This window comes from Anolis carolinensis, chromosome 1 (assembly GCF_035594765.1).
Source record: "Anolis carolinensis isolate JA03-04 chromosome 1, rAnoCar3.1.pri, whole genome shotgun sequence".
Classification (NCBI taxonomy): Eukaryota; Metazoa; Chordata; class Lepidosauria; order Squamata; family Dactyloidae; genus Anolis; species Anolis carolinensis.
In genome coordinates this window covers 248,910,674-248,982,762 of record NC_085841.1, presented here as the reverse complement: position 1 = coordinate 248,982,762, position 72,089 = coordinate 248,910,674, and the positions used below count along the sequence as shown (strand labels likewise).

Genomic DNA, 72,089 nt, shown 5'->3' with positions numbered 1-72,089 from the left:
CTGATTACAGTCGGGATAGCATGAAGCCTTCCCGAAACCCCAATTCCACCCCTAAAATGTACTGAAAGGGGTCCCTGGCATCCACGAAGCATCTCCTCACATCCTCTGAATGGAAGAAATGACACCTGAGGAGATGGAAATGGTGAGGAGGAAAATGCCTCCCTAAGAGGACGCGGGGAGAAGTTACATGGCCACCAAGGACCCTTAACCATAACCATTTTGGCTGGGAGGTTTCAGAAGATGTAGTCCAAAAAAAGTAATTTTTTTCGAGTTCTCACATATTTGCAAATCTCAGTCTCAAAGTCTCTTTGACATTTTAAAAGGAATAGTATTAGGATCAGTTTGGAGGGGGAAGGATTGAAGTTACATCGTTTTCTATTGCATGAAAACCTTACTTTTCTATAAGTAACAGCATCACAGTGATTTTCATAATTTATGCTGAATTTAGTACGGATCCTGGTGTAGAATTTGGTCTTTTGAGAATTGTTGCTAAATGCAACCTTCATGTATACAGTACATGTATACAGACTTTTCCTACTCAATGCCCTTGGGGCTATAATTCTGGCATGCCCAGCCATTTTAGTTTTATACTAAGTTTGCTTAGTCTTGGGGCACAAGCATATTTAATCAAGAATATTTTAGTTTGAGTACATAGATACAATGATTTTTAAACTACAGACAGTCCCCGAGTTACAAACATCCGACACATAGTTAAGAATGGGGGTGAGACAACAGGAAGTGAGAGAAATCTATCCCTTGAAAAGGAGATTTAGTCCTGGAAGAGTTATGATATGGAAAAGATATCTCCACTGAAGCTTTCTCACCAATCCTTGTTTCCACAACAAGCCAAAATTTTCGAAATCCAATGATCACAGGGACAGAAAGTGAAATGAAATATTCTGAACAGGGGCACAGACAGCAAAACAAACACCACAGGGATGTTACACCTTTCCCTATGCTAGCCAAAGTGCAAGTGCGTGTGTGTGTATATATATAAAAATAAATATAGATATAGATACAGCAACAGAGATATAGATATAGTCTCACTTATTCAACATAAACGGGCCAGCAAAATGCTGGATAAGCGAAAATGTAGTAATGTAGTAATACTGTATTTATGAATTTAGCACTGAAACATCGCAGTGTATTGAAAATATTGACTACAAAAACATTGACTACTAAAAAATTGACTACAAATAATTGCTGTCTAGAGAAACATCTGTGGATCCGGGCGGGAGGCAGACTGCATTGGATAATACAGAACATTGGATGAGTGAAGATTGGATAAGCAAAACTCTACTGTAGATATGTGTGTGTGTGTGTGTGTGTGAAACTTTTGAGAAAGTTAGTAAATAGCAATACTGAGCATCCTTATGTTAACCTACCTTCACAAAAGGAACACTTTAGTCACCCAAAGTCCAGACTTCCACTACAAGCATTTTCTGGTGTTGTCACCCATAAAATTATAAACAATGTCCTGAGATTCCAACCATCTGCCTTGTACAGATTTTTGTGTGTGATTTATTTATTTATTTATCATGTCAGAAGCGAACTGAGGGTACAAGTTGTAATGTACTTGAAAACACCAAGTTAAAAAAACTTGGCATTTTACTAATATACAGTACTCATTACTGCTCAGACTATTGGCTGTTGATGATGCTGTTTTATGTTACTGTCTTGTTGTAATGTCATTGATTTTATTGATATATGCTTTAATCTATGTTTACTTTTAATCTTTGTTGGATCGGGCTTGTCCCCATGTAAGCCGCCCCGAGTCCCTTTGGGGAGATGGAGGCATTATATAAAAATAAAGTTATTATTATTATTATTATCATCATTATTATTATTGACACAAAGACATAGTATGACACAGCAAATGAGAGATATATGCTGGATTTTGTATCACAGAATCACAAGTCAAACACTTCCCAAGTGTTTAGGACTGTGTGATGTACTTTCGGATGATGCGTGCAGATCCCAGTAAGGTGGCCTTTTGCAGTTGACAAATCTTAATTTTGTCAATGTTTATTGTTTCCAAATACAGGCAGAGATCTTTTGGCACGATACCCAGTATGCAGATTACCACCGGAACCACCTGTACTGGTTTATGCCAGAGCCTTTGCAGTTCGATCTTTAGGTCCTGATAACAGAAGAGTTTTTCCTGTTGTTTTTCATCAATTTGACTGTCACCTGGTATGGCAACATCAATAATCCAAACTTTTAACATGGTGAGATGTATTGTTTTTGTGATCAAAACAAACAAGAACTAGATGGATACAAGAAAGTCCCAATAAAGTTTTTTTTGTGCAAGACCAGTACTTTTTTATTCCAAATGACTCCTTTGACATTTTCTAGCAAACCACCATACAATGAAGCAAGAGTGCTTTGGTTGTTAGTAGAAATAGACATCCCTTTTATTGAGGGAATAGTGGAATTCATGTGAACCAAGAGATGTCCCATACTTATTATTATTTTTTTGCTTCTATTTTTTGGATTGTTTTGCATTTGAATCTTTGGGAAGATCATACTTATGAACATACAGTTCTTTAGACATTGGGCATTTTAATACTTTTCAGTATGTTAAATTCTCAACAGGGTCATACAATACCCCCACAATTTCTGTAGCTCAAGTTCTTTTAAAAAAAGAAAGAAAATCCAAGTGCGTTAGTATTAAACTGTGCTCCCTGTTACCAAGGCTGCAGTTTTGCAAGTACCTCTGGAAGACGTCAAAAACTGGTAGAGCAAGATGTTTGGCATATAAATGTGAAGCTGAAGGTTAATAAGAGCAAATATATTTGTTCATGAGATTACCTCTCTGTGGCAGAGGGAACAGAGAAGAGATGACATAGCTAGTATGAGAACCGCAGGAGGATTGCAAAGTCTTTTCTGCCTCCCAATTCAGATATCTGAAATGGGTCAGGTGCGAATCCAGACAGGATAGGATCTCAAATTGCACAAGAGGAACATAAACAGGTGAGACTAGAATAGTGAACAGGCTGGTTCATTTATTAATGCCTGCCCTTTGTGTATTATAAAAACAACTATGGACTCTTAAGGGTACTTCGGCAGTTGATTTTATACTGGCAGAGGATTGAACTACATGACACTTGGGGATACATTCCAACTCTGTAACTATAATATTTAATAAATCTGCCTAACAAAAGCAATGCATTTTCAATGGCATAATCCTATGCACAGAAGACTCTATAAGTGTTTTGGGAGTTACTCCCAATTATCAGTAAGATTAGACGAAAAGCTTCTGTTTAATTTAAAATTTTGTGTGACTATCAAATAGCCCTGATTTTTTTTGCATCAGGAACGACTTGAGAAACTGCAAGTTGCTTCTGGTGTGAGAGAATTGGCCGTCTGCAAGGACTCTGCCCAGGGGACGCCCTGATGTTTGATGTGTTACCATCCTTGTGGGAGGATTCTGTGGGGATTTGTAAAAGGCACCATGATGTAATGGGTTGACTGCAAAGACATGTGTCAGCAGCTGACTGGCTAAGCGTGCCAGGAGCCAACATTCTGATTGGCTACTGTCTTTGGCTTGCTGCTGAGAGAAATGGTTTGAGCAGGCACTTTTACCTCAGAGAATGAAGAATGTAACAGCTATGGAATTAATGGCTGCTGACTCTCTGAAGCCTGATCAATTTTAAGGCAATGAGGCATATTTAAAGGCTCTTTTAAAAGGACTGTTTATTCCCTCTGTTCTCTGTAAGAAGTGAGAGAGACTACTGTATATATTGTTGCTCTGTTTGACCTATTGAACTGAAGTAAAGTTACTGTTACTTATTTCACAAACCTGAGTGGCACGTTATTACACTGCAGGGTAAACTTTGGTTCAGAAGTCATGGGAAAGCTTCTATTTATTTACATCTGCAACATCCAACAGCTTCTCTCATGTCCCCGCATGGAACTGGAGCTGACAGAGGGAGATCATCCATGCTCTCCCTGAATTCGAACTGGCAGCCTTCAGGTCAGCAACCCAACCTTCAAGCCAGCAGTTGTGCTGGCACAAGGTTTTAACCTATTGCGCCACTGGGACAATGGGTTAAACCCTGATCAAATGTCCAGGCAAACACAGGGGAGCTTGCTTCAAAGGATCAGACTTTCAGAGTATGGGGTGGGGGTGGGGGACATGTCACTACAATATTCCTTTCATCACTTTTCTAGGTTATTCATCATCACCATCATAATTAAGTGGCTGCTTTGCAATGACTGATGGCAAGGAAATGTATTCTTTCTATTGACTCACCTTTTCCTGGCAAATATGGAAACCTTCAAACATCACTTAACTCATCAGAGAGACTCAAGAAGATAAATGGTAACAGCATTTCAGTTTCAAAACTGATTGCAATGATGCAACAACTGTTGGGTAAGACTCTGATTGCAAGAGTTAATTCCAAATCCTGCTGATGTCTGCAAAATACTCACACCTTCAATTTAGTTTATTTTAACAGGAGGAAACACTTCAATAATGTCATGCATTGGAGAAAGAAATCTTGATTTTAATTCTACCCCCTCTCCCTTTACCAAGCTTTAACAAATTCATTCCAGATCTATGACTTGGAATTTGGTAAGAATTGTCCTTTCTCTGCTGTTCAATGTGTAAAATTCATATTGATATCGCACACAGATGCCATATCTCCCAAAGTTGTTCTTTAAGAGAAAAAGCTAGGAACATGAAAGGCACTGGAGACTAATCCAACCAGACGTCAGCCATAGCAGAGCACTTGATGAACCAACCTGGACACAGCGTATTATTTGAGAACACAGAAATGCTGGACCCTCTAACAACCACCACGTCAGACTACACAAAGAAGCCATTGAAATCCACAAGCATGTGGACAATTTCAACAGAAAGGAAGAAACCATAAAAATGAACAAAAACTGGCTACCAGTGTTAAAAAAAACTCTAAAATCAGGATAGTAAATAAAGAACAACACTCTGAAATTTCAGATATGAAACAATCAGGGACAGCTAACACCTCCAAACAAAGGATTTTCCCAGACAGGAAGAAGCCAGGCCTTAAGGCCACAAGGCCATCAAATGCTAATCAAGGTAATTAATTACAACATCCACACATGCCTCCAACAGACAAGAGTTCTTTCTCCCACCCTGGACCTTCCACAGATATATAAACCTCCCTTGCTTAGTTTCCAATATACCTCACAACCTCTGACGATGCCTGCCACAGATGTAGGTGAAATGTCAGGAGAGAAAGTTTCTGGAACATGGCCATACAGACCAAAAGACTCACAACAATCCAGAACAATAAAATTTTACACACAAATGTATATAAAATAATCTATAAAACCCCTACTGATTAAAACTTCTTCAGTAAAACACAACAGGTTGTGGATATAAACAAGCTGTGTACAATGTCTGTAGAAACTACTATTTCTGTATACTAAGCATCACTTAAGAAGGCATCCCTTGTCACAACGAATGTATGATCAGACAAAGGATGAGCAGTGCATGAATTTAAGTCTTTGGGCCTGTCTTACAGGCAGATACTAATCCTAAGGGTGTTACTTTTCTGGATCTCACAGCTGTAGGAGGAAGGTTGTTCATACAATAACCAAAAAGCTGAAACCAAAAGACAAGATAGAAACATATGGTTGTTTCATCTCTTCAGCTGCAACACCATTGTATATTTATGTGAAATTTTAAAAAAATAAAGGTAGCAATTTTGGGACTTAAAAAAATGACAGAAAAGTGTAACAGAAAATGTCTAAAGTCAAAATCTGACAGATAAAAAGAACATCTTTACACAGTATATAAGATAGGGAATTGCTGTTACAAGAAATAATATCTATTGTTGGTTTGAATCATTGTCAGAGCCAAGTTGGACAGATAGATTGAAATAAGAATGGGGTTATCAATGCCCCCGGTCGCAGAGGGGATTAAACTGCTGAGCTGCTAAACTTGCTGACCAAAAGGTTGGCAGTTCAAATCCAGGGAGTGGGGTGAGCTCCCGCTGTTAGCCCCAGCTTCTACCAACCTAACAGTTTGAAAACATGTAAATGTGAGTAGATCAATAGGTACCACTCCGGCGGGAAGATAACAGCGCACCATGTAGTCATGCCGGCCACATGACCTTGGAGGCGTCTACGGGCAATGACGGCTCTTCAGCTTAGAAATTGAGACGAACACCAACCCCCAGAGTTGGACATGACTAGACTTAATGTCAAGGGAAAACCTTTAACTTTATCAATAGCTAGTTGTCAAGATGATCACACTCTTTAACATAAGAGGCAATGGGCTTTTGTATAGTTAGAGAGCTCGAACAGATAGATGTGACCATGTCTGATGTCATTTGAGGGCTTCTTATAGGCAATTGACTGGCCATCACAAGACTAGAAAGCCAGACAAGTCTGATCCAGCATGGCTCTTCTTATTCCTCTACTGTTGTTATTGCTGAATGCCATCAAGTTGGCTCAGACTTATGGTAACTCTATCATAGTGTTTTCTTAGTGAGATTTTTTTCAAAGGTTTATGATTGTTTTCCCGTAGGACAGGCCCGTAGCCAGGATTTTGGTTCAGGAGGGGCTGGGATTTTGGATTGGGGGGGGGGGGGGCTGAGTTTGAGTGAGAGAGGATCTGCCCTAGCAAACCTTTTGTATCGTTATCCCAATACCCACATGCATATGGGATATATTGAGCATGGTGATCAGATCATGATATGAATAAACATAACAGTTTAAATAATAAATGTAAGGCCTTCTCACAGACCACCCTGAGCATTTGGGGGGGGGGGGGGGGTGAAGCCCCTCAAGCCCCCCCCCCCCCCCCCCCCCCGGTACATGCCTGCCGTAGGATTGAGAGTGTTTGACCCAGTGTATTTCCATTGCTAGGCAGAGGTTCAAACCATGGTCTCTCAGAATCCTAGATCAACACTTAAGCCACTATCCCCCAGTGGGTTAAATCCTTGTGTCAGCAGGACTCATGACTTGAAGGCTGGGTTCCTGACCTGAAGCTTGCTGGTTTGAATCCAACCTGGGGAAAGTGCAAATGAGCTCCCTCTATCAGCTCCAGCTCCATGAGGAGACATGAGAAAAGCCTCCCACAAGGATGGTAAAAACATCAAAATATCTGGATGTTCACTGGGCAAGGTCCTTGCAGACAGCCAATTCTCTCACACCAGAAGTGACTTGCAGTTTCTCAAGTCGCTTCTAACATGACATCGCCCCCACAGTACCTCTTAATCTCATAGTCACTATATGAATTACTACAAGTCGGCAAATCAGTAATGTACCCCAGTATTCTCAGAAACTGAACACATTATCAACCAGTTATATAAAATGCATAATGAAATACCCACGTGGGTAAGAAAATAAATCTTTGTTAGAGTTCTTTCAGCTAAGTTAGCCTACAAAATCTTCTCCACACCCTGTCCCATTATAATGTATGCTGTGACTATGTTATTCAGAAGCACCAGATATTGCATTACCAAGCAAGTTTATCTCCTGCCAACAAGCAAGATATCTTAGGCAGGCCAAGGGCAGGAGTCAGCATATCAACCATGTTATTAGTGTGCACACCCAAAACAAGACCTAATGTTTTTTCTGGATAACAATTATCTCGTAGCTTTCAGGAACTCGACTGAGCAGTCTTAGGCTCTAAATTGCTAGCTTTCTCTTATAAAACCCCATACATTTTCATACAATGCATGTTTTATACTTTATGTATAAAACTAGCTGTGCCCGGCCACGCATTGCTGTGGCGAAGTCTGGTGGTTTGGGAAATAAAGTATTGAAGAATTTGTGGTAGTTAAGGTAAAGGGTCAAGGTTTTCCCCTGACGTTAAGTCCAGTCGTGTCCGACTTTGGGGATTGGTGGTTATCTCTATTTGTAAGCTGAAGAGCCGGTGTTGTCCGTAGAGTCCTCCAAGGTCATGTGGTATGACTGCATGGAGCACTGTTACCTTTCCGCTGGAGCGGTTCCTATTCATGTACTCTCATTTGAATATTTTTGAACTTTAGGGTTGGGAGAAGCTGGGGCTAACGGTGGGGGCTCTGTCCGTTCCTCGAATTCAAACCTGCGACCTTTCGGTCCAGAAGTTTAGCAGCTCAACGCTTTAAGACAGTGCGCCATCAGGGGATATTATTTTCGAAAGGTTGTGAATATACAATATTTTTGATTGTTTTTGTCTGTTGGAGGGAAGTATGAATGCTGCAATTAGGAGAAATGATTAGCATGTAATGGCCTTGTAACTTTAAAGCCTGGCTGTTTCCTCCCTGAGTGAAATTTTTGTTGGGATGTGTTAGCTGGCCGATTGTTTCCTGTCTGGAATTCCCTTGTTTTCAGAGTGGTGTTGTTTGTGATATTGTATGTGCTTCTAGTGTCTGTGACCCTGAGAAAACAGAGGATTTGCCAGACTTTGATGATGGGAATACTTTGTTGGTAGGTGTTAGCTGGCCCTGATTGTTTCCTGTCTGGAATTCCCTTGTTTTCAGAGTGGTGTTGTTTGTGATATTGTATGTGCTTCTAGTGTCTGTGACCCTGAGAAAACAGAGGATTTGCCAGACTTTGATGATGGGAATACTTTGTTGGTAGGTGTTAGCTGGCCCTGATTGTTTCCTGTCTGGAATTCCCTTGTTTTCAGAGTGTGGTTCTTTATTTAGTGTTGTGATTGTAGAGATTATATTGTTATGTATTATTGTACCACAGTAATTATTTCATCTTACAGTAGAATATCAGTTATGCAACATTTGGTAATGCAATGTTCTGGATTATCCAACGTAGTCTGCGTTTTGGTGGTTAATTTGTATAATTATTCCCTAATTTGATGTTTAATTGGGTTTTCTGAATTGGTTCTTATTATCCAACATATTCAGTTATGCAATGTTGTGCTGGGACGTTTATGTTGAAGTGAGATACTATATTATAGATATTATATACAGATTTATAATGTTGCAAGGAAGGCGTTTGCATCATCCCCCGGGCACTGGAAAAGGGTAAATAAATAAGAGAAGAGGAGAAGGCGCTCTGTACCTGCTCAGGGGCCAGGCGGGAGGCGTGGGGGGTGAGGTCTGCCCTTCTCCTTTGCCCCTCGTACCGGAGCGGAGGCGGCGCCGGTGTGGTGGTGGGTTGGCAGGCCTGGTAGGCCAGGGAAGAGCGGGCTCTGGTGGAGGGGCGGGCCCGCCTCGTGCTTCCCGGTGCCAGCCTCCATGTTCTTCGACCCAGGAGGAGGAGGAGGAGGAGAACGGGGCAGGGAAGGCAGGCGATGGGGCGCTTGTCCGCCGCTGCAGGCCCGAGAGGAAGAAAAAGGAGTGGGAAAGGACGGAGGGAGGGAGCGGGAAAGAGGCCTTTTTTGTTTCCCAGGTGAGATGTGAGGGCAGGGAAGGGTCGGCTTAGGCCCTCCGGATGTTTTGGAGTGGAACTCCCAATTCAAGGATGGGGAGCTCAGCCTCCTGAGGCGGAGGTGTGCCTTCTCCTGCCGAGTCCCCGGCTTTGGCGGTGGAGGCGGCGCAAGAGGGGGTTCTGTGTGTGCGCGCATGCGCGCGGGAAGAGTTGGGAGGATTGTGTTTGTACGCATGCGCACATCGCCTGTTGTGTTTTTTTTGGTGTTGTGATTGTGTTTTTTGTTTGTTTATATTGTATCTTACTGGAGGCGGGGATGATGGATTGTGTGGGTAATTTTAGAGTTTGGGGGATGTTGGGTTTTGTTGTTCTGTGCATCGCCACGATGCCAAAAGCCTTTTATATATATAGATGACAACACTCAAGCTTTTATTTGCTGTTGTAAGGATGGTATAAGGAATCAGATTAGAAGGCCATGCTGGTGAATCAAGGATCCAACTTTATTAAAAGAAATGCAGTTCTGACTCATACCTTGACTATATTTCTGTCATCTATGGCTAACAAGCTGGAGCAGGCAACTGGAATATAAAGAAATGCAAACAGAACATTTATCATTATGGGGGAAATGATCAAGAGACACATGGATTCCTGGGCCTTCTCCCCCCCCCCCACCCCCCACCCCGTGTCAGGAGCGACTTGAGAAACTGCAAGTCGCTTCTGGTGTGAGAGAATTGGCCATCTGCAAGGACGTTGCCCAGGGGACGCCCAGATGTTTTGATGTTTTTACCATCCTTGTGGGAGGCTTCTCTCATGTCCCCGCATGGAGCTGGAGCTGATAGAGGGAGCTCATCCGTGATCTCCCTGGGTTGGATTCGAACCTGGCAGCCTTCAGGTCAACAACCCAACCTTCAAGTCATAAGGCTTTAACCCACTACGTCATCGGGGGCTCCTCCTGGGCCTTTATGTTGAGGCAAGAATCTGCTGAGCTTCCTTAAAAGACTGAGAAAATTTAAAACTGGAGCCGCCAGTGGCGCAATGTGTTAAACCGCTGAGCTGCTGAACTTCTTCACCGAAAGGTCAGTGATTCGAATCTGGGGAGTGGGGTGAACTCCTGCTGTTAGCCCCAGCTTCTGCCAACCTACAGCTTGAAAACATGCAAATGTGAGTAAATTAATAGGTACTGCTCTGGCGGGAAGATAACGGCGCTCCATGCAGTCATGCCAGCCACATGACTTTGGAGGTGTCTATGGACAATGCTGGCTCTTCGGTTTAGAAATTGAGATGAGGACCACTCCCCAGAGTCAGACACGACTAGACTTCATGTCAGGGGAAAATCTTTACCTTTACCTATGCATTTTCTTCGCCCAGATGTCGGTGGACTTTCAGGTAGGAAGAGCAGGGTTTGGCAATGCTTTGGGGAAACCACGCAGCTCAATTTTGCTTGGTCTCAACTCTCAATTCTAAATATGGTGACAGAAAAAATGTGCTGGTTTCCATGTGTCTTCCTAATCCCTGAAGACCCAGGCCTGTTTGGCCAATCCATTTTTCAAGGAAAGTGGTTGGTGGGGTCGCTGTATCAGGCCAAGTCACCTGGCTCTCTCAGCTGCGTGTATCAAGTGTCAAGTGTTCAATAGAGAGGGTGGAAGCAGTATCAAGTCACACATTTGAAAGGCATCAATAAAATATAGCATATTGACTGGCACGATAGTTGACTTAAGCAGCTTACAGGTTACTCCGATAGTTCCAATAATTTATGTAAACAATACTATCAAGGTGGGGTGGGATAACATATTATTTTGTTACCTTATTGCCTTCCTTAATTGATTTTTTTTCACTCTGAGGTTGAGTGTGGCAATGAGTAGTAGAATGACAACCAGAAAAAAGCAGGAGGTAGGAAGGAGAGAGATGAAGCCTATGGTGCAGAAGCACACATCAGAAAGAAAAAGGATAAAGAGTTGATGGTAAGGAGACAAAGAGATAGATGGAGAAAAGGCATGGGACAATTCCATGTGGGAGTGATAAGAGTGTGTGGACAAGGCAAAAACAAAACAATGGTTGGACAGAAAGAGATGGAGACCAGAAAGATAATGAAGTGAGGAAAAGTGGAGAAATTAAAGGAAGCAGTCTGAGGAACAATATGTAGATTATGAACCATGGTTTGCTCACCTGTTAATCCATGAAATTTTACATCACAGAAATGCTCTATACATAGGTAAAAGCAATAAGCGGGGGGTTGGACTGGATGGCCCATGAGGTCTCTTCCAACTCTACTATTCTATGATTCTAATATGAATAGGAGGGATGTAGAAAAAGCAGTGCAAGATTGTCGCTATCCAGTGTGTATACTTTATGTCCCACCATAGTTCTCTGGGAGCCCCAATGGCGCAGCGGGTGAAACCGCTTAGCTGCTGAACTTGCTGACCAAAAGGTCAGCAGTTCGAATCTGGGGAGTGGGGTGAATTCCCACTGTTAGCCCCAGCTTCTGCCAACCTAGCAGTTTGAAAACATGCACATGTGAGTAGATCAATAGGTAGGAAGGTAATGGTGCTCCATGCAGTCATGCTGGCCACATGACCTAGGAGGTGTCTACGGACAACGCCGGCACTTCATCTTAGAAATGGAGATGAGCACCACACCCCCTAGAGTCAGACACGACTAGACTTAATGTCAAGGGGAAACCTTTACCATTACTATAGTTCTCAGTCTCCTTAGCCCAGTGGTTCCTATTAGGATTTCTGGGAGTTGAAGGCCAAAACATCTGGGGACACACAGGTTGAGAACCACTGCCTTAGACATTACTGTGCAAAATAGTAATACTTCATGACTTCTTTGTATCTAGGAAATAAATATTTTGTGCCCTGCCTGATTCTAAAAAAATCAACATATTGAACTGAAAAAAAAAACCCAAAGATATCAATGAAGTGATAAATATTTTATTATTTCTTGAACTCTATCAAAAGACATAAACTGATATCAACAGAATTTTAAAAGATATGTTTATCAAAAATTATTATAGAGGCAAAATACTAGTAAGACTTGAGACACTGAAGATTAGTTAGGACATGAAATTCGGAAAGTGTGTACTCTCAGAAATAAGACACAATTAGATCATGTTATATTGTTGTTTGGCAACTACTTTCACATAGACACAAGGAACAAAACTAATAGATTTCAGCTATTTGCCCTCTCCTACTTACACAAACACACATATCAAGTTCTCAAATAAAACTTTGATCCAAAATGTGTTTATAGACAAATATTTCTTCCATATCTAATTTACAAAGAAAAATAAATCAGCTATCTGAAATTTTAAGTAAAAAGAGGTAGTAGAAAATACTCTGGACCCACCTAAAAATAATGAATACCAGAATCCTGAAATTTGGAAAAAAAAAATTCATAGAAAAGTATTGAAAAAAAGAGGGCTGTTGAACTTGAAGTCAGAAACATTAAGTCAGTTTTATTAAAGCAGGTCACATTCTCTGTCTCAATTTCGTCAAATGTAGTGCAAAACAAACATTTTCTCATCTTCATTAAGGGAAATGATGCATGTTTAGAGCACCAAAATATCCTCAGTCATCGCTGTCACTTCCAGTTTCACTCAATTGAAGATCATTCCCTAAAATTAAACAAGGAATCACATCATTAGTTCAAATATTTTTCTCCACAGAACACTAGTTTTTCTTCACTGTATACATCTATTTATTTCAAGTGTGATCTGCTATTAATTAATTAACTACATTTATATCCTGCCCTTCTCACCCCAAAGGAGACTCAGAGCGGCTTACAAGTTATACATACATACAATATATTATGTTATTAGCATAGCATAATATTAGAATTATATATTACTATATTGTACTATACCACTATGGTGTAATATTATTAGTAATAAACACTAGTCAGCTGTAAATTAAGAGCAAAACATGTGTTTCCCTTGTGTTCCTTAACAGAACAAACAGCTAATGGGAGCAGTTTTCATTGGAAAACTGTACAGGATAAATATTTGTATACAAAATGCTCAAAACCTTGATCTCAGCCCTATTCCAGCAGCTGCTTGTAAAAAAATTAAGAGATGATAGCTCCCACCATGAATCTTCAGCACCACACAATCCTAATTCATTATATTATGGTAATAAATGCCCACTTATACACATGACACACGACAAGACTTAATGTCAGGTGAAAACCTTTACCCTTTTATGGAGGTATGTTTTAATACGTGTATTTTACAGAGTGTTTTAAAATGATCATGTATTGATTTCTGTTTTAGTAATACTGTAACCCGCCGTGAGGAGAGGTGGGCAAGAAATAAATTATTATTATTATTATTTTATTATGACACAGCAAACAAGATAGTTATGCTGGATTTCATATCACAAAATCACAAGTGTGATGTATTTTCGGATGATGCGCGCAGATCCCAGCAGGGTGGCCTTTTGCAGCTGGCAGATCGTAATTTTGTCAATGTCTATTGTTTCCAAATGCCGGCTGAGATCTTTTGGCACGGCACCCAATGTGCCCATCACCACCGGGACCACCTGCACTGGTTTCTGCCAGAGTCTTTGAAGTTCAATCTTGAGGTCCTGATAGCGGCTGAGTTTTTCCTGTTGTTTTTCGTCAATGCGACTGTCACCTGGGATGGCGACATCAATGATCCAAACCTTTTTCTTTTCCACAACTGTGATGTCTGGTGTGTTGTGTTCCAGAACTTTGTCAGTCTGGATTCGGAAGTCCCACAGTATCTTTGCGTGCTCATTTTCCAGTACTTTTGCAGGTTTGTGATCCCACCAGTTCTTTGCTGCTGGGAGGTGGTACTTGAGGCATAAGTTCCAATGAATCATTTGGGCCACATAGCTGTGCCTCTGTTTGTAGTCTGTCTGTGCAATTATTATTATTATTATTATTATTATTATTATTATTATTATTATTATTATTAGAAACACAACAAGATGAGTCCACAGCAGACACTCTGCTGGCTGTTGTATTGGATCACACGTCGGACACTTCCCAAGTGTCTAGGACTGTGTGATGTATCGGCGAATAATGCGTGCAGATCCCAGCAAGATGGCAGCTGGCAGGTGGTAATTTTGTCAGCGCCGATTGTGTTTAAGTGCAGGCCAAGGTCTTTAGGCACTGCACCCAGTGTGCCCAACACTACTGGGACCACCTTGACTGGCTTGTGCCAGAGTCTTTGCCCAGATATTTATAGGCTTCAGGCTCATTGCATTTTATGGTTTGTCCATTTGGCATCTCTATGCCCTTGCTGCGAGTAATTTTTCCTTTCTTTAATGCCACTGTGGCACATTTGTCTAGGCCAAACTCCATGCTGATGTCAGTGCTTATTATTATTATTATTATTATTATTATTATTATTATTATTATTATTATTCAGTCTATAAGGTATCATGAAAATCTTTGCTATTTATTTTAAAATGGATGCTACCTACATATAGTAACACTAACCGCCAGTGAAATGACACAAAGGTACATAAGCCATCCTCTTTGGATGGTTTAGGATGCTAGGTGTGGTTGGTTAACTGCGTAATGCATCCACCTCTAACCTGCCATCATGTCTTCAAAATAGTCAGGACACATCCCTGCTCCTCTATTTTTCACTCATGGAGCTAAGAGTCACCACAAAACTGCAGGCACAATTTTTCTACACCTTTAAAAATGCAAGGAAGACTAGGATTCATTCCACTTAACAAATAGCAGTGACAGACTTATGGCAAGCCAAAATATGAAATCCAGTCTGTCTTCCCAGTCTGGGCCCTTCCAAGTATTTTAGGGCCTTCCATTTCCCAGCAGTCCAAGCCAACATGGCCAATGGTCAGGAATTCAAGTGCTACAGTCTAGACTATTTAGAGGGCATGAAGTTGAGGAAAGGTTGCTGTACATAATCCAGTTCTATTCCTGAAGGTAAGCAGTTTTTTCTCCACAAATAGATCAAGCATTTTACTGAACGCTACACTATGTTGTACAGAAAGGAGTTGTTTTTGAGAAGTCGGAATCCTTCCAGAACAAATTACTGATTTTAATCTTAGCGTATACAATTCAGAGGCTGCCAGTCCCGTCTATGACATACTGTAAATGATATAAGCTACAATTTAGCATCGTCAGTGGTTAAAGTACCTTTTATCTTAGCTTCTAATCCCAACCTCTGGAGGACCAGCCTTTTCCATGCAGACATGGTTTAAGTTACATGGGAAAAGTTATAAACGCATGTGGTTTTCTTTTACATTCCTTACAGCTGGCTCTAACATGCCGCTCTGCTTCATCTACTTACGCAGGGTGTTCATCAAGTGGCCACTGCCCTCTTGGCTCCTGTGATATCCAGCATCAATATCTGGGAAGACCTGTTGTGATACCATCGTCGTGGGAGGCTGTGAGTGACGGTGTGACATTGACAAGGGAAAGGACGGCTTTGCTCCTTCATCTTCTGAATCACTGGAACTATTATCACTGTTTGATGAAGAGGACGAACTTTTTGATTCAGAAGAACTGCCAGAGCTACTCATTTCCTCTATAATTTTAGCTTCTGCCTTTAGCTCTGAAAGTAAGAAGGATGTGAGATTGAGACACGATTCACCATCTTAATTCCTTTACATTCACAGTATTCATTTTTCAGAACCTAAGTATAGGAGAGTGAACAGTATGTCAAGACATGTTTTGTACATCAATGTAGTTAGACTCACAGATGTGGAATGGACAACCCTAGTTCAAATAAATTTTAATTAACAAAAACCAAAGAACCACAAAAATGTCCAGGTGCACAAGAAAGAGATCAATACTGATCTTGAATTGATCTCTACCCCCTAAACTTTGGGGACTATATAACACACACAATCCTCCTCGGTCACTTCACTCACCAAGAGATGGACCAACAGCAAATACTTGCCACCACATGCACCAGCTGTGGCATGTTCTGCTTTTTCACACAAAAACTAGTCAACTACATCTGCTCCAAATGCAAACAGATGACTCTGATGGAGCAGAGGATCCAACAGCTCGAGCACCGTATTAAGACCCTTAAGGACATTCAGGCGCTCGAGCTCTTCTTGGACACTGCACAACACGCTGCTGTAGATCTGCAGCCTGCATCACACCAACACCACCATGATCAGGAACCTTATGGGGAGATCAACTCAAAGGTAGACAACTCTCAGGCTTGGAAGGAGGTCACCCATAGAAGGAGACACAGGACCAGGCAGCCTCCGCAGAACTCCTCTGCTCAGCTGCATTTACACAACAGGTTTGAAATTCTAACACCATTAACATACAATCAGGAAACACATCTTGTGGAGGACCACAGTTTCTTAGATACCACTCAGTGGGCCACCCTTGATCAATGCGCAGGGGATAGCCCTGACGGGGACAGTGCATCACCACATTCACACTTATGTAATCATGCAAATGCTCCATCCCCAATCGTACACCAGGAGCAACAGGAACATCCTTGGGAGAGTAATGGGCTCCCGGATGTATCTCAATGGATTGTCATTGATGAATGCACTGGGGATGTTGTGGAGGAGGACAACACTTTACACCTGCATGATTCACTTCAACAGGAACACTCTTCAGGGGACACACACACTGTCTTGCACAAAAGGGACCCTGTCAATCCTCAAAGGAAACAGGTCTTGGTAGTAGGTGACTCCCTCCTTAGAGGAACGGAAGCCATCATTTCCAGACCGGATGGGATGGCTCGAGAAACATGCTGCCTCCTGGGGGCAAAAATACACCATATCACTCAGAGGCTCAGCAGGCTCCTAAAGCCCCATCACCCTCCCCACCTTATGTTGATTCATGTAGGTACCAATGACACCACTAGGCATACTTTTCAAAAGATCACAAATGATTTTCGAGCTCTGGGAACAAAGCTAAAACTGTATAATGTACATGTGATCTTTTCATCCCTCCTCCCCGTTGTAGGACACGGCTCTACAAGGGCCGGAAAAATAGTACAGGTCAATAACTGGCTCAGAAAATGGTGCCAAGAGGAGCATTTTGGCTTCCTTGACCATGGTCTACTCTTCCAGGAGGATGGCCTATTGGCAAGTGATGGGGTGCATCTCACACAAGCAGGAAAACATCTTTTTGCACACAGACTCACAAACCTCATCAGGCGCACTTTAAACTAGATCCACTGGGGGAGGGGAACAACAGCCTGGCGAACACTATATTACCCACGACCATAGGGAACCGCCAAAAGGCTAAACGGAGGGCTGCACAAACACAGCAAGGACCAAGCACGGAGAGCACAATAATCCCAAATAAACAGCTCAAGGGGAGGTCACAGGGGCTTACATGTCTTTACACCAACGCTCAGAGCATGGGAAATAAGCAAGACGAACTCCAACTCTTAGCACAGCACCATACATATGTCATAGGCATCACTGAAACCTGGTGGGATGACTCCCATCACTGGAATGTAGCCATTGAGGGCTATAACCTCTTTCACAGAAATAGAACAAAAGGGAGAGGAGGGGGAGTAGCTTTATATGTCAAAAACAGTCACGTTGCAGAAGAAATGCAAGACTGTAATCCGGGAAACCAGCTCGAAAGCATCTGGATAAGAATCAAGGGAACCGGGACTCAAAAAGATCTTGTCGTGGGTGTCTACTACAGACCTCCGAGTCAGGATGAAGGACTTGATGAAGCCTTCTGTCAACAGCTGACCAAACAGGCACAAAGAAGAGATATAGTAGTCATGGGCGATTTCAATTATTCCGATATCTGCTGGAAAACAAACTCAGCCAAGAGTACAAAGTCCAACAAATTCCTCACTATTCTGCCTTGGTCAGACCACACCTGGAATACTGCGTCCAATTCTGGGCACCACAGTTGAAGGGAGATGTTGACAAGCTGGAAAGCGTCCAGAGGAGGGCGACTAAAATGATTAAGGGTCTGGAGAACAAGCCCTATGAGGAGCGGCTTAAAGAGCTTGGCATGTTTAGCCTGCAGAAGAGAAGGCTGAGAGGAGACATGATAGCCATGTACAAATACGTGAAGGGAAGTCATAGGGAGGAGGGAGCAAGCTTGTTTTCTGCTGCCCTGCAGACTAGGACACGGAACAATGGCTTCAAACTACAGGAAAGGAGATTCCACCTGAACATCAGGAAGAACTACCTCACTGTGAGAGCTGTTCGACAGTGGAACTCTCTCCCCGGGCTGTGGTGGAGGCTCCTTCCTTGGAGGCTTTTAAGCAGAGGCTGGATGGCCATCTGTCGGGGGTGCTTTGAATGTGTCACGACCCAGGCTGCGGAGCACCAATAACCATACACCGAGGCCAGATTCTATCTAATATCTTTATTGAAGGAATATATAAAGTTAATAAAAGCAAGTGTATGAAATAGTCCAGAAATAGACCTTTCAGGAAAGGTCAAAATTAGTCCAAAGAAACAATGTCCAATATGAAATATTAAGGTCCAAAGTTGTAATCCAATAACCGAAACACTCACTTTGCCAAGCAAAGTGAGGGGAGATGACAAGGTCCTTTAGTCCATGAAACTAGAGCGAGGCTAGGAAGCAACTTGGTTCTTGGAAAAAACAAGGCTTGGTTCAAGGCAACAAGAAAATGAGGAACAAGAACAAGATCCGTGGTAATTACTTGGCAAGGTCCGGGAAACAAGGCAAGGCTGAGACCTGGAAAGCAAGGCAGGATCCGTGGGGCAAACAAGGCTGAAAACGAAGGCTTGGAATCAGGAACAAGGCTTGGAAGCGGGAGTAGCTGTCCACACACGCTACTCCGGTAGCTGACGAATTGACTCCGCAAGATCCCTTTGTGGGTAAAACACCTAAATAGGGTCCCGTTTTCCCGCCAAAGAGCAGTTCTCTGGAGAACCAGAAACGAAAGCTATTCTCTGAGTCCAGATGCATGACTCCTTAAAGTTTCCCATGGGAAGCAGGCTTAATCAGCTGAATGCTTAGCAGCTATCCTAGCACTCCTGCGGGACGCCTGTTGAACTCCCCTCTGTTGTTTACAAAAAGCATGGCGAGAAAACGTAGGAGATTGTGGCTCGGGGCTTGTTTGACAGACTTCTGGAAGACAAATCTCTTGCAGGTGCAAGGTTTCCAAATCTGGCTGGGAAAGTTCCAATTCTGGCTGGAACGGTGAAAAACCCAAGTTTTCCTCTTCATCTGGCACCACAGTGCCAGGAATGGGACTACATTGCCCATGGGTCATCACACTATCCCCCCCCTCAAGCCCCCTCTCAAAAATGAGCTCTCTCCCCGAAGTGCGGGACCGCGGCTTAGCAGGGTAGTTCTGATGGAAGCGGCGGGCTAAATCGGGGGCATGGACTGCGGAAGCGTCTACCCAAGAGCGTTCTTCGGGGCCAAAACCCGCCCAGTCAATGAGATATTGCAGGCGGCGGCGGTGAAAGCGAGAATCCAAAATGTCCTGAACCTCGAATTTTTCCTCCCCATCCACTAAAACAGGAGTGGGGGGCGGCCGGTCTGCATCAGGGCGCACACCATCCGCCGGAAGGAGCAGGGAGCGATGAAACACTGGATGAATGCGCATAGAGCTGGAGTTTGAAAGTCACGGGGTTAAGTTGCGCCACCACTGGATAGGGGCCAATGAAACGGGCATCTAACTTCCGGCAAGGGCGGTGGGAGGGCAAAAAGCGAGTGGACAGAAGAACCCGATCTCCTACCTTGATTTCGGGGCCCGACTGGCGATGTTTGTCCGCGTGGCGTTTATAGTCCTCCTTGGCTTGGTCTAATTGCTGGAGCAAAAGTTGTTGCACCGCTGTGAGTTCTTGCAGCCAGTCCTCTGCTGCGGGAACCTCTGAGGTTTCAATAACAGGAGGGAAGAAACGTGGATGGTAGCCGTAGTTTGCAAAGAACGGGGTTTCTTTAGTAGAAGCCTGGACACCATTGTTATAGGCAAACTCTGACAGCGGTAACAGGGAAGCCCAATTGTCCTGTTGATAGTTTACATAGCAGCGAAGATATTGTTCCAGAGTGGCATTGGTGCGCTCTGTCTGCCCATCCGTTTGTGGATGGTGAGCCGAAGATAAACGAGAGTCTATGCCCAATAGTTTTTGTAGTGCTCTCCAGAAACGAGAGGTGAATTGGGACCCACGGTCTGTGACCAAACTCTTGGGCAACCCATGCAATCTGAAAACGTGCTGAAGGAATAAATCTGCAGTCTCTTTGGCCGTGGGAAGGCCATCGCAGGGAATGAAATGGGCTAACTTGGTAAAAAGGTCCACCACCACTAGGATCGTGGTGAATCTGCAGGAAGGTGGTAGATCAGTGATAAAATCCGCAGAGATTATTTCCCATGGGCGAGATGGAGTAGGAAGGGGATGCAGAAGCCCCGAGGGCTTCTCCCGTCTTGTCTTGGAGCGCTGACATATTGGGCAGGTATTGACATATTTTTCCACATCCCTGCGGATCTTAGGCCACCAGAAATCTCTTAGGATCAAATGCATGGTTTTAAATAGTCCGAAATGCCCTGCTGGCTTGCAGTCATGACACAGACGAAGTGCCTTTTCTCTGCCCGGTCCTGGGGGAATGTAGACATGATTTCTATAGCAAAGTAACCCATCCTTAAGCGAGAAGGGAAAATGTAGTCCTTGGCGAAGTTGATCCTGAGCCCAGGCATCTGTTTGTTGACTGGCCCTGATTTCCTGAGCACAAAGGGGCCCTGGAGTTGAGGGAGTAGATTCAATTGGGGTGGATTTAGTGTTTCCCACTGTGAGCGTGGCAAAGTTCTCGGGCTGCAGCAATTGGGACTCAAAGGTCTCCTTGCGCCCTGCAGCATATTCCGGTTTTCGTGACAAAGCATCTGCCTGTTTGGTCTGGGCTGGGGTTACATAATGGATTTGGAAGTCAAAACGCTCAAAGAATAAAGCCCAGCGTTGTTGTCTCTGATTTAGTTTGCGAGCAGTTCTTAGATGTTCTAGATTCCGATGATCAGTGTGGACCTCAATGGGAAATTTGGCCCCTTCTAACCAATGTCTCCAAGTTTCAAAGGCTGCCTTTATGGCCAAAAGTTCCTTTTCCCAAATAGTGTAGTTTCTCTCTTGGGCAGTCAGTTGACGAGAGTAAAAGGCACAAGGGTGAAGATGTTCTCCCACTGGTTGCAAGAGTACCGCTCCAATTGCCACATCGGAGGCGTCCGCCTGTACGACAAAAGGGGTTTCAGGATCTGGGTGCTGAAGGATTGGCTGTGACGTGAATAATTTCTTTAGTTGTTGGAATCCTTTCTCAGCTTGCTCTGTCCAGCGGAAAGGCTGTTTCCCTCGGATGCAGCTGGTGATAGGATCAGACCAGCGAGCAAAGTCTGGAATGAACTTGCGGTAGTAGTTCGCGAACCCCAAGAAGCGTTGCACCTCTTTCTTGTTGGTTGGCGCCCGCCATTCCAATACTGCTGTTACCTTGGCCGGGTCCATGGTGAGCCCTAGTGGCGAGACACGATAACCCAGGAAATCTACCTCTTGTAGATCAAAAGCGCATTTTTCCAGCTTGGCATAAAGTCCATGATCCCGCAATCGTCGTAACACCATTCTGACGTGGTTCTCATGCTCTGATTGCGATCTAGAAAACACCAAAAAATCGTCCAGGTAGATGATCAAGAACCGGTCTAGATAATCCTGAAAGATATCGTTGACAAAATGTTGAAACGTTGCGGGAGCTCCACATAAACCGAAATTCATGACCAGGGTTTCGAATAAACCGAATTTAGTCTGGAAGGCAGTCTTCCACTCGTCCCCTTCCCTGATGCGAACTAGATTATAAGCTCCTCGAAGATCCAGCTTGGTGTAAACCTTAGCCCCTCGTAGCCGGTCTAAGAGGTCCGAGATCAAAGGCAGGGGATACCGGTTTCGCTTAGTGATATTGTTCAATGCTCTATAGTCCACCACCAAGCGTAGGTCCCCTGACTTCTTTTTCACGAACATCACTGGGGAAGCGGCTGGGGATTGAGAGGGTCTAATAAACCCCTTGCGGAGGTTTGTCTCTAAGAACTCCCTGAGAGCTTCTTGCTCTGGTTCAGTCAGGGAGTAGAGGTGTCCTCGCGGGATCGGGGGCCCCTCCACCAAGTCAATGGCACAGTCATAAGGTCTATGTGGGGGTAGTCTCTCGGCTTCTTTTTCATTGAATACATCCCAATATTCTGAGTACTTCTTGGGCAAGGTGATAATGGGTTCAGCGTCTGTGGCATGGCAGACCTTGGCTACTAGGCAATGGTTTTGGCAATATTTTGAAGCAAACTGCAGTTCTCTGTTGGACCAGGAGATGCTTGGGTCGTGGAGTGTCAGCCATGGAATTCCCAAAATCACAGGGAAATGGGGAACCTCGGTAACAAAGAAGGAAATCTCTTCCATGTGTTCCCTTATCCACATTCTGGTGGGTTCCGACCACTGGCTTACTGGACCTGTCTTGAGGGGGCGGCCGTCGATGGCTTGCACCACCCGGGCGTTCTTGAAGTCATGATATTGTAATCCCAGAGAGTCGGCATACTCTCTATCAATGAAATTGTTTGTGGCTCCTGAGTCTATCATGGCATGGACCATGACGGGTCCTTTTTTCACTGACCACAAGGTGACCACTAGGAGAAATAGGACCCCGGTTGGCGGCTCTTGAGTGGGGTTTTTGACCGGGCTGGCGAGCCTCTCTACGCCCGGTCGCCGGCTTCCCCCGCCGGCTGCGCGCCAGCCGCCTCAGATGTCTTCGTCTCCGTGGAGGAGGACGCCGTCGCCAGACGAGCGGCGGGCTTCCCTTTGGCTGGACACTCTCTGGCAAAGTGGCCCCCGTTTCCGCAGTACCAACAGAGATTTAGGCGTTGGCGGCGGGCCTTCTCAGCGGCATCTAGTCTGGGTCGCACGTTGCCCAACTGCATTGGCACCTCCTCGCTTCCTCGGGGGTATGGGGCTGGTGGCGGGGGCCTCCACACAGGATGCGGCTGGACGCCGGTGGGAACGGGGGGTTTCGCTCCAGCCCTACCGCTCTGGCCTCGAATCCATTGCTTTCTGTTGGCAAGCATGACTTCAGCTCGTAAACATTGATCAATGAGTGCTTCAAGAGAGTGTGGAGGATCCACCTTGGAGATTTCCTCCAGCATCTCGATGTTGAGACCCTCCCGAAATTGTCCTCTGAGGGCTACATCGTTCCAGCCAGTGTTATGGGCCAGCACTCGGAACTCGGCTATGTACTGGGACAAGGGTCTGTCTCCTTGGGAGAGGCGCCGGAGTTTGTGGCCGGCTGCCTCCAAATTATCCTCGATCCCCCAAGTCGCCTTAAGGTGGTCCAAGAAGTGTTGCGCTGATCTTAGATGTGGGGAGACTTGGTCGAACAGTGCCGTCGCCCAGTTGGCCGCTGGCCCGTCTAGGAGACTGTAAATCCACGCCACCTTGATGTCTTCTTGGGGAAACTCGGCAGCACGGGCCTCTAGATAAGCCTGGCATTGGCGACGGAAAACATGAACCTTAGAAGCTTCTCCGGAGAACTTGGTTGGCAACGCCATGGCCGGGAGACGGATTCCGCGCTCCTTCAAACCCCTAATTTCCCCATCCTGCGCATTGAGCTTGTCACGGATGCGGTCCACTTCGTCCTTGTCGATGGTGTAGCTGAGTGGCTGGCCACCCGGCACGGTTCCGGTAGACATTCTGGCCTAGGTTAATTGGTGCTTAGGGTGGCGGAGTCAAACTGTCACGACCCAGGCTGCGGAGCACCAATAACCATACACCGAGGCCAGATTCTATCTAATATCTTTATTGAAGGAATATATAAAGTTAATAAAAGCAAGTGTATGAAATAGTCCAGAAATAGACCTTTCAGGAAAGGTCAAAATTAGTCCAAAGAAACAATGTCCAATATGAAATATTAAGGTCCAAAGTTGTAATCCAATAACCGAAACACTCACTTTGCCAAGCAAAGTGAGGGGAGATGACAAGGTCCTTTAGTCCATGAAACTAGAGCGAGGCTAGGAAGCAACTTGGTTCTTGGAAAAAACAAGGCTTGGTTCAAGGCAACAAGAAAACGAGGAACAAGAACAAGATCCGTGGTAATTACTTGGCAAGGTCCGGGAAACAAGGCAAGGCTGAGACCTGGAAAGCAAGGCAGGATCCGTGGGGCAAACAAGGCTGAAAACGAAGGCTTGGAATCAGGAACAAGGCTTGGAAGCGGGAGTAGCTGTCCACACACGCTACTCCGGTAGCTGACGAATTGACTCCGCAAGATCCCTTTGTGGGTAAAACACCTAAATAGGGTCCCGTTTTCCCGCCAAAGAGCAGTTCTCTGGAGAACCAGAAACGAAAGCTATTCTCTGAGTCCAGATGCATGACTCCTTAAAGTTTCCCATGGGAAGCAGGCTTAATCAGCTGAATGCTTAGCAGCTATCCTAGCACTCCTGCGGGACGCCTGTTGAACTCCCCTCTGTTGTTTACAAAAAGCATGGCGAGAAAACGTAGGAGATTGTGGCTCGGGGCTTGTTTGACAGACTTCTGGAAGACAAATCTCTTGCAGGTGCAAGGTTTCCAAATCTGGCTGGGAAAGTTCCAATTCTGGCTGGAACGGTGAAAAACCCAAGTTTTCCTCTTCATCTGGCACCACAGTGCCAGGAATGGGACTACATTGCCCATGGGTCATCACAGAATGCGATTTCCTGCTTCTTGGCAGGGGGTTGGACTGGATGGCCCATAAGGTCTCTTCCAACTCTATTATTCTATGATTCTATGATTCTATATAATAGTAGTCTTTCTATGATAGTGACAGTGCTAAAAGAAGAAAAAAGCTGCCAGGCCTCCCAAACTCCTATGTCAGAATGTCCTTCAGCCAACAAGCATTGTTCCAGCACTAAATCCAGTGACTGAGGTCACTGCAGCCACTGTTCTAGTTCACTAGTTATCTGCATGGGCAAGGGCTGACCTGGTCACATGGTAGCTGGAACATTGAACCTGAATCAGTTTTGCACACATTGTCATAACCAAGTTTTCAAGCTATTGCCGTGGCCAGCAAACAACCATAGGAGGATTGGCAAGGGAAGGGCACCTTTCATATACAGCTCATTCTGTGACATCAAGCGAGAAAACTAGCTTAGCCTGACTAAAAAGACTGGTTGCCACAAGTTGAAACACGGGTGCATTCGTAAGATTATTAATACTTAACATCTCTCAAGACTGGTTTTGTAGATCTCTTACATCCTCCATGGAAAAAAAATCTTAATTAGATGTAATCACGAGTCATCAAAAGAAGAATAACAGAATTAGATTGTAATTACTGCTTTGAAGAAATGTTGTTAGCTTCATTTCCGAGAATACTGCTGGTATAATGATTCTCATTTTAGAATGTGAGCAAGTGGAGACTTGGGACAAAGAGCTCCTATGGATCCCTAGTCCAGATGGAAGCACTACAATTCACTGTTTAGGGAGTTTATGTCGTAAGGTACAGGTTTTCCCCTGACTTTAAGTCTAGTTGTGTCAGACTCTGGGGGTTGGTGCTCATCTCCATTTCTAAGGCGAAGAGCCGGCATTGTCCATAGACGCCTTCAAGGTCATGTGGCCGGCATGACTGCATGGAGCGCCTTTACCTTCCGGCCAAAGCGGGTACCTATTGATCTACTCACATTGGCATGTTTTTGAACTGCTAAGTTGGCAGAAGCTGGGGCTAACAGTGGGAGTTCACCCCACTCCCCGGATTTGAACCGCCAACCTTTCAGTCAGCAAGTTCAGCAGCTCAGTGGTTTAACCTGCTGCGCCCTTATAAACCCTAAGAGGAAACACATTTTCATGTTATAAGGAAGTACTGAATAACGAATTCTGAACTATAAAATGTTCCAAAACATGAGGTATTGTCCTGACTACTTCTCAACACCGTCATGATGGGGTTGTTATATGGCCCATCCCAACCTACACTGCTATCCAGTCCTTATACAGCAAAGCATCAACAAAAACAAAAAACATTGTCCTTTTTGCTAAAACCTGCTCATGCTTTACAGGGCAATGTCACTGAAACCATGTCTAGGGCTGGCTTTGTGTCTTTAATACAAGTGGGACAGTACTAGAGACACAGCATCGGGAGCAAAACACAGAACAACATTCACCTTATTTGAAAGGATCTTTCCCAGCATGAAATTATCAGATAGCACAAGGCATCCTGTATAATGATGCTGACAGAATGTGTGAAAGTTGCTTTGAAATTGTGTGACTCACCCAATTTTAAACCAAACCAGCCATGCTTTAGAAAGAAGCATACTTAATTTTAATATTTCCTTCAACATCCTCCACAGCATCACCAGGTGTTTGCAGGGATCTTTTCCAATCAGAGTTTAGTTACAAAGAAACACCTGCACAAGACATTTTCTTCGGCACTGTGTGTTCAAGGACTCTGCCTTAAAAGGGATATCCTACCTAGCAATAAATCAAGTGGCCACCTGCCAGTGTTAATTCATTCCCTGCTGGCTGCCCTGGCTTTCAACAAGAAGCTTATTATGTCTGAATTAACACAATAAGACATTCCTACCATTATTAAAATCTAAGAGGGGGATATATGGCGTTTCAAGCCATCAATTTTTTTATTCTGCATCCATTTATTAAGCAGTCATTGTAGCACAGATTGTGTGTAAAATGGAGTATTATCCCAAAGGTTTTCTTTATTCAACATACTTAATTCTAAAAAAAAGACTATACATAGCAAGACATCTGTCAGATAAAAGGAACAAGGAGCATTCTTAAATAGTATAGGTTTATGGCCCAACAAAACCTTGCTGCAGTTTTCACTGCAGAGGAAATTTATACACATGGCTAAGGTCTGATTTAAATACCATTCTGCAGAGATATGGAGTCTCCATGCAAAATCTTCACTTTTATGATAGGACAATGAGATCATTAGCCAAGTGAGAAAATCTCTGGTCGCTACAGGGGTCCCACTTGTACCACAATGTCCACAGTGCAGGGGAGGGGGAAAGAAACAACAGCCCCAGAAGCCTTCAGGTTGCAAAATTGGCAGTTTCAATGCTAAGATTTTGGTCCCAGTTCTGACCTGGTTTAAATCCAAAAGTTGCCAGTCTATGAAAAAAGGGCAAGTACAGCCGATTGAGGTCTGGATGTGCATACAGATAGGCAGGTGTAGGCTTCAGATCTTCATCTGCTGCTCACTATTAGGGTATTTTAATATTATCCTTCACAATCTTAATATTGTGTGTAATGCAAATGTTACTATGGTTCATTGTAAAATATAATTTTATAATGTCAAACTCCAAGGTGCCTTATTGACAACAACCATGTTGTGGGACAAAGATAGAAAGATAGATAGATGGCAAATTTGTCACTGCATCTGTCTGTTTCTTGTTTGCTTAAAGAAAGTAGATTTTCAGGGGGCACGGAGTAATTTTTTGTTGTTGAAAAGGAGGGGGTAGGCCAAATAAGTTTGGGAACTTCTGTTCTAGAGCACTGCTTCTTAAACTGTGGCTCCTGATCCCAAATGGAGCCCCCTTAGCTCAGTATTGGGGTCATAAAAAATTGGCAACAGAAAATCTGTTAACATGCAGTGCTCACAGTGGACTCTGCAAAAAATGCTTCATATAAACTTCATAAAAAGGGGAAATCAACCAGTTTTGCAAGCCTTGTCGAAGCTTATTTATAATCAGTAAATGTTTGATTTTATACCTATTTGTTTCCCTATATATACAGGGATATGTAACAATTACTTAGGCAGAAAGGGGCATGAGTGGGAAACGTTTAAGAAGCCCAACTCTAGAGGATCTATAGAATTTGGCAAAATGTTGGTAGTGGCAGTGTCTGGTTCATACTTGTGCGTGACAGAGGCCCCTTCCACAGTGCTATATAATCCAGGTTTCAAGTCAATAATTCAGATTATCTGCTTTAAACTGGATATGAGTTTAATCCAGTTCAAAGCAGATAATCTGGATTTTGTATGGCAGTGTAGCAGGGGCCATAGAGTCTGGATAAAATGAAGGATCAATTGTCAAGGAGAATTTATCCTTTTCAAATCTGCACATTAGGGTTTACTAATGCATATGTGATTTCCAATGCCCTTCAAGAAACGACATTTCCAAAGTCATTAACTTCAAAGATGATTCATAAAGTGGCTCAAAAGAAGCAATAGTCAAACTGAAATTTCACATAGAGAATCTACAAACAGCTGATTGAGCTTATAAAATTGCTCCTTTCAAAGGTTTCTTGACATAAGGATGGGTCTATAAAGGCTACCCATTTGCTACCAGCACAGACAACAGATCAACTGCCTGCTTTTTAAAATTAAGTTTTAGACCTTTGCCTATTCCACTGCAAAGAAAAGACAAGACATCACCTTTCTAAAATTCACCATTAACAGCTCTTCAAGTGGTTTCATATATCCTCTGCACTGACTGCTATCTAGACACCAAAAGTGATGTTCATTACTGGTTCAACATATACCAGTTGCCTTGTAGTTTCCCTCTCTACCTCTACACTGCTACTTCTCCACTGTGGATTGGGGTGATAAACTAGACCCCGAGTTAGTAGATATCGTCTCTGGGGTATCTGATAAGGATTTGTTGCTGGCAGACATTACCAAGGTCTGTGTTGCCAGTGTGGAAAAATTAAGATCATTTCTGCTTTCTTCATTATGATTTTCCTGAGAACTTTTCGTCATATTGGAAGTGGAGGAAATGTACAAAGTAGGCCCTTCGGCTATTCCATTGCTGGATGCACACTTCAGTATTTGTGCTTCCATTGATTAAAAAACAAAAGCAACTTTTTACATTGAAATTCTGGCCAGATATGAAAAGGTTCACCATAAATTTTCCATAGTTTAATTTTATTCCTGCTTAAGAAGTCCACTGTCAAATTCAAAGTTCCCTTGAAATATACTGCATCGGAGAATGCAGCCATTTATTGGTCCAAGCCTCTTTACACTGATTAATAGAATTTAAAGCATGCAGAAGAGATACCATTCATTGCAACCTCACATTTAATTGTCTATTGGTCAATGTAATGACTAAATGTTCCTCACGGATAAGTACAAGGAATTCCATCCAGATGATTTAGTAGAAGCAGCCCTGTCAAAGAAAGCTATCCTTCCTCCAGCAGGATGCTATTTGTCTTGAGCTATATTTATTGTGAAGGATTCAGGAACTAGTCAGTTGGAGATTAATTTCCATTACTCACCGAGGTCAAGGAAGGTTTCAAAGGAAGTTGCAACAGAAGCCTAGTTCCAAAAAGTAGTTGGAGCACCATCCTGGTTCCCAGAAAGGTGGTGAGCCAGGTAACAATCACATTGCTCTCCAGATGTTGTCAGACTGAAATTCCCAGCATTTTTCACCAGAGGCTATGTTGAAAAAGGCTGCTAGTACTTGCAATCCAAGAAATTCCCACCCCAATGGTAAACCTATATCCGAGCTCTGTAATTTTATTCTACAAGTGAAAAACTGATATAATTAACTGATAAAAAAAACAATTCATCCGAACAGAAATCTAGTATGTAAAGGAGAAGGATATAAAATACTACCCTCACTTAGGTCTATTTTTTTTTACATACAGGGCATGTGTAATGCAAAGGCTTTCTAGAGCAATGAAAATTAGACCACAGATGATTATCTCAAAAACCTCAAATTATAGAATAAACTTTAAAAGTTCTTCAGAACCCCTTAAACATCAGCCAGAGTTATAATTTACCTCTTTCAATGTCATCCATGAGAGAAGGTGGAGACATCTTCTCTTTTTGTGGAGAAAATTTAACATTATTTGGAATCCTATTTGCATTTCTCATTAGTTGTTGTTGCTGCTCAATACGAGACTGGACCTTGCTACTTCCTTCACCTCTGCAAGAAAGTATTGTTTATAAGTTTTACATCAGAGTGTTGTAGTGGTGGATGTTCTTTTCTTTGTTTCCAAACAATTTTGGCACATCAACAAACAGCAATACAGATAAATTAGAAAACTCGTATGCAGAAGACCTAACAAATGTCATCTTGAGAGTGGTTTTTCTTTAAATAACCCAAATGACAGTTATAAATACTGTAGTATTTCTCACTCCTCAATTTTGGATTTTGCCTCCCTAGGAAAGTTCACTTAGATCAATGGTTCTCAACCTGGAGTCCTCAGATGTTTTTTGGCCTACAACTCCCAGAAATCTGAGCCAGTTTACCAGCTGTTAGGATTTCTGGGAGTTGAAGGCCAAAAACATCTGGGGACCCCAGGTTGGGAACCACTGACTTAGATAGTTAGCTGTTTACTTTCAACTTGCTTTTTGAACTCAAAATGCTCTTAATATATAGTTACACTAGGCAACAGTATTTGGTATTATCAATAAAACTACCATATTATTTCTATTGTAAGATGCACTCCCCCCATATACATATCTCTAAAAATGGGAAAGAGGAGGCTTAGAATCATAAATGTTTATGTATCTGTTTGGTGGTACTGAAATTAGTGTGCATCTTACCATCAATGGCATCTTAGAATCAAAGAAATACGGTAAATTTATTTTTCACTAATAGTAAGGGGAAGAAAAAGTAGAATCTTCTAACATGGAGTATCCAGGTTCAGCTACAAGGTCTCAGTTGTTTCACAAAATATATATGAAGTCTTAGCCTACTTCTGGGTTTCTTAATGCATAGAAATATAGGTTGAGTATCCCTAATTCTAAACTTTTTGCTGCCAGCTGCCTGCTTCTGCCTTTGAGGCAGCAGTTGAAGTGCTCCTGCTTGTTCATTTGCAAGGAAGAAGTGAGCAGCTGGCAGGCTCTCCAGGCATCTCCTGTGCAGTACTGTATTTTTTCCAAATATTGGGTCCCTCATATCTCTACTGTATAGCAGGCATGGGCAAACTTCAGCCCTCCAAGTGTTTTGAACTTCAGCTCCCACAATTCCTAACAGCCTGTAGACTGTTAGGAATTATGGGAGTTGAAGTCCAAAACACCTGGAAGGCTGAAGTTTGCTCATGCCTGCTCTAAAGCCTCATATGACACTGGAGAAAGATATGGGTATCTGTGAAATAGCAAGAGGAACAAAAAACCTGAAAAAAAATCCAACATCAGAAACATTTCTGGTCCTGAGTATTTTGTATAAAGGATACTCTCAACTTGTATAGCTATATCTATGTGAAATGGAGGACTTCAAGGAACCCTAGCTTGTCTTCGGAAGTGCTTTAGAGAAAGTGCTTGAAAGCTGTCCTTAGAGAGTAAGCGGATTTGGAAGGGACCGAGAAAGGTTTTCATCTTGGGCCCCATCCACACAGCTGAATAAAATCCCACATTATCTGCTTTGAACTGAGATATATGGCAGTGTGGACTCAGATAACGCAGTTCAAAGCAGCTAATGTGAGATTTTCTGACTTGATATTCTGGATTATATGGCTGTGTGGAAGGGCCCTAAGTCTTTTGCGCTACTTTTCTTCCAGCAGCAAATCTGTGATGGAGATTTGAGCCTTTTGTTTCCAATTCCAACTAAACGTGGTGTGGCATTGGTCGCTCCCTACATGGCAATAGAGGAGAGGCACATGGGAGAAGCCACAAGATCAAGTTTTGTTTAGGGAGCTACCCATGAAGACTGAAAAGTCAAAATGTAGCCCTTATTTTAGTCTTATTGCTAAAAAATGTGGTACTCCGCCTTTTGGTTTTTGAACAGAGATACTCATATACTTTACTCATTGTGAAAATGTTAAAACAGTTGTCAACCTACCTGGTTTTCTTCACAGTGATATTGCTACTAAGCTTTTCTAATCTACATTCTCCAGTATTATGGTTGATTATCAAGATGCATTCCTTTTGATATGGCTTCTTGGAACCCTTAAAAACGGTTACAGGTGGAGTAGAACCCTATTTTAAAATCAGAAGAAAATTACTTCTGCTGTTTCAAAAAAGAAATTCAAGAAAATTAATATGTCACGGATAAGATTACGGTACATTTCATAATGCATTGTTCCATGAGCTCCCCACCCCCGCCCTTCACTATTATGAAAGGAATCTCAGGTTACAAAAATGCAGTCTTCATATCCAAATGGATTGACTTGTCATAACAAAACCAATGCTTAAAAAATCTTTCAAGGTTGTTTGTAAGATCTTGAAGTCAACCCAGGGGAGGGTTGATTCATTCTCCTAGCTTGTTATTAGTAGAGACTTTCAGCCCAGCTGCTAATTAACATGCTTCCTCAATTAGGGAACAGTCAGAAAGCGAGTCCTTGTTGGTATCAGCAATCACAAACAACTATGAGCACACACTGAACTATCACCTTCTAATTTGGAGTTTTTACCAATATGACAAAGCAGCAGGAAACTTTCCAGCAGGGGACTCGAAATGGTCATGCAAGCACACTTTTTTTTCAGTTGCATTTTTGATTAAATGTTAACACAACTATTTTCTGTTCCTACCTCACTGATTATTTCATGAGAATATTTCGGCCTCTTTCAACATTGCAAATGTTTCAACAAATAAAATCACATCATGGGAACACACTTCAATTCGGAAAGAAATGTGAACATACTCTACAAGAACACAATTCTATCAAAAAACTAGAATAAGAGAAAGGATGCATTGGAAAATAGGGGGCAAGTCAAACAAACCATGACGGAAAATGCTATCCCAAGGCAACTGCTTGAGTTTCTCAGAAAAACTTATATTAATACAGTGTTCCCTCACTATTTTGCCGTTCGCTTTTCGCAGATTCGCTGTTTTTTTAATAAACACTAAAATAATAGTATAAATCATAAAATAATATTATAAATTCCCCTTTTTACATCCTTCCTAAGGAGAAGCCTAAGAGAGAGAAAAGGAGGATGAAGCAGCTTTGTTTTAGCCTCACAAGGTGGCAGGAGCTCGCATGTGCGTGCTTGAGAGGCAAGGAGGGGACAGAGACCTTACTTGCAAACAACACAAATATAGTGTCCCTACTTTGCGGATTTTGCGAGTGGTCCTGGAATGTAACCCCCGTGATAAGTGAGGGAACACTGTATATTAATTTTTCTGTGCAAACATAAGTCAAAAGTCACAAATGTGACTTTTTTAAATAACTTTTTGAAAATATTTTACATGTAATTCTCTAAAAATACTGTATACCATATATACTTGAGTATAAGCCAAGTGTTTCAGACCATTTTAGGACTGAAAAAGCTCCCTTCAGCTTACTAAATGAGGTCCTGGCCGGCTTATATTCGGATCTGCTTATACTCGAGTATATACAGTACATTTATTATTTTTCTCTATTACTATTGTTATTATAACATTTATTAATTTACTCTGTTATTATTACAGTTATTATTTTATTCTATTATGATTACTTATTATTTTACTCTATTATTATTATTATTTTACTCTATTTAATATTATTGAAAGGATAGCTAAGCACATTTAAATTGAAGAAGGTTGGAATTATGATTTAATCAGAGTTGAACTGTCTTATCTTAAATTAGTTTTATTTAAATATTCAAAAACATTTAACCTACTGATGCCTCTATTAATGTAATTTTACTGGTATCTATATTTATTTTTATTTTTGAAATTTACCAGTAGCTACTGAATTTCCCACCCTCAGCTTATACCCAGTTTTTGTGATAAAATTTTCCCAGTTTTCCCAGTTTTTGTGATAAAATTAGGTGCCTCGGCTTATATTTAGATCAGCTTACACTCGAGTATATACTGCATGATGCTATGGTACTGCAAATTAAAAACAAAAAATAAAGGAGTTATTGAATATTACAGCCCTTTTGAGACTTTTGGCCCACCTTGTACAAACACTAAGTTTTTAAATAAACCAGATTCTTTGTTCTAAAGGCAATTTTGTACAATTAAAATGAAGCTATTTATTAGAAACTAAACTATAAACACAGCACAAATTATTCAATTTCCATAGTTTAATTCATCCGAAGCACTGTTATTGGGATCTATCATTTAATAATTGTCTCTCGGATTCTTCAGCTCTCCTTTAAACAAGAAGTTCACAATGGTTTCACAAAGGCTGCCATCCTAAGTACAGTACTCTCACTTATCCAAGGTAAACGGGCCAGCAGAACCCTGGATAAGCGAATATCTTGGATAATAAGGAGGAATTAAGGAAAAGCCTATTAAACATCAAATTAGGTTATGATTTTACAAATTAAGCACGAAAACATCATGTTCTACAACAAATTTGACAGAAAAAGTAGTTCAATATGCAGTAATGTTATGTTGTAATTACTGTATTTACAAATTTAGCACCAAAATATCACGATATATTGAAAACATTGACTACAAAAATGGCTTGGATAATCCAGAAGCTTGGATAAGCGAAGCTTGGATAAGTGAGACTCTACTGTAGTCTAGCATGGAAACAATAGTCTACTTTATTTCATACTTCAAGTATTAAAAGTAATTATGGTTTAAGACATAAACTACTCCTCTCCTCCCTAGGTATGAAGAAAACGTACCTCAATATTTGGTAAAGTTATTGTCACCTGTTCACCTTTACCAACTTCAAGGTCTCCTTCAGAAGATGTATCAATGGATGCAGGCTTGAAGTCATCTAGGAAAAAAGAGGTAAACAGACAATGGCAATATTTTTCAGGACTTCAACACTGATCACATCACAAGAGGGAGGGAAATGCGGGGTTTTTCAGCTGGTGTATTTTCCACTGCTGGCTGATCTACCATGTTGAGCCAAAGATGTCGAACTTGTGGCCATCCAGATGTTTGTTTCCAACTCCTAGAAGCCCTAGCCAACTTGTCCAATGGCCAGGAATTCTGGGAGATGAACACCTGGAGGGTCACAAGTTTGAAACCTCTGAGCTAGACTCATCCCTAACAATATGCAGATGTTTCACAGCCCAGAGGTTTCTCCATTACCCATGATTTCTGAACTGAAGTTTCACCCAATTATGGCATGTAATTATATATGGAGTTCAGCCCAATTATCAGGTTCAGAAAAGAATGACACAGAATCAACATTCAGGAAAGAAAAAGACTTGCCACAAAACCTAGAATAAATAAATCCCTAAAACATTTACATGTATGATTTGAATTTAATTCTTTTCAAAGGATTCCAAACAAAGCTTGTATACTACTGGGGCAATCTTGCATGCTTTGGGCAACAGCTGGTTTGCTGCTGGTTGGGTTAAACTGAACCTGTTAATTATTGACACTGTTCAGATTATTTTAACACTTTTCTTTAAAAAGCCGATAGGAAGGAAGGAAGTCAGCTCATTTGAAATGTGGTGCTGAAAAAGAGATCTGCAGATACTGTGTGTACTAAAAGAACAGGACAAAAGGTCTTAGTGCAAGTCAAACCTGAACTCGTCCTGTGATGACTATACTGAGAATGTCAAGCTTTGGAAATATCATGAGAAGACACGACTCGCCAGAAAAGACAATTATGCTTGGTCAGATCGAAGACGGTATTCCGGGTGGATAGACTCAATCAACGAAGCCACATTTTGGACGGATAGACTCAAGGAAGCCATGCTCCTGAATCTGAAAGATCCCAGCAAGGCAGCTGATGACAGCGTGACTAAAGAGATGTGTCATTAATGGAATTGCTCTAAGTCGAAATAACTTCCAACATTATATACCTGAGAAGCAAACTAGCTTCAACCCAAGATGAACAGTTCTCTTCTAAAACAAATAAAAACCGTTGCTATATAAACCTAAACATATTCATTAAGGAGTAAGCTTCAGTAAAAACCATGGGACTTATTTTCAATAAACTTACGTAGATTTATGAAACAAATAGTATGTGTCAAATGAGCGTAAATTTAGATATGTTAATGTCTATTCTTACTAAATCATGATTTGACAAGCATAGCATGAATTAGGAGCTCCTGCTGGGACAGCAGGTTAAACCGCTGAGCTGCTGAACTTGCTGACTGAAAGCTTGGCGGTTCGAATTCAGGGAGCGGGGTGAGCTCCCGCTATTAACCATAGCTTCTGCTAACCTAGCAGTTGGAAAACATGCAAATGTGAGTAGATCAATAGGTACCGCTCCAGCTGGAAGGTGGAGCTGCGCTCCATGCAGTCATGCCGGCCACATGACCTTTGAGTTGTCTAAGGACAACACTGGCTCTTTGGCCTAGAAACAGAGATGAGCACCACTCACCAGAGTTGGACACAACTAGACTTATTAGCCTGAATTAATCTGCTAAAAATAGAAGAAACGACAAAACTAAAGAGCATGATAGAGAACTACACAATCTACAAACACACACAGAGTGGGTTTTTTTTTAAAAAAAAATCTAGCCCTCAAAAGCTGTACTATTATAACTCGTGCCACAGTTAGCTATTGTTAGAGTGCCTTTTTAGGTTCATGTGGCACAACCTGTTGTTGGTTATCATCCAGCAATTTCCTGGCATCCTAATGTCCCTTTCCCCAAACCACAAATTACGATAGGTTTTACACCTCGCTACTGATCATTTCCCATTTAAGTTTGCCAAGTTCTCTTTTTTTCGTGTTCGATTCTTAGAAGCACTGTAGATTATTGGAAATAACGGAAGCCACTGAATGAAAGTGATATTCTGAATGAGTTTAACAGCAACACAGGAGCTAGTTCCTCTATACTTACCTTATGAATATGCGAGTTTTTCAAAAATCAATTTACTCTTTCCTCATTCTCTCACTGCTTTTGCAAAAAAAGAGCCATTCTTGCTCATTCAAATAAATTAATGAAACACACATAGTGTCCTATAGCTCCCCTCGAACCCAAAATATCTAATTTAAGGACAAATTGTCAATGTTCTTCACTTTTCAAGACCAGCATCAGATGGTTCCATGAACAAATATCGGTGAGAAAATTACAAATCTCAAAGAAACTTTCAACAGACCACTAATTGTTTTTTACTTTTACTTATTTAGCAGGAGTAGGAACAAAATGACTACTCTAACAGGGTCATAAATGGCACCCTTGAAATGAAGAAAGCTCGAGGCAGGCAAGATGTTTTAATAGGGAACAAGTATCAGCTGGGTTGAAGTTCTGTGTCTTTTGCACCAGACTCTCTTGAACGGTCTCAGGATTCCAGTAATATGCAAAGTAGGTCCTAACTCAAACATCTGTTGCTCTAGAGCAGGCATGGGCACACTTCAGCCCTCCAGGTGTTTTGGACTTCAACTCCAGAATTCCTAACAGCCGGTAGGCTGTTAGGAATTGTGGGAGTTCAAGTCCAAAACACCTGGAAGGCCGAAGTGTGCCCATGCCTGCTCTGGACCCAAACATAAGTACAACAGTATCCCCTTAATGAATATGAATTTGGTTAATACTGATGAAAGTGCCATCAATTATGATGATAATGACTATTTTATATATATATATATATATATATATATATATATATATACTGCTTTTTCTCTTTTGTTTATTATTTATATATCCCTTTTCTTATAGAGTTGGAAAAGACTCCATGCGCCATCCAATTCAACCTCATTCTGAACACACAATCAAAACACCCCTGACAGATGGCCCTCCAACCTCGGCTTAAAAACCTCCAAAGGAGACTCCACTTCCCTGTTTTACAAAGAGACCAATGCATAGTTGGGAGCCGCACCCGGATCGAGTCATAAGTCTCGTCCTTGATTTTTGACACCAGTGTCCCCAGCTAGCATCTCCAAACAATGGCTGTTGTAAAAACTGAACTTGTCACTTCATCACGATGCCGCAAGTTTTGCATTTCTATGGCTTGCCACACAGTCTGTTCATAAAGGTCACTCTACTCCATGCAACAGAAGACTACAAAGGTTGATGCTACCAATTTCTTTCTCTCAGTCAGTCTCAAAGGTGCCACAAGATCCCTTTGCATACTGAGTATGTTAAATAGCACCACATTCCTCCTCTTCCAAACTGGGGAATTCCAGGCATGAATCAATCAGGACCAGCTAACACCTCCCAACAAAGGATTCCCCCAGGCAGTAAGCAGCCAAGCTTTGAAGCTGTAAGGCCATTCAATGCTAATCAAGGTGACCAACTGAAACATTCATACTTGCTTCCAAGAGACAAAAATTCTTTCTCCCAACCTGGACCTTCCACAGATATATAAACCCCACTTAACTAGTTTCTAACATACCTCATAACCTCTGAGGATGCCTGCCACAGATGCAAGTGAAACATCAGGAAAGAATGCTTCTGGAACATGGCCACACAGCCCTGAAAGCAACCCACTCTTCTGAACTCTCCTCTCCATTGAAATCCGAAGATCCAGCGCTTTGCCCTACAGCCCACCCTTTTATCTTCTGCTTCTCACTCTCACTCAACTCTGGGTGCATCCACACTGCAGAATTATAGCAGTTTAATACCACTTCGACGGCCAAGGAACCCTGGCATTTGGAGTATGGTGACGTCCAAGGGCAATCTACGCATTTTCCCTAACTCTGGACACTCAGGCGCTTTGGACTTCAGCTCCCAGAATCCCTCCTCATTGGCCAAGGCAGCCGAGGCTTCTGGGAGTTGAAGTCCGAAACACTTGGAAGCCTAGCATCACTGTGATCAAAGGATTCTGAACACTCCAGCTCTTCTGGACTTCAGGTCCCAGAATTCCTGGCCGTCGGCCAACCTGGCAAAGGCTTCTGGGAAATGAAGTCCCAGACCCTGATTCTCGCCCTCCTGGCATTTCCAGCCTCACTCACAGCGGACGGTGTGGAAGGCACAGCGCGGCTGCCTCTCGAAGCTGTGGCCCAGCCGCAGGACGCGCTCTTTGCAGTCGAAGAGCGGCGGGGCCGCCCCGTTCATCCCCCCGCCCGAAGCAGTCCGGCGCTCTGGTCACTACTACACTGATGCGCTCCCTAACGCCGCCAAATCACAACTGCCTGCCCTGCCTCAAGCCAGGCCACACAGCTCACAAAGGCCACGCCCCTTCTCCTCCTGCCTTCCTTTCATTGGCCGACTGCGACGACGCCACGCCTACTTCGACACGCCCCCCCCCCGCCCCGTTTTGGGGACAAGCGTGACGCAAGAGATATGTGGCGCTTTTGATTGGTTGCCGACACTCCCACCGTCGCTGAAGGAAGGTAAAGAGGGTTGAAACTCCCGGAGCAAGGGAATGTTGTTTATTCAAATTAGGGTGGTTTAGGGGCGGTGCTCCGAGGATGGCAGCGCTGCTGATTGGTGGAAAGGGCCCTTGTGCCCTCACCATGGCAACTGGCCGTTGCTAGGGAAAGCCTCACTAGTACTTCCGGTCGGTTGAGAAGTGGATCAGGAATGCTTTGGGGCCTGAAGATAACCTGAGAAGAAGCGTTGTTCTTCAGATCTTCTAAAAGAGTGCGCCTGCCATTGGTCAGGAACGGTGTATATTAATATTCTGCATCTAGACACCACTTTAACTGTAGTGGCTCAATGCTATGCAGCCTGTTGAGGCCCAGTGTTCTTTGGTAGAGAAGGCGAAAGACCTGTCAAACTAAAACTCCCAGGAATCCAGAGCATTGCGCCATGGCAGTTCAAGTGGTGTGAAACCGCATTAATTCTGTAATGTAGATCAGGCATGAGCAAACTTGGGCCCTCCATATGTTTTGGACTTCAACTTCCACAGTTCCTGGCCTCAGGCCCTTTCCTTTCCCCCCTCAGCTGAATTATGGAAGTTGAAGTCCAAAACACCTGGAGGGCCCAAGTTTGCCTATACCTGTTGTAGATGCACCCCTTGTGAACAAGAGGCCTCTGGGCCACCCTTGTTATCAGCAAAATGCATCAAGAGATAGCTTTTTGTTACACCAATCTCCACTCTTGGTCAAATTTCCATATCTATGTTTTGTGTTAGCATGTTGGTGTTAGGTCGTGCAGCAGGCTTATCTGCTTCCCCTTTCTCTCTGTTTTGTTGTTCTTAAATGCTCAGTATCGGGCCTGTTGTTTTTCTTGCCAGCTGTAGGCAGGCACATACAGCTATAATAGGTCTTGATGGAGTATAGAATCCTGCTTTTCCCAGCTGTCACTTTATTATGGTATTTACTATTGATATTTTGCTGTAACCTGACACTGAAAATCTGTATCTTTCTCCAGTACTCCTTTAAGAGCCTTCCGGAGCTGATGAGAGTTAGATAAGAGAGCGGGCCTTCTCTGATCAGCCACTCTTCTCTGGAACTCCTTCCCTAAAGAAATAAAAATTGCCCCCACTCTCCTCTCCTTTTAAAAACTCATTTATGCACCTTAGAATATGGAGAGGAGGAAGACTAGTACACCTTTATATATATCCTCGCCTAGATATTGGACACCTACTTCAGCCTGTGGAAATTGTGTGTGATGGATTATATTATGTTTATTTAAATCCAGTAATTATGTATTATTATTTGCTTAGTTTTATAAGTTTATTTTGAGAATGTTTTATCAACTGTTTTGATTTGATTTATCATTGTCTGTTTTCGGCATTGAATATTTGCCATTTTCTTACTTTTTTTGGAAACCGCCCTGAGTTCCCTCAGGAGATAGGGCGGGGTAAAAATAAAGTGTTGTTATTATTCTTATTATTATATGATGCAGCTAAACAACCCTTCCAGCTAGATAGAGGATAATGAGAAAAAGAGAAAGGGAATTGGCATTAAAAAGACAGCCAAAAAGGGGCGTCTTAAACAGAGGCTTTGTTAGTTGAGATTCGCCTTTAGTATTTCTGCCCTCAACACTCCTTGTGAGTCAGCCCTATACAACCCCACCTTCCCCGTAACTGTTAATTTTGTAAGCCCAAATAGGGCAGGTGGTTTAGCATAAAAGTTCATACTTGCATTGGCATATCTATTAGCAAACTCGATTATATTGTACAGAGAGTTTTTTTGAAACGGGTGGGGAAGGAAGGGGTACTTCCATGTGTTGTAATATAACATTAAAATAATCAATTGACATGTCAAAATAATCTTGTCGTTATCAAAAGCTATTTGGTTTGTTTCAGCTCTGGAAGCATTTGCAATTATCTGATGATAATTCTATAAATGATACCTGGTGAATCATGGTATAAGAAATTATCTAGAAATGATGTACTGACAGTCCAGTCTAGGTCTCTTTGTTCTGACTGACAGCTGATCTTTAAGCTTCTGCATCTTTTATTTGAACTCATTAAACTGAAAATGCTAGGGAGTGAATTTGGGACCTCAGATTAGGACATCTGCCATAAAAGTATGCTTTCAACCTTAGCTGCGAGTTAGACAACTCCCCACTTCACCAATATTATAAAGGTAGAAATGTGAAAGTATCTTTAAAAAACAGAATTTGTGAGATTCTTGATGACATTTATTTGCCTTCAGAACATTTCTGGTGTAAATTTTATTAGATACAGCATCTAATCCACTGTTCTCCAACTGAAGGCAAGTATCTTGCTGGTTTTGTCTTCCTTTCTCTTATTAAAATGCAGTTATCTTATGAAATGAAGCCATTACCTGTGGATCCCAGAATATTGTCACTGGCTGCCCAGGTCACTGAAAGCTCTGGTCAGGATGTCCCTGGGTTACTGCTGAAATTAAAAGGTAAGTTGATTATTTATTTATTTATTTTGCTTAGGAATTGATAATATTCAACTAATTTTTCCTAAATCTTTAGTGCCATATGTCCCTTGGGAATACTGTCACATCTGACAGAAAAAAAGCATTTTTACCATTTACATCAAGGTGTGATCTTCTCAAACATCTTGATCCTCATTAACATTAGGTTTTCTCTTTTATAACAAGATATATATCTTCTTTCAAAATGACATTGCTCTTCTGGGAAGCAAGGTCTTGGGACTGAATATGAAACCACACTACACATTTTCCATTCCTGTTTTAGCCTCAAGACCTGAGACAAATATATACCAAGCCTCTTATATAATACATGAACCTGAAATTTATTTATTTTATTTATTTACTTCATTTTATATCCCGCCCTCTCCCGCATTGAGGGACTCAGAGTGGCTAATACTTAGCAACAATTTGATGCCATTGAGACATAATACAATACTGACTCAAAATACATAAAAATCAAAAACACAAAGATTAAACAACACTACAATAAATTCACTATTTCATTATCAGAGAGCTCTATCTGATGATGGTTCTTGAAATACCACCTGTGCTTCTTTGAGCCAAATTTTTATGAGTATGAGTATAAAGCTTGATTTGAGGTTAGCAAAAGCAAGAGAATTTATTAGCATGGAGTAAGTTAGTTCTTCCTATGTCCTTTCCTAATAGAGTAGCTGTAAGAATGATACAGTTATCAAGGCCCAAGGACTTAATAATCAAAAATCATTTGCAAATAACTAATTCTATCATATTTGGTCCTTCTCTGTATTGCCAGTGATCAGGCCATATACTATAGTTGCATTAATTTTAATACAGTGCATTTAATAAGAATAGTCGATCCTGATTGGGAATTATGTGGGTTTGTTCACAGAACCTATAAGTCTTTTCAAGGAAAATAAGTGCAGGAATTAGGAACCAGATGGAGCAGCAATGAGGCATGTATATGTTTACTAGATTTCACCTAGGACAAGGCTTCTATTCTCTTAATGTCACCATGGCAAATATTCCTGTTTAAAAACATTTCATTCTCAAGAGAGACTGAGGAAAAGCCACAACAGCATTATAGTTAGAGGAAGTCTGAATTGCTAGAGGACTACTTTCCAGTAAAGGAAGTCTCTGTGGCCAAAGATTGCTAATTCTAGCTGTGCAGAAGAAGGAAGTCTTACCCTCTGATTACCAAAACCCCATTTCAGTATCTGTCTTGTTTTGTGGCTATAATTCATGCTTGCTCAAAGCCTTTTCTGAACCATTTTAATCTTTACTTAGGTGTACTTCCAATGCTTCTAAATTCTTTTCTGTGCCATTATCCTGATTTCTTTGCCTGTCCGACCTTGCCCATCAAATATAACCTGTAGGTCAAGGCTGGGCAACTTGTAAATGCAGACAGTTACTGGATTGCAACTCCCACAAGCTTTCCCCATAATAACCAAGGGAAGCTGCAGACCAATAGCATCTGGAGACCACGGTTTGCCTATTCCAACTATAAGCACTCTTAAGTGCGAGATGCCAACTCATGCTTTTTTGACTTTGTACATAATTGTTCTACTTCAGTATATGATAACGACTATAGTAATAAGGCAGAAGAGGCAGGAAGTGGGGGTTGTGTTATCACTTCTTGTTAACTGTTAGATAAAGAATGGGCTAAAGTTCTGTGTTATTAATGCACTATCATTTTTAATAGTTTTTAATCTTTTAAATTGTATTTCACTAAGTATAGCTTTGAACTATTTAATATTGTGATTAGTTTACTTCAGTTTTATTGTTCACTTTTGTTTGTCTTTAGTCATGTTGTTCTCTTTAAATTGTATGCTGCCTTGAGTCCCAGTTAATCCACAGCAATATGAATTGGGAGAAAGGTGGGATACAAATAAATATGATGGTGGTGATGAAGTGAATGAAGCCTTTTTTGTATAAATCAGGAACATTAACATTTTCATTTGTTTTTATGCCCTAGATATTTTAACAAGTGCTCTCCCTGGAAGTAATGAATTACAAAAAATTAAGCAAGACTTATACTATTATGATCTGGTTCAATACTGCCTTTTTGTCCTTAAGCAAGATTATACAGGAGTGTTGGGAGGTTGGACTACTGCTGCCCAGTTAGCAGAGATACTAAGGTAAAGCACATTGTAGTTATGCAGATTTATTACTGAATCGCTTCTGACTTTTTTTCTGTTTTTAAATTTTTGTTTGCTGTGTAATTAAGATATGAGTGTATTACCTACTAAGGGGGAAAAAACTATCCATATGTTTTGTCTTCTCAGCATATGTTGTGTGGGTCTTGAGGTGAAAGAAGAACCTGAGGAATTTTTCAATAAGCTGCTTCCTTCTGCTGTAGACAATCTCCTCTTCCTAGGAAGGCGCCTGGAAGCACTATTTAGCCCTGCAGTCAAGGTATTACAACTTGCTAGTTTAATGCTACAAAGTGGAACCATTGTGTAACTCGTGCCGATTGTTGTTAATCTTGGACCAGTGCTGGACAATAAAGGTGTTACTATGCAGAATCAGTTAATAATGTGTTGAACACAATAGAAAAGCGCCAATAGAAATAGTTTAAATATACACATCTATTTAAATAAGCTTTTCATAAATGCTGGTAATTGAATCAGCTCTTTATATCCAGATATGGGAATGGGGACAGGGTTACAGAACAACATGATTCATTTTAGTTTCAGATATTGAGTAATCCATTCATCCATGGCAGTAATATGAATGAGTCTACTCACAGTATAATTTTATCACAGTCTTTTACTAATTCTGGTTTCTATACATATATATTCAAGTCGTTGTCTATCATCCTGGAGAAGTTTAAATCTAATTCTAGTTTTTTCCTTCTCATAGAAATCTAGATATGTCTTTATTCCACAACCCAAGCACCTTTAACTATTCGTCTGATTACTTTTCATGGGATGCCTAATTTTTTATATGGGCATCTGATAATGTGCCCACATTTTATATACATACATTCATTTTGTTTTACAGCCTCATCACACTAGTTCAGTGGTTCCCAAACTTATTTGGCCTACCGCCCCCTTTCCAGAAAAAAATATTACTCAGTGCCCCCTGGAAAATGTTTTTTAAATTTTAATAGCAATTAAACAGAAGGATATATATATTAATGTTTCTACCTTTTTTGTAAAATGTAGTAAAGAAAGGTGTAAATTAGAAACATTGAAATTTTGAAACTATTTTTTGAACTCAGAATAGAAAGGTAATACAGTTCTTAATCGCCCCCAAATGCACCTGTGGCCATCACCGCCCCCCTGGATTGCTGCAGCGCCCACCAGGGGGCAGTAGCGCCCACTTTGGGAATCACTGCACTAGATCATGGATCCACTTTAAATCCAGTTTATGCCTCCTGAAGAATTCTGGGGTTTGTAGTTTAGCGAGGCCAAGTACCTTTCTGGCTGAGCAGTTTAAAGGCCCCTCCCTAAACTACAAACCCCAGAATTCTGCAGGAGGCAGAAACTGGATTTAAAGTGGATCCATGCTCTAGTGTGATTAGGTCCTTAAAGGCAGTGTGATTCCCATATTACATTATTGATTCATTCCTTGGCAGAATAGTCTGAGAAGCGTGTGTTTTCTACATATTTGAAAATACAGTTTTCTTTATATGTGCATATTTGAACTATATTTGTTATTGAGATATTCTAAAAGGGAATTGTTGGAATTATTTTGCATAGTTCAACTGTCCGTCAAGGTTTCCTGGAGTATGTTCTCATGAATACTTAGTTTCTGGTGTGACTCATCAGTCAAGCCAACTGTAGCTTTTACTTTCTCATAACAGGGACCAAACCCTAAGTGTCGTGGAACAAGATGAGGTTTTGGCAACCTTCTTTTTTTGTATTGAGAGCTGCTCTCCTGACAGTCTATATGTTAAGCTGAATGTCCGTGATGGACAGAGTAAACCAAACTTCTTTGGCTCTTTCCTTCTCTATGTCTTTCTCTTCCATCCTCTTTACCGAGTGGATTGGTGGGAGATAGACAGATCATTCTAGGAGTTTCAAGTGATTGTTTATAGAGAGATTTTGGTCAATATGTAGTGCTAGGCCACAGACCACCTACCACTAATCTAGATAACTTGAATTGCCCATATTTTGCTGAAACACGTGTGAAAAGGGACAGAGTGAAATCTCAAAAACTGAGTCTTGATTTATTTTTCTCTTGCTGTCTTATATACCCCTGCTGGTATGATATGATAAGCCCTAGAACAAACCTCAATACAGCTAGTCTCCGAGTTACAAACATCTGACTTACAAATGACCCATAGTTAGGAATGGGGGTGAGACAATAGGAAGTGAGGGAAATCTACCCCTCAAAAGGGAAATTCATTCCCTTCTGAAAGAGTTATCATGGGGGAAAAGGTGTCTCCACTGAAACTTTATCACCAATCCTTGTTTCCACAACAAGCCATATTTTTCAAAATCCAGTTATCACAGGGACATAAAGTGAAGCAAAATCTTCTGAACAGAGGCATAGATAGCAAAACAGACACCATGGGGGAATACTAATCCTTCCCTGTGCTATCCAAAGCTAAAAGATAATATATTTTTTGGCTGGAATTACACTTAAAAATGTATCTATTCTGACTTTCAAATAAATTCAGCTTAAGAATAAACCTACAGAACCTTATTTGTAACTTGGGGACTGCCTGTATTGTTTACTGTTGCAGATAAGGATGTGGGCAAGAAGGTTGTGTCTAAGGAGCAAAAAAAATTATTTGAGGCTATCCACTTATGGGCAAGTATTAGCTTTAGCCACCTTCCAGAAATTGTGCTGGCATGTAGTGGTGGAACCTTAACAAGAATAGGACTCCAATTTCCACTCCATCATCCTATCCCATTTATTCCTAGCTTCCCCTTTGCATAGGCATAGTGTTATGTTCCATCATGAAAGAAGGTGCGAAAATATATAGTGAGTAGCAAAGCTTTAAACTAGGTATTAAGGTGCATGTTGCAGGGGTGGGGCAGGGGAAGAAACAAGTTTCTTATTTATCATTTATTTTTGAAGGATGAAGAACGGAGTGAATTTTCACATAATTTCAAGACTGTAACTGATGCCCTCTGCAGGCTGTGTGAAGGGCATGTTCAACTGACAGTAAAAGGTGAGGGAAAAGAGGTCTTGAAGGCCATCACTTAGCTAAAACATGGGGAGGGTGAGCATTCTGATCAAATATTTTTTGTTATGTGATTTACTTTGTGTGTGCATCTACGCTGTAGAATTAATGCATTTTGACACCACTTTAACTGCCATGGCTCAATGTGTGGAATCATGGGAGTTGTAGTTTTGTAAGGTCTTTAGCCTTTTCTGCCAGAGTGCTGGTGTTTCACCAAACTAAAAATCCTTAGAATCCATAGTGGTGCCAAACTGTATTAAATCTGCAATGTAGATGCGCCATTAGATATCTCGTTTCTTAGAAAAAGAATTCCTTAGTCAAAATTACAGCATATTCAGGAATATTGCTTCCATAGTTTGAATTACCTTTTTTGTTTTCCTCTTAGTGCTTCAGAATGAACAATTTCAGCAACTGTTGAAAACTGATGACATCGAAATCTCAACTGTAACTATGTCTATTTTGGAGAAGATTTTAAAAATCAACACGTAAGTCACACCCTAGTTATTATTATTATTTCCTTTTAAAAGTTCCTTTTAATGAAAATTCATCTTTTTAAACATGAAGTAAATTAAGTCACTTCAACTGTGAATTTACCTACATGGGCATAGGATATAGCTACAAGTAGCAAAGACTACAGTTTACAGGAGATGTTTATGTGGAGTCACAGATTTCTTCATTCCTGTTTTAACTCCAGATAATATCTTCATAGAACTGAGTGATCATAGCAAACACCATACTCTGAGCATATAGTCCTTTATATTGCATTCATTTCTTGTTGTAGATAGCATAGACATTAAGGATTAAGATTTGGTTGTGGGAAATTTAGACATCTTTAGCAGTAACGTCTTAAGTAGTCTTTAATTTGAAAAAATACTATTCTTGCTAGTACAGTATTGCCTTTGGCAAAACATCCCAAGCTGGGTATATTTTTGAATAGAAAGATTAGTGATACAACACCTCACACTGTCTGTCACCCAGACACAACCAGGTTTATGAAGACAGTGTTTTATTGGCTTAATAACAGATACCATGTATCTCTATACATTTCTGTTTACAAGAATTGGCTAAGATTCTGAATGTAAACATAATGCCTTTCGTTGCTTATTGTCTTAAAATACTGGTAGTGTTTTGTACTATCCATGAATATATCTTTTTGCATCTCTGTAAAACCTGATGTTAAGGAAATTATTATTTTTTTTGCTTGTTTGTGTCTTGAATTGTGACTGTCTTTCAGTATATGTGGCTGTTGTCCCTATATTATACTCTCAACAAGTTATAAGGTAGACCAGGATAAGAAAGATTGACTGACCCAAGGTCACTCAGGCAGTTTCATTGCTCTGTAGAGATTTAAAGCTGGGTCATGCAAGTCATACTGATAACTGAAGTCATATTGATTATTGTGCGGATGGGCAATTGTTGCCTTCCATATGTTGTTAGACTGCAGTTCAAATGTTTCTTCACCATACACTCTGTTAACTTAGAGGTAATGGAAGCTGCAGTCTAATATATAGGATTGCAGTTGGCAAACCCTGTTTTAACACTACATAGACATTGAAAAAGCAATACAGCTAAAAACAACCAAAGCACTTACTATATTTTTTAATTTTGATTGTCTTAAGAAATTAATCGTGTTTTTTCTGCATGACTCTTATTTGCATTCTGTCATGAAACCAGTAGAATACAGCATTTGGGACAGATTTTAAAGGAACTGCTCCTGTATTTGGTGCAATATAATCTCGTCATCATGACCTACTATCTTCCTGGCATCCTTGAATGGACTCAAATGTTATCACATCTTCTATTTTTTGTTATTTCAGTACTGTGTTACTTGAACTACCAGAAAAGTCCCTGCACTGCATTTTAGATGAACTTGTTTACAAGCTTTCTTCTTCCACAAATCCTGTTATAGGAAGCACAGCTATAAAACTGTTACTCTTGATCACAAAATCTGATACCCAACTTTTGATGACATTAGTTCTCCGCTACAAAGGTTTGTCTTACTGTTTGCTCGGACATGGGAAGAATTCTAGAATAATCAACATTGCCCTACAGGGGAATGGGTTTCTCTGCAGTTCAGAAAAAAACAACACCGTATCATTTGTACAGTTATAAAATGTCTCAAATGTGTATTCAGTAATGATGAAATGAAATGATAAATAAAATGATAAAATACTATGGGTTTGATATAGACTTCAGTGGGAGTTAAATTCTACTATCACATTATAGATCCAGCCCTTTGCTTAAAATAAATTGGGATTTTTTAACTGTAGCAGTTACGTTTAATATTAGACTACTCCTATTTGATGTAAAAGACAATGCCCTTCTCAAGGTACAGCTAGTAATAAGCAATTAATTTTTATTCACTTTTTCAATAAGTGAAAGCACTGGGCCATCCAAAATTATTCTGAGTTAACTATTGCATTGTGTTAATACTGGTTTTAAAGCAGTTGACTTTTGTGACTTCTAAAATCACATTTTTTGGTAAGAATAGTGTCTTTCTACCAATTTCTCTGAAACTGAATGTTTACATCCAGGAAATTGGTCATTCTGTGTAATCAAGTAAAATTTGATTTAGTCAGTGCAGTTATCTTAGGTGGGGGTGACTATAGCAAAGCAAGATAACTTAGTAAAGATTTTATCATTCAAATTCATCTTAGTTTGCTTACTTGGTACAAATGAATATTGTACCATTTTTAACAAAATAGAGCTGGAAAAAAGACAAGTGTAGAAATTTGTTACTTTTTTGAATGTAGAAAAGTGTTGCAATATTTGAAATGTTTCAATGTTCCATGTTAATAGCATTAGCATGTTTTGTATGCATATATTTACAAGTGAGAATTGAACATGTCAGATGCATGCACAAGTATACTAAATCCAAGGTGAAAATACTTTGATTAGCTACAAGTATACATTAGGTGGCAAATGTGGGTTTACCATCTTGGTTTGTGTGAAGAAGACTTTTGTTGTTTCAACTTTCCTGAAATTGTTGTTTTTACAAAGCAGCATATTTATCTTAGCATTTCTTACTAATTAAGGGCTACAAACTCTTCTTAGCAAGCAATGGACTGGCAAAGGATTTGACAGGAACCTCAATCAACTTATGGACTTGCTGTATTCTGAAAACTACAAAGTTGGCAAAACACAGGTGTGCTGGAAGTTTTACCTAGTTCTTTATGTAATGGAAGTAACTTGTCTTGGATCTAATCCATGCATTATTTCAAAGCTTTCAGTCAGCATCCTCCACTGAGTATTATAGGTCCAAGGGATCTTTCTTCCCATTACTCAGTTCCCCTCCAGTATGTATGTTAGCAAACAGAACTTTGACATCCAACTGACACAAAGGTTCCCAAGGCAATATCTAGAGGAAAATACAATGAAATTTCTCATTAATCATTAAAAGAGCAGCACAAAGAAACATAAAAAACTGGGTTGGCTTAGAAATGCATTGTAATGTTAGGAAGACTAAAAATACATTGGAATGAAAAAAGTATTTAGTACCTTCCAAAAACTGAAGGCATTGAATACCTTGGATTCTGCCATCAGAGGTGTCACATTTCTCCCAAATACATTTGTAACAGAAAACCATTTTGGATTCAGAGAACAAGTTTGGCAATGACTTTGACAACTTCCCCAAGGGAATAGTTTGAACATAAGGAGAGCACAAGTGGAAAGCATTACAGTCAGCCTAATGTTTTAGTGCAGCCAATGAAAAATATGCATGTGATTTTTCCCTTCTTGATTTCAGAGACTACAACAAGCAGCATGCTTAATCCAGGCAGCGTGGAGAGGATATCAGACCCGGAAAAGATTAAAGCAACTTCCAAAAGCAGTAACTACTTTGCAGAGGAATTTTAGGTAAAAATAGGGATTTGCTTTATTAAAAATCAGTAGGTGCAATAATTAAAAACCCTAACCCTCAACCGCTCCTCATAGGGCTTAGCTTCCAAACCTTTGATCATTTCAGTCATCCTCCTCTGGACACATTCCAGCTTGTCAATATCTCTCTTGAATTGTGATGCCCAGGACTGAACACAGTATTCTACGTAAGATCTGACCAAAGCCGAATAGAGTGGGACTAAAACTTCCCTTGATTTTTTTACCTCTTTCAAAGAAGTTTTTTTCGTTTAGTGCAGAATTGTTTCCCTTAGTCTGTCTGTTAGATTTTATTTCCCATTACTTATCAAATAAAAAATTATTCCCAAATTCTGATATTTCTTTTCATCCATTAAATTATACAAGAAGTTTTGCTATGATACTAAATTAGGCCACATGCAATTTTCTTTTTGCTACTGAATTTGAATATTGGTCACAGAATTATAGAGGGCTTTACTGGGTTGGCGCTAAATTTTAGAACACTGGCCTATAACAGAAACATATAAAGATGTTTTAACAAGCAGTTATATGAAAAATCCATTAGAGGGCAGGCTTTGTAGATGTAGGAATACAACATGCAGAACACTCTCCGGTCAAATCAGAAGAATTATAAGCCTCACTACTGACACAAAATCAGATCCACATATATTTGTACATGATCACAACTGTGGATGTATGCATTCCCATCAGTATTTTTCTATGTGGAAATTGTCAACATTTTTCAGTATGAATCAATGTACTAAGCTGTATTCAGTATCAATGCCTGAATGTATAGCTATTGTCATTGTGTAAAGAAGACACAATCTCAAAAAAAATCTAGAAATGTAAATTTCTTCTTTAAATATGCTTTCTTTATTTAACTCAGATATTGATTCATTTTTCCAATGTGTATGTGTTTTTTCATTTCTACATGTTTTTGTGAAAACATTTTTGCTATAAAATATGTTTACTGTCTATTTTAAAGCTCAGTGGTCTAATTGCTGGCTTTGTTGCAAAAGCAACAATGCCTGGATTAAGAGTTTGGTTTTGGTTTTTTGCTCATACACTCTCCATTCTAGCAGGAATGAATGGTAGAGAACCCTTGGCCTTTTAATATTAAGCTTTAAAAGATCATGTGAAACCAATTGTATATTAGAAGCTACTAGACAACCGAACTAAACCAAAAAAGAACTACCTGATGGAAAAACAGTTTAATATTGGATCAGGCTACAGCAAAAGGCCTTGCATTCTTTTAGAAGTCTTTGAACAGAGGCTGATGATCACTTATTAGAGATGTTGTAATAGTAGATTAATGCATTAGTAGGAGGTTGGACTAGATGGTATTTTAAGATCCTTGTGGTTTGATTGACAGCAATGATTCCATAGCAGGAAAGGAACGTTCCACAATTTCTGCCAGATTTCTGACTGCATTATATTGTTCTGTGTCCATAGTTGTTAACATCAGAGACCAGTTTCAATGGGAAACTCAAAACCTTCAGTAATTACTAACCCTTTATTGTAGAGCTAAACGAGAACGGGAGCTGCAAATTTTAAGAAAACAGAAAGAAGAAGAGGACCTCCACCAACAACTACATCTTCAAAGACAGAGAGCCATGAGGATGTTTCATGAGCGGCAGCTTACGATGTTGGAAATAGTCCATGCAGGTATAAGGCATTTGGGTAACACAAAGTAATTTTCCATATAGAAATCTATTCTCTTTTGTTCTGCCTATTCTGTTTCCTTAGCTATTAATAGTTAGTGAAGAAAAGGGCTTTCCTTACCTCCTGGGTGAGTTACTAGGAAGCAGAACTCTCTGCTGCATCTCCTGAAACATACTTTCCCAAAAAATGGCTTAAATGTCCCTTTGTGCCCTAAGGAGCAATGGGAGCAGCGACGGCCGACAGGGAGCTCTGGCGTGGACTGGTCCATGAGGTCACAAAGAGTCAGAAACTACTGAAGGAATAAAGAAGAAGAAGCCCTTAGGAGGCCTGGGGAAAATTTCACCTGTTTTCCCTCCCTAAAACAGGCCACTTGTTCTTTGGGGAGAACCTCTCCTGGGCTTAAAATAGCCTATAGGACCAAAAAGTATAGCAGATTGCACCTCATGCCCCCTTGGGGCAAAAAATGGGAGTATTAAAACAATTTCAGGATTCTAGCCCTTAAGGTCTGCTTGTAGGCCATACTTTCCCTACCTCTTCCTTAAATGGTCCAGAATCTTATCACAAATGCATCAACTAAATCAACATCGTGAAAGGGATGAAAAGATGTGTCACTTTGTATCTAGAAATGTCTGAAAAACAAATATACAACTCAGTGTTTTTAATAATTCTTGGTTTTCTGAGGTACATTTCCCCAAAAGAGGCCTAAAAGCCACATCTGTTTACTTGTTCCTTTGCTCATTCTCTGTTTAGTTTGCTTCTGGGAGGACGATAACAGATGAACTGGAAATACCTTGTATCAAAGGAAAGAATGTTTTTTTTTTTTCTGTTCAGTTTTTGGGTGCGGTTTGCTTCAGGACATGGCAGTCTTGGCCTTACGGACCCATGTCTGGGAGGAAATCTTACTGAAAGTCCATTGCTTAGTCCAAAAAAGCTGTATTTCTGAACAGTGTTCTGTGAACTCACCTGAGCGGAATGTGAGGCCTCCACCGCCCCCCGAAAAATATCTGGATGTTGATTAAGAAAGATCTGTGGTCTGCTGTCCCATCTGAACTATCTGTGTCAGCACCTGGTTCTTTTTGTGTCTTCCTTTTGGGTAATAAGGAAACCTAGGATAGTTCTGCTTGAATGTTTACTGTCTTTTCTGTTTATCTCCTAGGTCAGGTAGATAAGCATATGCTAGAAATAAAGGAGAAATCAGCCTTAACAATCCAAAGATATTGGAGAGCATTTAAGACAAGAAGAAATTTTCAGTTGCAAAAAAAATCTCTTCAACAATATAAGGCAGCTGTCATCCTTCAGAGAGCAGTGAGTATTCAAATTAGGTGTTAATGTGAGACAGAAATATTCTAGGTTAGTATAATTGTTTAACCTATAACTGTTTTTAAACTATTTTAAAAATTAAAGAATGATATTTCTGAAACCTGAAAATCCAGATGATCTTTTAAAATGTAGATAGAAGAGTGAACAGTGCCATCCTAGAAATAATGCCTGTTGCTGTTTTCCTGTCCTTTTTGCCAGCTTATCTAACTATTATTCTTTCTCATAAGGCTCTAGAGGCTAAGATAAGTTGCTCTTGCAGAAACATCATTTTCCAGCCAAACTAAGACGAGGAATTGCCATTTATGTTTCTATGTGGCAGTGGTTTGATACTTACAGCATGTACCTGAAAAGAAAAATGCCGTATTATTTCTTTATTAAATGTAGCCTGAAAATGCAAAGAAAAACAAAGGAAAAGACTGATGAGTACTGAATAGAATCAGTGTCCATCTTCTTACTCAATGCTTGTTGAAGCCCTGAGTCAAACGTATTAATGTCTTTGTTCAAACTCAGAGCACTAAACAGAGTTACAATCTTAGAGTTGTGTTATGAGACACATGCTAAGAATATATTTTAAAATAAGTTGTACTTTAAATGAATTGCAGAGAGTCTGTTCCTCAAAGGGATGCTGTGATCTTTTTCTTGAAACATTGTCCAGATTCATCAGAAATACCTTTTTAAAAGAACCATTTGGATAAGAACATTCAGATCCTCTAAATCAGAGCTTTCCGAACATTTCATATTGGTGACACATGGACCATTTTTCAAAATAGTAATTCCATTTTACTAACAAACCTGTGATTAGACCAACCTCTGATAAGAGATAAAGGTAAAGGTAAAGGATTTCCCCTGACAGTAAGTCTAGTTGTGTCCGACTCTGGGGGTTGGTGCTCATCTCCATTTCTAAGCCAAAGAGCCGGCGTTGTCCATAGATGCCTCCAAGGCCATGTGGTCAGCATGACTGCATTGAGCGCCGTTACCTTCCTGCTGGAGCGGTACCTATTATCTACTCACATTTGCATCTTTGCAAACTGCTAGGCTGGCAGAAGCTGGGGCTGAGAGCAGGAGCTCACCCCGCTCTCTGGATTTGAACCACCGACCTTTTGAGCAGCAAGTTCAGCAGCTCAGTGGTTTAACTCGCTGCACCAGCAGAGGGGTTCTTGATAAGAGATATGACCACACATATAAATAGTAATAACTAAACATATGGGGATGCAACATATCTCAGGAAAACCTTTCATATATTTATATGTGTATGACCACATGACCTTGGAGGTGTCTATGGACAACGCCGGCTCTTCAGCTTAGAAATGGAGATGAGCACCAACCCCCAGAGTTGGTCACGACTGGACTTAACGTCAGGGGAAAACCTTTACCTATGTATACATGTGTATATAGTATATTACATGATTTATCGCTTATTTCACCTATACTCAGAGATTTCTTGTTACGTTTGCATTACACACCTACACACTACAGCTGATGCACTAACATGTCACATAACACAATTTTGAAAGCTCTGGTCTAAATTGTTTTCACTGCCTATTTTATCTGTGTTTCTGCAGGTGCTTAGGTTTTTGGAAAAGCAAAGGAAAAGAAGGGCCTATTCTTTCTGGAAACAGTCCAGGTCCCTCTCTGACGAAGAGAGGTTATCCCTGCAGCAAAAAGTGGATGACCACATCCGACTGCATCCGGTACATCATCTCTGTCTCCTTATCCACAGGACATTTTTTTTCATATTGGTTTGTTGAGGGACCCTGTACATTGCATAGGATTCTAGGCAGATACATAGTTTATACCTGTCATTGTCTGGATCTATAAGTGTTGGTTATTATGTCACTTCTGATGAGTGCAGCTGGTAAGACACCTAGTATTCTAGTGCCGCACATTAGTTGTGAAGTTCAGTCAAGCCCCTTTCCGGGAAGCTTGTTTGCTATTATTGTTATTCTCATTAGATGTGTTTAAATATCAAAATAAGGCAAATTTCTTGAAAAATCTGGTTTATTGTGAATAAGACATAGTGTTAATGCTTGCAGCCTAATCATCCTTGTTGCAAGCATGAACAGTTAAACCGGACTTTCTTTCCATGATATAGTTATGCCATTTGAACTTGGTAATTCTGGCCTATCTCTCACTACAGAAGCGGGTAAGTTAACAAACTGGTTTGTTTTTTTCTGTGAAGAGTCAAGCAGAACCCATGCTTCAGGATAAGCATATCATAGATGGCAGGTCCATGATTTTCTTAACTGATAGGTTAGTTTGCACTATCATGCTGCATGCAAATTATAATCTAGGTTTCCCCTGGAATCCTGTCTTACTGTTGTGAACAAACCCAAGCACTGAAGATACCTGAGAAGTGCACGCCATCTGGGAATGCTAGTTGACACCCACAACTGTACCATTTTAGCAATGCAGTCATCCTCCACCTTCACAGGTTTTACATTTGTAGTTTTGATTATTCATGAGCTTGTACTCCCTGTCCACCTCCTGAAGTTCACATGAGTCTCATCCTCAGGAAGTGGAAAGAGGCAAGGGATTGCCCCTCACGCTATACCTGACTCCCAAACATGGTGCTACCTTGTGAACCTTCACATCGCATCCCTGTTCTCTGGAGATGAATGGGGGAAGGAGAGCTGTTAGGAAAGCAGACATGCCATGTGCTTCTGTTTTGCCTGGTGCCTCTCTCCGTTTGCCCAGCTGAGGCAGACACAACATGCAGGACAAGGAGGAGGAGGAGCCTGCGGACATTGTGGATCTAGCTTCTCTTTCCGTGTGCCATGAATCTCCAATTTGGCCAGGCAAAGGAAGGGAGATACCAGGTGAACAGAAACATGCAGCACACAGGAAGAGGAGTAGGATCTGCAGAGTAAGTGAGATTGCGGGTTTGCACAGAGCTGGTTCCTCCTCTTTCTGTGTGCTGCATGTTTGTTTCCCGCACCTTCTTTATCCAGGTAAAACAAAGATGAGCTGGATCCATGGGGTAAGTGAAGTGGCATGCAGGACCAGCTCCTCCTCTCACTCTGCCAGTTTTAACATGTTCATGAAAAGCTTAAAATGTAAATTACCAGTCCACCAGGCCCCCCGATGCTAAAGTGCCAATGAGAGATTTAAATCTGATGCCATAGGTTGTGATGCTAAAAATTAGCTTTTACCAAAAACTTTTTTGAGTTTGAAAAGTGGCTTGGAAATAGGCTGTAAGAGGGATGATGAAATTAATGGGTACTGAAAGTAATGGTGGCTGTAAAATACCACTTCCAAGCCTTGAAGAATTATAATCAGCATGCAGCCTTTATTAGTTCTACATTCTTTTCCCAATATAACAAGAACTGCATAAAATCTGTGGTTTATATAAACTCAGAAAGTACTATGAATATACTCTTTATTTAGCCTCAGAAACATAAGATGCTGGGGTTACTTGGGGCTTTTTTATCATTAATGTAATAATACGAATTTGCTTCTTCCTGAATCCTAATTAGAAAACTAAATTTATTCAGTGATGGATTGATAGCTTCAGGGAGAAAACACAGGAAGAACCACAGTTATTAGATTTACAAGTACCCAAGGAATGCAAATGTTATGCTTCAGACATCCACAAAGGTTTGAAGCTGATAACAGCTAACAGTGACAGGCACCATCATTTTTCTCCAGGCTTCTGAGATGTCAGAAGAAATGAGCAGGGAACTTCATCATCAAGCCCAGGAAAACCTGGCGAAGTATTTGCTGAGACGAAGCCAAGACCACAAGGCAGAACAGCACCGAGAGGCTTTGCTAGCCCAGGTCCATACAGATGTGGATCAACTTATGTGTATGTGTCCATCTCACTTTTTTATTGTTGTGTTTGCATCTTCCTTCCATGTTACTTTTCATGTGGCAAAATGTGAAGGAATATCAGAACCGATTCTTCCTCCTTAGATTTCACTTTTTTGAGCCGTAGTAGTAAAGGTGAAGATTTTCTCCTGACATTAAATCTAGTTGTGTCTGACTCTGGGGGTTGGTGCTCATCTCCATTTTTAAGCTGAAGAGCCGGCGTTGTCCATAGATACCTCCAAGGCCATGTGGCTGGCATGACTGAATGGAGCACCATAGCTTTTCTGAAAATATAATTTGTGAACCACAAACCTAGTTGAGTTTTTTTCAAGAGAGAAAAAGTGGGATATAAGTAGTAGTAGTAGTAGTACAGTTGAGTCTTGTTTATCCAACTTTCGCTTATCCAACATTCTGGATTATCCAATGCAGTCTGCCTCCCACCCAGATCCACAGTTGTTTCTCTAGGCAGTAAGGACTGAACTTTTTACAGATTTAACTTTCAACAATGTTGTTACTATAAGTTCATTATATGCAGTTCTATCTTTATTTGTAGTCAATTTTTTAGTAGTCAATGTTTTTGTAGTCAATGTTTTCAATACATTGTGATGTCTTGGTGCTAAATTTGTAAATACAGTAATTACTACATAATGTTACCGCATATTGAACTGCTTTTTCTGTCAATTTGTTGTAAAACATGATGTTTTGGTGCTTAGTTTGTAAAATCACAACGTAATTTGATGTTTAATAGGCTTTTCCTTAATCCCTCCTTATTATCCAACATTTTCGCTTATCCAATGTTCTGACGGCCTGTTTATGTTAGATAAGTGAGACTCTACTGTATTAGAAGAAGAAGAAGAAGAAGAAGAAGCCTTTTTTAAAAATCTTTCTGATCAAAAGTGCTTAGCCATGAAAACTTAAGTAAGATATGCTTTGTAAAACTGAAGGCCTATCTAGTCCAACCAGACTCTAAGCCAGTCATATGCTTATCAGAAGTTGGCATCAGGTATATGTGCCAATAGTATGTTTCCACTTGTGTTTCCCAGCAATGGGCAAACATATATATCTGATACAGAAGTACTATATAGCTATCAAGTTTAGTTTACACCCTCAAGGAATTTCTGTATTCCCTTTTTAAATCCACCCAATTGGTGGCTGTCACTACACCTTGTAGTAAATTCTAGTCTGTGTGCGCTATGTAAAGAAGGGTATCTTTTTACTTGTCCCCCTATATCTCCCCCATTAATTTTAAAATTAACAATCAAAATCACTTCAGAAAACTTCTATCATCAATCATGACTACTGATTTGTTTGTTCCTGGAGGCTGACTTTTGAAACACAATGAAAAGAAAATTACAAAAGTTCATACTTTAAATGAGGAAAATAAACAAGATAGTAGACTCTTCTCATGCCAGGAAAAATTGAACAGAATACAATGCTGACCTTCTTGAGGCAAAAAATACTAAATTTGATTTGGTGTTTTGGGAATTATAAGCTCAGGTTTTCTCTGTCGCGTCTCAACTCTCTTTTGGTATATCTAAGGTTTAAAGCTTTTATTTCCATTTTTATCTAACCTTATGTCTAGCCCCAGGTGAAGTGTAATTAGTTCTAGCTATGACTTATGTATCACTTAATAAATGTATTTACGTGATATCAGATGTGGCTACATCCGGGCTTTTTTTGGTAAAGAGAGATTGTATGCAAATAAGTTAATAAACTTACATTCCCTAGCGTTATTTTAGAACATGTTCATTGCCCACTATATCATACAAAAGGAGTTGTGGAATATTTGGTTTCTTTTCCAGGTTTGACATTGTCTCCAGTATGAACATAGAAGTTAGGCCCAGTGTTGAGTCCCTTTGAAAAAACAGGTGTTCTGATAAACATTATATTCATGAGCTACATGTGGCATACAAATGTTTAAAATGTCTTACAATAATGTCTGATGGTTTGTAGAGTTTTTAATTATTTTAATTTACAGTTATATGTTATTATTTTAGATATGTAATGTATTTTATATGTATGTGAGGCATTGAATTTTTGCCATTTATTATGTTGTACACTGCTTTGAGTCCCCCTAGGGGTGAGAAAAGCAGTATAGAAATGCAATTATTATTATTAATTTATTATGACACAGCAAACAAGATAGATATGCTGGATTTCATATCACAAAATCACAAGTCGAACACTTCCCAAGTGTCTAGGACTGTGTGATGTATTTTCGGATGATGCGCGCAGATCCCAGCAGGGTGGCCTTTTGTAGTTGGCAGATCGTAATTTTGTCAGTCTATTGTTTCCAAATGCCGGATGAGATCTTTTGGCATGGCACCCAATGTGCCCATCACCACCGGGACCACCTGCACTGGTTTCTGCCAGAGTCTTTGCAGTTCAGTCTTGAGGTCCTGATAGCGGCTGAGTTTTTCCTGTTGTTTTTCGTCAATGCGACTGTCACTTGGGATGGCGACATCAATGATCCAAACCTTTTTCTTTTCCACAACGGTGATGTCTGGTGTGTTGTGTTCCAGAACTTTGTCAGTCTGGATTCGGAAGTCCCACAGTATCTTTGCGTGCTCATTTTCCAATACTTTTGCAGGTTTGTGATCCCACCAGTTCTTTGCTGCTGGGAGGTGGTACTTGAGGCATAAGTTCCAATGAATCATTTGGGCCACATAGTTGTGCCTCTGTTTGTAGTCTGTCTGTGCAATTTTCTTACAGCAGCTGAGGACATGATCAATGATTTTGTCAGTTTCCCTGCACAGTCTGCATTTTGGGTCATCAGCTGCTTTTTCGATCTTGGCCTTAATTGCATTTGTTCTGATGACTTGCTCCTGGGCTGCAAGGGTCAGGCCTTCTCTCTCCTTCTTCAGGGTCCCATTTGTGAGCCATAGCCAGGTCTTCTCCTTATCAGCTTTTCCTTCAATTTTGTCAAGGAACTTTCCATGCAATGTTTTGTTGTGCCAGCTGTCAGCTCTAGTTTGTAGTGTGGCTTTCTTGTACTGGTTTTTTGTCTGCTGTGCTTTGAGGAGTTTCTGATTTTTGACTTCAATCAAAGCAGGTTCTTCACTTTGCTTTACATATTCTGCCACTGAAGAAAAAACTGTTGCCATTGGATGTTGGAGTGATCAACCTGATTTCCTATAGAAAAACAATAATGGTACCATGTATTTTTTTTTCTTTTGTTGCATAGGTGCAGCCAGTCTCACAGAATCTACTGTAAAAGATCTGAATGATTTTGTGAGTAGATCTGTTCCTGTGATAGCTAAAGCCAAACAGTCACACATCACCATGTTAAAATACACGCAGTCACCTTGGTGGAAGAAGATTGGGGAAGAATTTTCTGATGAAGATGTCATCTCAGAAGATCTACTGAGTTCTGAATTGGGAGCCTTGTTCATTGGAGGAAGTAAAACGTAATTGGGAGAGAAGAAAAGAAATCGTAGCTAATACCAATGTGATGGTGCATTACGTCATCTTCAGATAACCTTATTCCAAGAAATTATAGGAGGCAGTTCCTACAACACTGTAGGATGAAATACTTAATTTTTCAAAGAGTTCCATTTTTGTAAAATGGATTTGTACTTGGCCAAATACAAATTATATAGCTGCTAGGTTTTTGAACTAGATCTCTACATTATAGATGCAGAGGTTTGCAAAAGAATCTATTTTTCAGTTGAAATAACCAGAAAATGTTAAAAACCTGTGTAATTCTATTTGTTAAAGTAGGATTCTCAGTGTGATCTTATGTAGATAGATGCTGAATATTAAGCACAGACAAGGAAATAGATATAGGACAGCAACAATGGGGGACAATATAACTTGCTTTAGCAACACATACACTAAAATTGGAACAATAGAGAGAAGATTAGCATGGCCCCTGTGCAAAGATGACACAGATTCGTGAAGCATTTCATGTTTTTTATTTTTTGTTCTGTGTTCTTTTGGTTGCTATTATTACTATGTACATTGTATTTTTGTTGTTGTTGTTGTAAGCAGCCCCGTGTCCCTTTTGGGAGAGGGGGTGGGATACAAATAAAGTATTATTATTATTATTATTATTATTATTATTATTATTATTATTATTATTTATCATTATCATTATTATTAAAAGGTATGGGAAGGAACAGCTTCAGAGTAAGAAGCATCAGTTAGTGAGACTTGGAAACATTATCTCAAACTCATTCTTGTTAGAGGCATTTCAGTAATTCTCTTTAAACATCCACAATTCTAAATGTGTTGAGGGGAAAAAAACCCTTTTTTGTTTTAGTGAATTAACATAGATTGCTGCTTGGTTAGATTTGCTGAAATAAATAGGATTAAATAATTCAAATATTTCTGGATTAAAATCATATATGTTCCTGGTACTCTTTGCGTTTTTTGTTATAGGCCTACATTCTGGGCTATAATAAGATTGTATAGCTGTCACAGGTAGAACAAAAACACAGCAGTGTTGATCAACAATTCATACTTTATGATGTCATGTTTAAACATTCATACAACTTGTCTCAAGCAATCAGAGATATACAAATACATTGTATATAACCTTTCAGAATTTTTGTAGCACCATTGCTCTGTAAGCAACTAAAACAGAGATAGGGAGCTGGCCGTCTTCTGGATGTTGTTAGATTGCAAGTCCTAGCATCCCAAGCCTGCATGGGGAATGCTAGGTGTTGCAATTCATCATCCAGAAGACTGCACAATTATCCGACTTAAGAAAAGCAATGAGATTCTCAGATCAATCTAAAGCACTCAGTAAGGTACATCTCCTGTTTCTCCACAGTATTTCAGGTGATTTTTAATGCTATCAGGCTTATTGAATGGTGCAACCAAATTCTGTTGCAGCTTCCCTAACCTCACCCTACCCCAAATGTAACACTTCTTCCTGTCTGATTGGTGCTACACTAGCCTTAATACTACTTAATCACTTTCCCATGATTTCTATGGCACACTCATTAGATCTATGTTTGCTAAATAAAATTTTCTTCAGACAACACATAGTCAACAAAGCTATCTTTCTAAAAGACTAGGTATGTGACCAGAATTATATTTACAGTATTTGCACTGTAAGGAGAAAGTAGGCAAAAGTAGGAAGAAGTCACAAGCCTTTATTTAATAAACTAGACTTACAGTCTGAATCTAACATTTGTACAGCAAACGGGACATAACTGCAAATTAATTTTAATGAAAGTGGAACAACATTGCAGCCTCAAGCACCAATATCAGTAAAGATAAGTTTTTTTAAAATTAAAAATTCCCGGAAGACAGGGCTGGGATAGCTCTTATAGGTAGCCACATTCTGACATACTTTGTCCTCAAGTCGCTTGTTGACTAAAGGTGACCTGATTTCATAGGGTTTTCTTTAGGCAAGGAATATCCAGAGATGGTTTTGCTTGTTCCTTCTTCTGAAATATAACCAACACCCCCTGATATGTGTTGGTGGTCTCTCATCTAGGTGTTAACCAATACCCGCATTGCTTAGCTTCCAAAATCAAACATGATTTGGTGCCTTTAAGGGTAATTAGACTGTGTACCACCATTTATACCAGAGATGTGCCAAACAGTATTCCAATCTTTCTACTACTAAATGGACTTCACACCACTTCATATTCCAGACACACAGCAAATGCCTATTAAAAGCAGCATAACATTACTCAACAGCCTTGAAGCACCTAGATTTTGTCTGTTTCTAGGATTTGTGAAAGCATTCTGAGAGCTGGTTGGATTAAGACCTCAAGATGACCTGATCCTCTATCCTTTTGGGCTCTTTCAACCTCCATAAGCTCAGCTGATTTCCTCCCTTGTTATGGCCTGTGCACCACACAGACTGGGAACTTTTCTTTTATGAATCTTTACTGAAAGTGCAGCGCTTCATGCTCAACTCTTCATAATTATCCTCATTATAGCGTCCTTTTATCATGGGAAAATGTTCACAAAGATGTCCTGCATAATGCATTTCATCTAAAGAAATGAACCTCCTGGCCTGTGTTAAATAGCTAGTGAATTACAAAACTGTCTTACCAAAAGGCTGTTCATTGTCATGCTAATAGCCTTTACATTTGCCATCATTGAACTAGATTATAGACTCCTCCTTTATAATCTGCAGGTTTCTAGATAATGGAATTTACAATTGTAACTCTTCAGAAACTGATAAAAAATATTGAAGTGTCAATGGAGTTCACCTTACAGAATCATTTATAAATATGACTCTGTTCTTCTAAGATGTGCATTACCTACTGTCAAGTAATATTTGGAGAATCTTGCTCATATAAATTTCATCACTCAAAAGATAAACGTCAAATTAGTCTTGGGTTTAATAAGAACATGATTCTTGGAATTAGTACCAGCATCTTGCCTTTTGATCACTACACATTTCCTTAATGCAAAGTTCCAAGTACAGTAGAGTCTCGCTTATCCAACGTAAACGGGCTGGCAGAACATTGGATAAGTGAATATGTTGGATAATAAGGAGAGATTAAGGAAAAGCCTATTAAACATCAAATTAGGCTATGATTTTACAAGTTAAGTACCAAATTATCATGTTATACAACAAATTTGACAGAAAAAGTAGTTCAATACGCAGTAATGCTATGTAGTAATTACTGTATTTACGAATTTAGCACCAAAATATCACAATGTATTGAAAACATTGACTACAAAAATGCGTTGGATAATCCAGAACGTTGGATAAACGAGTGTTGGATAGGTGAGACTCTATATCTGTTACACAGTTTATATATTTTTTGCCTAATTAATCTAGCAAATATATTTTTCTTGAGTCCAAATTTGACATAGAGAGGCTGAGAAAAACAATGACCAGGAATGTGCTAGAGATGTCCCGATCCTGTGTTGACTGCCAAAGTCTTAGGGCCATTGGATTTCACTAGCGAAGAGGGAAATGAATTCTTAGAAGGGAGACATTCCCTGGTTGTTAAAGAAACATATTGTTTCATAGGCTTTGGTGGACACCTGTTGTGAGATATCTGGTCAATGCAAACATAACATTCCCGTGTAAAGAAATGGGCACATGTGCATGCAATTAGCCTTCCTGATGATAAGGGTACAAATATATTATTTCAGTTGCTTGGTAGAGAGGATTGTAGTCATTGATTGACTTTGGCACCAGTAATTGTAACGTATTGGAAACCACGTGAGAGCATCTAGATAGAAGGTCAAAATCCAGGGTGTTGGAAATGGCTTTGTCTGAAATGCTGCCTGTACTAAACGGAAGAGTTATATAGATTATAATGTTGAAGATGCTTAATAGATGGGTGATACCGTTCTGTAAGGTGGAAGGATTCAGAGTTGTTGGGCATATGAATATTCTGAGATGTGAGATTTGCTTGATCTGAATTAGAATAGAACCAAACTGCTGTCTTTTGAATGTTTAAAAGATAGAAGAGCATCTTTCAAATGAACACCTTAGAGATCAGCCATCAAAAGCTAGGAAGCATATGTGGCTAGGTCTAATCGACCCTGGGGATGAAGGTGAACATGTTCTGATTGCCCAAGTGGATGGGAGTAAAAATTAAATCTTGAACATGCATTTGAACGTTATAATCAGTCGAAGACAAGTAAATGCCAAAGCAGAAAATATATATACAGTGGACACTTATATAGGTGTTTTTGTGTTAATACTAGAAGACTCTGAAGCAAGAGGGGGGAAATAGAGTACTATACCTCTAATGAGCATTAGATGACTGGTGGGATTTAATCATCTCTGGATAAAACATTTACAGGAAAGACAGAGAACAAAATATTACAGATGAGACAACTTGTGACACATAAACATATTAGAAATCTCAAAAAGTACCCATTCCACAGAACCACTAACTATTATACGTCCCCAAAGTGATTTATTACTGGAAACATGTAACACCCTGATCAAAATGTTCCAGTTGGGATTGAAACCAGGGAGCATGCAAAGAAGGACGTGCTACAGTAACTGGCAGTATAAATTATGCATTGACAGAGTCAGTGTATGTTTTAGTCAAGACAAAGAGCCTTCAAAAGAGGAAACCTTTAAAATTAGAAGTGGTAAATAAGTGAAGCATTAAAAAAGGAAATCAAAAGGGTTCCTTCATTTTATCTAAGGTTCTATTATGTGTAAACTTATACACATAATAATAGATGCTCAGCTAGAATGTATATTACAGGTGATTAAAGTTGGTATACGTTCAAGAAATCATCAGTGATTACCAACATATGAGAGAGATGAGATATGTCAAGATATAAGAACTTTATGAGGAGAGCAAAATGGGCCACAATTTTGCAAAAAAATATGCAAACAAAAATGCTGGACCACTCTAACAACCACCATGTCAGACTACACAGAGAAGCCATTGAAATCGACAAGCATATGGACAATTTCAACAGAAAGGAGGAAACCGTGAAAATGAACAAAATCTGGCTTACCAGTATTTTAAAAACTCTAAAATCAGGACAACAAATAAAGAACAACACTTTGAAAATGGGAATTACAGACATGAACCAATGAGGGACAGCTAACACCTCCAAAAAAAAGGATTCCCCCAGGCAGGAACCAGACAAGCTTTGAAGCTACAAGGCCATTCAATGCTAATGAGGGTGATTAATTACAACATTCACACTGGCCTCCAACAGAGTTCTTTCTCCCATGCTGTACCTTCCACAGATATATAAACCTCTCTTGCTTACTTTCCAATATACCTCAACCTCTGAGAATGCCTGCCATAGATGTGGGTGAAATGTTAGGAGACAATGCTTCTGGAACATGGCCATACAGCCTGGAAAACTCACAGCAACCCAATTGATGTTTTGTTACATGCTTTAATGATGTATTTGAGCCTAATTTCCAGTATTAGGGTCAAGTAGGATTGAGGTGGGGAAGAGATTAACTCTGAAGTGAAATTGGGGGACAAAAACAGTAGTGGGGAGTTGAAATTTCTCTGTCCACACACCACCTATTAGAATTGTATCTTCCTCCAAAGGGAAGTAGAACCCCATTTAAAGATATAGGCACACCACCATCATTTGGTCATTGGATCCTGAATGATCACACAGATAGATATTTCACACATTCACACCCTGCCTATAAATAATGTTAATTATCACCTACTTCATTTGATTCAGGACACAGTTTGAATTAAAATCATTAGTAGAGACCAGGGGTATTCAGATTAAATTATGGTATTTAAAATATTTATTGATGGATTTTAATATGTGGTAGTTTTAGATGCTCTTTCAACTGATACATGTTGTGATATGTTGTTTTTCCCCTGCCTAGATCAACAGGGAGAGGCAAGTAAGAAATACAATACAATACAGTAGAGTTTCACTTATCCAACATAAACAGGCCGGCAGAACGTTGGATAAGCAAAAATGTTGGATAATGAGAGATTAAGGAAAAGCCTATTAAACATCAAATTATGTTATGATTTTACAAATTAAACACAAAAACATGTTTTACAACAAGCCTGCCACTTGTTTAGGAGCGTGGTTGCACTTGTGTTGTTATTGGGCGTGTTGGCCCGCTGCGAGTTGCTACCTAGAGAAACAGCTGTGGATTCGGGTGGGAGGCAGACTGCACTGAATAATACAAAACGTTGGATAAGCGAAGGTTGGATAAGTAAGACTCTACTGTATATACAAATACAATATATTGTTGTTGCAAGCTCCCTACTCAAAAGCCAGGTCTCTGCTTTAACAGACTTGGAGGTGGAGTGAGAGATTGTTACATTTTCACAGCAGTCTAATGGCATTTTGTAGATAGGGGTTATTTTCTCGATACAGCACACTCATTGCTACTATAATTGCTGTGTGGATGTGGGTATGTTGTCAATCATATCACTGTCATTTATCTTGGATTGTGATGACAATTGATCACCTGCAGTACAAGCTGGAAGCCAGCACAGGAAACAGGGATATGCTTGACATTTGGTTTCCGCTGCTACAGTGACACAACAGTGAATGACAGAAGTTAATTTGATGTGCAGTTATTAAATGCATAGGCACATCCTTCAGAGTCATAATTGGTAATCCAAATGTGAAGTCAGTAAACCAACAGCTTTTGGGAATCTGGGGGTCACTGAGTCATTTCCAGAAAACGGTGATCCCATGTTTAAAAATGTATTGAATAGTTGAATAGATGCATGTGCAGCTGAATAGGTTCATATATAGCTAAAACAAAACTAATTAATAGAGAATCTATTTTCCTTTCCAAAGTTGTCCCTGGAGATAGACAATGAAACTTGATATTCAGAGACATTGCATTTGTCTGCACTAAACTTATACATTGCTACAGTGTATGGTATCATAATGACAGGTGAAAGTGAGAACTGAATCCATAGAAAATATGCAGAGGAGATTATCAATAATATTATCATTGCTGAACTGTCATTTATGGATTGCTCAGAACACTAGTGGTTTTCCTGGGTTGTGCCACTTTGGGCTGGGGAGGTGAAATTAATTGTTTCAATACTATGATCTTTTAAAAAATAGATAAATATGGGCATAAAAGAACGGGCTTGTCACAAAAATGTAGGTTGACTCATTGTTCTTGTTAAGATAATTCCCTACATATAATGTTTTCCAACATACACCCTCATACCTTTGGCAGGAAATGACAGTAGCCCTCTATCATGTTCCGTTTAAGCAGGAAAAATAATTTCATGTTTAGTGAAGGATGAATAGCCAAGTTATTGCTTTTGCGGAGCTGAAAAAGCAGAACTTCCAAGATCTATGTTGAATATTAGCCATTTTGTCAGGAAGGAATAAGGCAAGGGTAGAGTAATGCAGAAAATTTGAGCTTCATTTCTACATGACTATATCCTAAGAAAATTTCCACAATTATGTTTGAATAATATGCATGTTTATTTCATCGTGTGTAAATATGATGAAATAGGTATATGCAGCAGCAGCTGGTGATTCCCATGCCATAGAGCTTGTGGGTCCATTCCAGATTTTGCTAGCTTTAAATGAGCTCTCCAAGGTGCTGAATGTGTTTAGAAATCAGTACCTTGGCAAGCTCCTGGATTAAAACCTGGAGTGGATTCCAGTGGTATATTTTAACAGAAGCTTAGAGTTGGAAGAGACAACAAGGGCCATCTAGTTCAATCCCTTACCATGCAGAAACACACTAGGTCAGGCATGGGCAAACTTTGGCCCTCCAGATGTTTTGGACTTCAACTCCCACCATTCCTAACAGCCGGTAAGCTGTTAGGAATGGTGGGAGTTGAAGTCCAAAACACCTGGAGGGCTGAAGTTTGTCCATTCCTGATCTAGTCTCTGCTTAAAAACTTCCAGAGGAGACTCCACCACATGCTGAGACACTACATTCCGCTATTGAACAGTTTCCATCATCCTGCATAAAATGAAAAAGTACTGTAGTTTATTACTATAGCCCCACAGCCATCATTTTTACATGCACCTACTTAGGAGTTAGAAAATGTTGGATGGAGGAAGGGAACTATTTGGGTAGGTCGGCTGTATCTCATATCCAGTGTACTGCTAACCTCCCTTTAGGTTGACAACAGCAAGATTTTAATGTATACCTCTCACCTTTCTTGTTGCGAAAGCCATTGTTACATTGAGGAGTCTCACTGCGTGATGATGGAGAGGGTGCAGCTGGAAGAACTAGACCAGATTGGGAACCTAAATGGGCTAGATTAGATCCAAGTATATGTATTGTCGGAGCCCCTGATGGTGCAGCGTGTTAAAGTGCTGACCTGCTGAACTTGCAGACTGAAAGGTCACAGGTTCGAATCCAGGCAGTGGAGTGAGCACCTGTTGTTAGCCCCAGCTTCTGTCAACCTAGCAGTTCTAAAACATGCAAATGTGAGTAGATCAATAGGTACCACTCCAGCGGGAAGGTAACAGTGCTCCATGCAGTCATGCCAGCCACATGACCTTGGAGGTGTCTACGGACAACGCCGGCTCTTCGGCTTAGAAATGGAGATGAGTACCAACCCCCAGAGTTGACTAGACTTAATGACAGGGGGAAACCTTTACCTTTACCTTATATATATTGCCATTTCATGGTCTATATTTTGAATACAAGGAGCAGTACACTGAAGTGTTCAATTAAAAGTCATTTAAAAATAAGAGCAGCACTGAACGTGTAAGAATATACAGTTTAAATCAGGTGTGACGGCACGAGTGGCGCCATCTATATGTCAAACTATAAGTTTCAAGATTTGAATTGTTGTATCATGTCTGATTTTGCCCTTACCCTGTAAATGTAGTTGGATTGGTTATATCTGTCAATCAATGTTGTTTGTACCTGTTATATTGCTCACTCAGCAAAACTGTTTGGCTCCACCTCTTCCTGGAGTAGGACTGTGTTTCCTCCTTTTCATTCCACCAGCAAGCTCTCTATCGGATGGACGTGAGAAAGAGACTTGGCACTAAAAGCCCTTCAAAAGTTACCTCTCAGCACCAATTCTGAGGTTCTTACCCTTGGGACTCACACTTCATGTTCAGGGCCAACCTGAACAACGTTGAGGAGTCTCAAGCGCCTTCACATCAGTCCTTTGGCAACAGAGGAAGACTCTTGTCTTCAGATATAGGTCATTGGACTGAGGCTGAGTTTGCTCCGGCAGTCACAGCCAGAGAAAGAGGGATCTAGAAGGCTCCACGGACTTAAACAATCAAAGACTGTAATGTATATTTTCTTTTACCCCCTTTGTGAACAATAAACCCAGTTTTTGAGTTATCTACAGTGTTTTGGTCCTTGGGAGTTCCAGTTTCCCTAAAGGAGGGCAAGAAGCAATCCCCTGGGGAAAGATGTCACGTCCATGCCTCTTTCACTAAGAGTACAGCCCCAGGCGCGACGGCACATCAGGGGTCCTCAAACTTTTTAAGCAGTGGGTTAATTCACAGTCTCTCAGATTGTTGGGGAAGCAGGGCTATAATTTGAAGGGGGGAAAACATGAACAAATTCATATGCACAGTGCACAGATCTTATTTGTAGTGCAACAAACATGAAAGAACAAAATATTTAAAATGAAGAACAATTGTAACCAGCATAAAGTTACCAGTATTTTGCTTTTGGCTGATGAGAAAATCAAGTGAATTAGGATTGTTGTTGTTCTGTCCCTTCAAGTCATTTCAGACTTAGGGTCAACCTAAGTCTAAAGTTTAGGGCAGGGGCCAAGTAAATGACCTTGGATTGCAGAATTCAACCCACAGGCCTTAGTTTGGGGACCCCTGGTTTAAATGAATAGGTTGACAGCAGCCCTGGCCTCTGGGAAAGTAGCATAAACTTCAATTAGTCTTCCGTTCATCCAGCAAAGTATACCAGGACTGATGTCTTCTGGGCTTGTGTCATAGAAGAGTGCACACTGCACAGCAGGGAATGGAAATTGTCCTTAGGAATCTCATGCAAATATGACATTGAGTGTTCGATCAGTATAGGTTCCCTTTATTTTAATCTGATTGTAGACTACGTTTGGGTCTGACCAGTGGATGCTAGTGTAGAGGATAAGAAAGATCAGATAATCAACTTTGGTACCTCAGCTATTTATGAAGAACCATCTGCTCATCCTAATACTAGCACAGTACAACATATTCATGGGTGGTACGTTCCCAGTTTTTGCATGGATGTGCAAAACTTTATATAATAGCAAACCCTAACTATATGCAGATTTTCAGGCCCAATCAGTTGTGCTGAAGGACCTAGAAAATACTTAGATTTATAGTCAGATGCAGATAAATGAGATATTGGTTCTGCAGATGTGGGGCCATATTGTACATAAGCTGTGAGGAATGGTAACAACAACAACAACAACAACAACAACAACACATTATTTGTACTCCTCCACCATCTCCCTGAAGGGACTCGGGTCGGCTCACAGAAGCACTTCGAAGTGCTGCATATAAACAATAGTACATAAGCATATAAACAGCAAAAACAACACACATAACACACACAAAATCCATCTGATAAAGCTTCACAATTCTTAAAACACAGCAGAACCTGGTACTGTGTATAAGCCTGTTTCATTCAAACCGAGCATTTTAAATTATTGTAGGCTTTTGTTTTCATAAATTGGAAGAATTTATTGTCCATCTCACCCACACTGCACCAACTTCTCCCAAGCTACATAATTCTAAATAAAGTGCTGCTTGGGCATGATTGTCAAGTTGCAGTGTTGATCCTCTGAAGGATACAAATTAGAGGAATAATAAACAACAGCCTTTCGTTTGTTCATGCGTAGCATCTCAAACAACACAGCATACATTTGGCATATTAATCTCATCAGGCATATAAAGCAAAAGGGACCTAAAGACTGCTGGTTCCTACAATGGAGAACCATAGTCTCCAGCAGCTGAATTTTCATTCCCGTATCAGGGTCCAGGCACAGTTCAAGAACAATTGAATCTAGTAGCCACTCGCTCCTCTCAGTGCTTCCTTTCTAATAAATATTCTAACAGACTGATGTCAATGGAAGCAGTGTTCCAGCCCAAAACAACTCTCCTTGATTATCACATCAGCAAAGAGCATCAACAAGAACACATCTGTTACAGAGAAATGACAGTGTTTTTCCAGGAATAAAGCAGAATTAAATGTATTATAAATATTACACAACAAAGAAGGTAGAATAGATGTTGTTAACAATTGTTTTGGCAATGGATATGCCATGTCACTTTTGTTTTAACATTTACAACAGGTGTTTTATGAATGCTGA

The 72,089-nt window shown here is 40.4% G+C and overlaps 2 protein-coding genes and 1 pseudogene across 4 annotated transcripts; 2 read left to right on the top strand and 1 right to left on the bottom strand.

Moving 5' to 3' along the window:
* Positions 1–12,223: 12,223 nt before the first annotated feature.
* Positions 12,224–39,044, bottom strand: eaf2 (ELL associated factor 2). Its single transcript, XM_003214905.4, has 6 exons — positions 38,835–39,044; positions 34,660–34,754; positions 31,940–32,076; positions 29,934–30,079; positions 15,593–15,856; positions 12,224–12,922 (listed from the first exon to the last, which is right to left on the bottom strand). Exons 1-6 carry the CDS (start codon positions 38,935–38,937, stop codon positions 12,876–12,878), a joined length of 792 nt encoding a protein of 263 aa, XP_003214953.1. The 5' UTR covers positions 38,938–39,044; the 3' UTR covers positions 12,224–12,875.
* A 151-nt stretch (positions 39,045–39,195) lies between these two features.
* On the top strand, positions 39,196–61,481 carry iqcb1 (IQ motif containing B1). Of its 3 annotated transcripts, none has more exons than XM_008109809.2 (15): positions 39,196–39,215; positions 41,537–41,648; positions 43,633–43,795; positions 43,943–44,072; positions 46,689–46,782; positions 47,180–47,279; positions 48,612–48,784; positions 49,830–49,939; positions 50,540–50,649; positions 52,169–52,311; positions 53,465–53,613; positions 55,191–55,319; positions 55,721–55,771; positions 57,274–57,430; positions 60,617–61,481. In XM_008109809.2, the coding sequence occupies exons 2-15, from the start codon at positions 41,549–41,551 to the stop codon at positions 60,841–60,843; spliced, it is 1,836 nt and encodes a 611-aa protein (XP_008108016.1). In that variant the 5' UTR covers positions 39,196–39,215; positions 41,537–41,548; the 3' UTR covers positions 60,844–61,481. The 3 variants fall into 3 exon arrangements, with proteins under 3 accessions (XP_008108016.1, XP_008108012.1, XP_062823471.1); XM_008109805.3 differs by lacking the exon at positions 39,196–39,215 and adding an exon at positions 39,322–39,480; XM_062967401.1 differs by lacking the exons at positions 39,196–39,215; positions 55,721–55,771 and adding an exon at positions 39,322–39,480.
* On the top strand, positions 61,246–61,346 carry LOC134295770 (U6 spliceosomal RNA; annotated as a pseudogene).
* Positions 61,482–72,089: the final 10,608 nt, after the last annotated feature.

Excerpts from the sequence above, each read along its gene's own strand:
- eaf2 (XM_003214905.4), bottom strand. The coding sequence starts at position 38,937 with ATGAACGGGGCGGCCCCGCCGCTCTTCGACTGCAAAGAGCGCGTCCTG. Across the intron at positions 32,077-34,659 it reads TAACTTTACCAAATATTGAG|GGTTCTACTCCACCTGTAAC; the intron begins GTACGTTTTCTT and ends ATTTTAAAATAG. Across the intron at positions 15,857-29,933 it reads CATGGATGACATTGAAAGAG|AGCTAAAGGCAGAAGCTAAA; the intron begins GTAAATTATAAC and ends TCTTACTTTCAG.
- iqcb1 (XM_008109809.2), top strand. The coding sequence starts at position 41,549 with ATGAAGCCATTACCTGTGGATCCCAGAATATTGTCACTGGCTGCCCAG. Across the intron at positions 55,320-55,720 it reads ACCACATCCGACTGCATCCG|TTATGCCATTTGAACTTGGT; the intron begins GTACATCATCTC and ends TCCATGATATAG. Across the intron at positions 55,772-57,273 it reads ATCTCTCACTACAGAAGCGG|GCTTCTGAGATGTCAGAAGA; the intron begins GTAAGTTAACAA and ends ATTTTTCTCCAG.